This window comes from Daucus carota, chromosome 7, assembly GCF_001625215.2.
Source record: "Daucus carota subsp. sativus chromosome 7, DH1 v3.0, whole genome shotgun sequence".
Taxonomy (NCBI): domain Eukaryota; kingdom Viridiplantae; phylum Streptophyta; class Magnoliopsida; order Apiales; family Apiaceae; genus Daucus; species Daucus carota.
The window spans coordinates 34,028,862-34,100,950 of record NC_030387.2 but is presented as its reverse complement, the minus strand read 5'-3'; the positions used below and the strand labels follow the sequence as shown (position 1 = coordinate 34,100,950).

The following is a 72,089-nucleotide window of genomic DNA, read 5'->3' as shown; positions in this document are numbered from 1 at the left end:
AATCCAGGAAATTGGAGGAAGGAGTCACTAAGATACGCATGCCTGGATTGGAATTCAACGTCCCGACATGATTAATGTTAGTATAAGTAACATAATGTTCATCCGTATTAAAACTGGGGATGGTTTCGGAGTTGCATCTCAATATCTTTTTGACTTTTACGCACTTATGTTCTTGCAAGCTTATTGTCTGTTTTATTGGTCAATCAATGTATATGGCTAGATGTCATCGATCAATTTTGTTAAAGAGCCGTATGCTTTTTACATGTAGGGCATGTTGAATATGTCTAAGAAATAGTGTTTTGAAATTAATGACAACTAGCGTAAAAGCCCGTGCAAGACACGGGCCTCTATTTAAACTCATAATTTTCATGATATCAAAAGCTTTAAAAGTATGCTATGAAAATATAGTTGAAAGATTGTTAAAATGTATATAGTTGGTCTAATTTTTTTAGTAAGAATAGATCAACATCAAGCTATGATATATGAGGTTTAATAAAAGTGAACGGATCTGTAAAAAGATCTTTTGACTCTACAAAAACATGTTATTAGTGCAAGTTTGTTGCCAAAAACATTTCAAACTTGTCCCCCAAAACGTGCTTCTCTCAAACAAGCTTTCCTGTGTCCGTGATGATGTATACGCGAAGGACAGTGTGGCAAAGCACTAAGATGCATCTGCTGGACTGTTTATAGGATCCGAGCCAATGTAACTAAAATTGCTTATATTGGAAAAGAAATAAAAACTGCTGCCAAAGAGGCTTTTGTGTTAAAATGAAATGCTACAGTACTCTTAGATATAAACTAAGGCAATTCTCATAGTATGAATTGAAATCATACGGGGATTAAATAACAATTGCCCTAACTTGAGCGTCACTTAAGAGATCCACTGTCACTTCACTTGGGTGTAACAACTAAGCAAAGATCATCTTTTAAAGGCTGCTTCCATCCAAGATAATGGTGCAGAAGTGTAATCCTGGCTGTCTCAATTGCAAAGAAACTCAAAGCCGAAAAGCAAGCACCGCTGTAACAAAATCTATGATTCAACATGGCATTATAAGAATCTTGTATTCCAATTCTTCAAATACCAAAAAGTTACAAATTTTCCAAGTTTTTCAGCGCATGTGATTTCCACTAATGCCAAAAGCTACATCTGCCACATCTAATATAATAAAAACAAAATTTGCAGGCATATGAAAGGATGAATTATGTAACATGTACTACCTTTTAATAAGATCTGAAATTTCTAAGACTCAGGACTCGGCCTCAGAAGCAGGCCATGATCTGACATTGTAAAAAACCTTTGTAAGCCCCTTTTTAGTCCGGAGTTGTGAAACCTGAACACAAGGGAGAGAACAGTAAGCAAAGCAATAAACTTATACGTATCACATTTGGCCTGAAACACACAAGCTTATAGGAATCCAAAAATCACATCTGACACAAGTTACTATTATATAATATGACTATAATGATCTCATATTACTGTTGAAGCACTAAATCTTGCAATTGATAAATTTACAGGCTTTTCAAAGAAGAGCAATTCAAGTTCGAATATAAGACTAATATATTAATATAGCTATGCGTAGATATCCAAAATGAATTCCAAATGCATATGTAGCATGTGGCACACTGGAGTAACCGAGTGAAACATGCTATATGTACTTGCCTACTTGGAACCCATATTTAGTAATCCAGCTTTGCTCCACTCAATTAACTGAAGACAATAGAAAAAAGCCTAAACCTCCAGAACAAAGATCTGCAAGCAAGATACTATATACTGTTTTGATAAACATTTAAGAAACACTCTATAGTTTAAAGTTAGAAATTTTATTGGACAGGCAGACAATTGACATTAACACAAACTAAAAACATTCCTCCCAGAAGGAGAAAATAGTATTTGATCCATTTATCACAACAACAGCACTATATATGCGATCAGATTTGGCATGTGAATAAATAAAACTTAAATCATTATGAAAACAGGGATAACGAAGAGGCAAAGACTAAATCATAATTACTGGTTACTTGACTTTTCATTGGCCATATACATTTTGAGCTAGAAAACGAAAGATTTAATTAAAAAATATAAGAAATTTAGAAATTGAGAGAAATGAGCTGAAAAGAGTTCGAGACATGCCACGTGAGCATCCCAAGAACTTCCTTTATATATACACAAGTACCCACATGAAAAAACTTAAGAATGTACATACACAAGTACCCACATGCAACAACTCAAGAAATGTAGATACCAGTTTAAAATTGCAAAAGAAAAAGTTATTTTCAGAGATTTACATAATAATACACACTTTCAAGTACTTCGGGATTTTAGAAGAACCGCGAACTTAGCGAAAATGAGTTAAGAGTTGGAATACTCACCCTGCAGCGAGGAACAACAATCATGGCCTGAGTGACAACATCATTTTTGCTCAAGTCACCTGTGACATAGAGATCACGATCTCCATAGTTGTTGTACTGCAGGAGTCTAGCTTGTCTTGCTAACTCAAAGCACTGTGTAAACGGAAGATCATCATTGCAATCCTATCTCCCAAATGCTCGAACATGGCTTTTCCTACATTAATGCTATGCTAATATCAATAGAATAATTGAGTATTATTATCTTAAATAATGACAAAGAACTTGAACATGTAACCACTGGTAGAAACATAACTACTAAAAACATGAAATTATTTATTTTTAACACTTACTACTGCAGTACCTGAAAGACACTTTCCATTTAATAACCACCCTCTTGACAATTCTGTATCGCTGACCAGTTTTGTAGTCATCGTCTCATAGATCTGCACTTCAGCAGTAGTTTTAATAAATGACAAATAAAATTTGAAACTAATAACGTGCATCTAAAATATGTTAGAAAAGAAACCATATACTTGCAAGCATTGGCAAATTGTCCGAGACCGAGACCCCAAGGATATAGAGCCTACTTATTTAGCAAAGGCAACATTGTCCGGATTACTTTCGTCCTAATATAGCCTACAAGAATCAAGATCATCATCAAGATTGCTAGCTCGAAAGTATAGAACCAAAATAGAAACTCAATTAAAGAAAAAAAAAATAGTAAACTCCATTAATACAGACAACAGGAAAATATATTAAAAAAATATGGGGCAAATATCTTAAAAATCTGGATATGCGCACATATTCAGTCATTTCTTCAGGCACCTTGGATTCAATGTCTAAACTCCTTCCTACTTGTACAACACTCTCGTTAATGAATTATATCAAACAGCTGGTGGAATATAGCATGCGATTAAAATTATAAAGAAATTATAGCTATAATTTTAATTCCAAGCAAGATGTAGAGTAATAACCTTTCAAAATTAAGTATCTTCATGTCTTGGAATTGCGAGACACATCAATCTGTGAATAATCAAAGAGAGCGACCTGTAAATAATCAAGGAGAGAGTATATGCTCGAACAATAGACATAAAAGTGAAAGGCGATGCTAAAAAAGTAGAGGAATTCAATCTCAAAACTTGATCCAATTTCATATATGAGAGTGTGTGGTAATTAAAATTCAAAATTACATATGATATGGTTATAATAATAACCTCTAATCTTCTTCATGCATCAACAACTCCTCCGATGTTATATACATATACATTTATTTTGAATTTAATGGGATAAAAATATGAAGCGAAAATGAGAACAGAACCTCTGATGTAAGAAATTGCAGTTATTTTGGGTCGTTTCACCATTGGAATGCAACAGTACTCAACCAATATGCACCTAAGTTATATTTCAGTTGTACAAATCTGTTATCATTGGAGCACCATCTGTAACAATCTCCTGGTCATAAAAGTCATAAAACAGAGGTTAAATGATCGAAATTCCAGGACAGCCACACTAAGAGGCCAGACAAAACTAACTTGAATAAATTGCTTAATTGCAGCAACAACATTATTTGGAATCAAATCAAGCTTATTTATAAGAATTATTATATATTGAAGCCACATGTTTTCAGTAGGACTCAAATGCTTAAAAGCTTGAGGGTGGAAACGACTTTCATTTGCTGTTATGGGAATAATTGAGCATCCATAATTTCCGCACTGTTAAGCAATGTAGGCATGCAAATATCATGCCCTATGAGCACAACCAAATATTTTAAGAAGCAAGAGTCACATTCTTAAATTAACTATGAGAAAATTTATGGTCATTGCTATAATATGTTAGGACTTGGACTAAGGGAAGACCATTATAAGCACGTAATAAGCTTAGTAGGCGTGTCTTGTGTAAACTGTTAGTGCCTCAGGTTCTTGCTTTTGAGCTCTAATTTTTAAGTTCTGATTCTCAAGTGCAAGCCTTTCCTATTTTTTGACATCTAATAGATTGCATCAGTTAATTTATAAGAAATGCATGAGCACTGTATATAAAGAGACATGTCACAAAGATACAAACTCAAAGATAACACGCTAGAAAGTAGACATTAAAAACTATTTCACAAAGTCACTGGTTTTATTTAGAATTTAATACACACACAATCACTTCGCTCGCTCGCAAGATAATAAAAATCTACCACAACTATGGGATTTAATTATAAACCTATTATAATCCAAAAATTCAACCATGTAATAAGTAATGAGGAGAGTTTAGCAATTTGGTTCATTACACTTACCGGGCAATCAACAAATGAGACGCAATAGTCTCATTATGGAATTCCGAAAGTCAGGTATATCATGCACAGAAGCATCTTCGTTTTCACATCCACATGGCCTGTTCAAAAAAAGCATGAGAAACATGGTGGGAAGTCTTGAAGGAATAAAATAAGTGCAGTTTCACTAAAGCAAAAAAGAAGGAATGAAATGCCCACAATTCAATTTTAACACCAGTACTTAAAGAGCAAGCTTAAAAAAGTATCATAGTTCCAAATGAGAAATAATCTTAATTTTATAAACACAATCTTCACTAAAATGTTGTTGCAATGAATAATATACTAAAAGTCTCATAGTATGTTTTGGATTGGCAGGATCTTCCTAACATAAGATATTTTCAGACTGATCTGTGCCAGGAAATGATAGTACAACTGATGATCAAGATTAACATTGGCTTGATACATTTTAACAGCGACATTGAGGGTCTTTTCTGAAGCGTATTCAATGTCAAAAGGAGAAAAACTATACTCATTACGTCTGGACACAGCAAGGGAGGATTCTTCCTAAACATAACAATACTAACATGCACTTACAGATCAATGTTTCAGTGTGTGGCTATTACTTGAAAGAAACATTTATATCAAGTAATGACAACAACATGGGAATACAATAAACCTAGAGAACCAAATTGCAGATGATAAAGATATAAATAACATAGAATTAGCGAAACAAATTGTGCTATATCAGTGCAAGTTGCCTTTTTTTTGGGACTTTCTATTCTTTTCACTCTTTCTGGATTTTAGTTACAATAAACCTAGAGAACCAAATTGCAAATGATAAAGATATAAACAAAATAAAGAGGGAAAGAGATATATACCAATAGGGAGGGAATGGATTCTTCACAAGCTTTTTATTTTGGAACAAATACAAAGTTCACTATCAGATGATGCCATATTTCTCGACTAACTGGAGCTCCGAATGGCGATGATGGATGTAAAACCCTAGTTCACAAGATCCAATTTCGTCACCAACTGTGTTAATGCGCATATGTGTCTGTATGCTTCGGTCTCCACGTCCGCCTTGTCGACCGCAATCACCAGATTAAAGCACTACAGCATTCCCTGAAGAAAAAAGTATAAATCATTAAACTGACTTTTTTACATACAAGGGACGAGATCAGACCTAAATGGTGCATGTTATTATGCTACAGGACATGTACAAATTATTAATGTTAATCAGGGTCTGTGCTTGCTGATGAAATCCTAAAGAATGCTGAGTATTATGCACTGAGGATTGTATTTAACATTCCAGTCGGTTGTCTCAATTTTGCCCACTACTAAAACTATTTTTTTTTCCAGAGGAAAATGTTTATTGCTCTGCAATATTCCCTTAACAAACTCTACCAAAATGATCACTTGACCCCATAATTACCTCGACAATATCAAGTGCAAACAACCACAATCTATCTTCTCATCCACATCATAGCTACCTCTATCTTTTTCACTGATTTTTTCTTAATATCTTTTTACCGAATATAGATATCAAGAAATTTGTACGAGAAGATGAAATGAGTAAGAAATTCTGGATCACGCATTGACGCAAATGTGTATCACAGGCTCCTAAAAACGAAAACTCATCCTTACAATATATCGACAAAAGACGTAGATAAGATAAAGATCATCTTCTTCTTATCTCATTGGCCAATCACACCCCAACTAAATGGAAAATAATCACAGTTGTTTCCTTCTTTAGCATTACGTTTTCATTCTGGTAACCAGTTATGCACCAGACAATATCTAATCATCATGTTTTTATCAACTAATTTAATTATAATTTTCCAGCAACTAAACAGAATTCAACAGGAATTCAACAGAATTGAGATGATAATACCTGTATACCGTTAGGTGAGGTGTCCGCGGTTAAAACTCGGACCTTTGACTCAGTCTCAGGAACATGCTCCTTTTTAAAAATCCTCACCTCAGGGCGCGTCTTTCAAAATCGACAGTTTATACAAATTCTGATCCAACGGACTGTGCAAAAAGAGATGGATACAATCAGCTTCAAATTAGTGCATAACTTAAAATATCACCACCAATACAAATATATTCCGAACAAAATCTGAAATACTATAGCACCTCATAAAACAAGCTTGAGAATTGGATCATTGCCTAGCAAAACTCACTTTGTTATCTCGCCTTTCTTTGAAAGAGATTAGACTGCTGGTGCAATACTCACACCCCGTACAATATAGTAGCAACCTCTAGTAGCTTAAAATTATAAAACACAGTTATTTAGTTCTGCCGAAACATAATCAACATAAAAACTAAGAAATCATGATAAAATCTCTATGCAAAAATAGTGCTCGGGGTGTATAATTTTGGCCTAGATAACCACAAAGACCAGATAAACTGCCTTCCTATGCAAAATACAATATCAATACCAGGTGAATGTTGACAGCATCACAGTGCAGAGATGCATAAATTGAAGTCGGAGTGCAAGAATTCCAAAAGCACAGCATAAGAGAGAGGCACACAACAAATATTATCAAAAAAAAATTACCCATATTATCCTTTTTTATGCACAAAAATTTATAAAAATCAAACTGGTTCAGCAATTTCATCAAACATATAGCGATGCAAAATCTTTGGCATACCTGACGTTGATGTTTGATAAGATTAGTGGCAATAGATGGAAGGGAGAAGCTAGAACAGCAGAAAAGGTTGATCGCTTGAGGAAGGAGTTGGAGTGATCGTTAGGTGAAGGCATCGCAGAGGATAGCTCAACGGTTGCGGCCTGCACTAACATATGCACAACACTATTTGGGCTAGGGTACTATTGAAATTATGTGTAAACCAAGGGCATATACGTAACTTCACAGGCAATTTTCTTGCTCTTTTTGCCCCTAGTCCCCTTTTAATATATAGAAGTAGAGTAGATGTTAGCGAAATACATGACTACTTTAATAAAATACACAACTAAAATTAATATTCGTCGTACTTTAAATCGTTAATTATACTAACCTTTAATCCGTGCATGCGAAGCACGGACGGGTATATAATTCGTAATTTATTATTTATAATTTATATTTAACATCATTTTATTAGTATTTTAGCATTAATGGATTGAATTTTAATTAAATTATATTATTCAACTAACTATATTTTCTCTCGTTTACTTGAAAATGGACAAACCCGAATAAATATATATACATTGGGATTTTAGTACATTTAATCCGAATTTAGTATACGTAGATTTAAAAATAAGAAAAATCGAAAAATTCAAATCTTTTCCAAACATAGCCGATCGTGTAATACCTTTGAAAGATTTAGTAATCTAATCAATCGAATTTTAACGTAATTTTGTAATCTTCGTTTTTTTTGACAATAGTAACTTTTAAGATTAGAGTTGAAAAGAGTTATGTAATGGTTCGTGTTTATATTGAAATAGAACACGTTAAAATTAAAAAAGTTATATGAAGGTTCTTGTTAAAAAAAATATTCAAAATTGTATATTTATAACATCATTATAATTTTTTTAATGAAATATTATATGATAATGTATTGTTATGAGTATTTTTAGTATTTGAAACTGTTTAATAATGTAAGACTAATAGACTCCACATTTATAGACTTGTAGTACCAAAAGTAGAGTACCAAACCAAAAAATATAACTAAAATCTTGGACTACAAATTATACCCATGTTGACTTATTATAGTACAGTATAGATGTAAAAATTTATTTTCATTTTTTCACTCATGAATTATAATCCAATTTTGTAATTTTATATATTAATATTGGTATTGCATCGATATGTTTATAATATAAAATTTATTTTATTCTACAAATATTAATTTTGAATCATTAATATAATTTTTATAAATTTTCACACATTTATTTTATTTTACAAATACTAATTTTGAATCGTTAATATAATTTTTATAGGCGGCCGCAACGCGCGGTTTCTCAACTAGTTATTATAATATCAAAATACATCCAATTATTATTTCAATAATTATTATCATTATTGGTAAGTTATTTGCAGATATCACAATTAATTATGTAGGGCTCTCCTGCGTAATGGTAAGAATTTCAATCCCAACAATGTCAGTAAACTTACTAACTTAGGCCATAATTAAACTAATTATCTTACAATTTTTAAAATAAAAATACAGACTCGAAAATAAATTCTAACTACAAGAAAATTATTATCAGGTCTATGGTGCAAGGGGCGGCGCAGGAAGTAGCAGTATATTCGCCGGCGGCTGATTTACGTCGCCACACGAAGGATTTTTTTTTTGTGTGCAATGTGCAGGAAGTGGTACTGTAGCTTGGTTTATGATAGAATAAGTCGTACAAAGACGTACTTGTTTTAGGACTAGATTATCATCTTCATTAGTCTCACATTTGATTAGCGCATGGAAACCTGTTGCCTTTTTGATTGCATCTTCAATGCGATCTCTGGTATACGGATTATTAGCATCCGGAACTATACCAGCTTCGTTGAATATATTGTTCAAAACTTGTGGATTGGCTACTCCTATGATCATGTTAATGTACTCTCTTGCAAGTAAGCCAGACCTGCTGCCATGTTTATACCACTCGTTCCTCCAAAAAATTTCATTTGTGTTTCCGGCCACAATGGAAGGCCATAGCCCTTCTAGGACGCGTATATTGTCATTAACCTGTGTAGGTGTATTAAGTTAAGACTTTACTCCAAAATTAGATAATTTAATAAGTTGCATAACAGAAATGAGTTGAAGGGATGAGATATAATTACTGGGGTTGTACATTCGATTAACCGAAATCGAAATTCATCAAAATTTTCTACCGAATATCGAACCGAATTAATTTCATTTTTATAACTGAATCAAAATTTAAATTTCGATTATTATTAAAATCTGAATTTGTAAATCGAAATTCTTAAGAATTATCCGAAAATGTAAAATTTACTGCTGATTAAATTTCGTATATAATACATGTACGGGTGTACCTCTTGTTCGAACGATGTGTAATCGATATTGGGAGGACGTTTTAAGTCACGACGTCTCCAGAGCCCATGGAACGAGAACTGGTTGTTCACGTATTCTGGCCGACAGATATTCTCGCTACAATAAATTGGATTCCACTCATATACTGATTGAAATTCAGGATTTTGGCATGAAACCATTGTCACCAAAACCAATATAAAAAATAATTTGTTCATGATTTAAATACGTAGGATATTTATGATCAAGGAACAGAGGGGATGGATGTCTGAGCGAAATATGCAGGACACACGGCTAGCGAAAGATGCAGGACACACGGTAGGGCAGAACGTATATATAAGCCCACTTTAATATAAATTAAGTGCTTTAGCTTTGCATGAGTCAACGGTGTGCATACATGCATCATTTGTGATTTTACAAATACTGGGTCATTCATTCTACATTTCATAGTTACTGAACAACTACTCCCTCGCTGTCTGTCCCTCTCATTTCTTTACGGTTACTATTTTAGGATATCTCTCTCATTCCTTTATGTTACTATAAATAGTAAGTTTTTCTCATCATTACACCCACGATCTTCCCCTACTATCTCATATTTAACAATAAAAACTACTATTACACCCACTACTTTCCTCCACAATCTCAAATCTATTATTAAATATTGGTAGGACCCACCACTGTACCTACTTTTCATCTAACTTTACTCATTTTTCATACATTGTCTTGGCCTCCGTGTTCCCTTCCAATGTAAACAATTGAGGGGGACGGAGGGAGTAGGTCTGTCAACGGATCGGATTCGGATCGGATCGGTCCATATCCATATCCATTTATTTTATCGGATTCGGATTCGGATCGGATCGGGACCGGATTTTTTACAGGTGATCCATATCCGGATCCATTAGGATCACGGATCGGATATCCGGATCCATTTAACTTTTTTTTTATTTTTCTTTACCTAGATTTAAAAGTCTTTAAAGAAAATCATGTCGATGATTATTCGAGTTCAGGAAAGACAAGATTAAATGAGATACCTTGATACAAGTATCTTGATACATTTTGATTCTTTAAAAAAATCACAAATTAAATTAGAAAGAAAAATACACAAAATGATAGAATTTCTGGGATACCAGTACTGTTGTAACTTTACAACTCATATATATTAGTTATTTCAATGATTAATCAAACACAATCATAACTCAGGACTCACATTAATGATATTCAATGACTACTATGCTAAAAAATAACTACTACAATTAAAAAAATTATAATATATATATATGGGTTGGGTTCCAGGGAGACCATGCTATACGAGAGAACCGAGAGACCACATCTTAGACCGTCCATCACAGTCCATCACACAGTACATTGATCTGTATTTTTATACGTAAATAGAAGGGCAGTGAAGTCAATTAATGCTATAATACACATATAACTCTAAACAAATATACGCTGAAATCTGGCAGCATGCATGATTTTAGGGAACTGTTATATGGAAATAACATATCACTTCCATACTTTAGTTATATGTATATCAATCATCCTCCCGTATGTCTTCACAGCTACTTTCTTCTATGTAATAAAACCACATCAATTCTTCTTCCTAAATAACGTCATTGTTCCTTCAAGATTTGTTTTGTAGTTTTATTTAGAGTGATTGACACTTTGCACCCCTTATGTTTAGGCACTTTTTCGATTTGGTCTCAAACAATTTTTTTTGGCAGTATACACCCCAAAGTTTGAAAAGCGCTTCGTTTTGCACCCCTTTGACCAATCTCCGTTAATTGACCGTTAAAGTTAACAGATTTCAGGTTTTCACTTTGCACCCCACAATTTTAATTTTTTTTCATGAGTGTTTTGAAATATTTTTTTTCAGTAAAAAATATTTTCCTCAAGACTGAAAAAAAAGATTTCAAAACCTAAGCGTCCTGAGATTACTTAAAGGTTGAAGAGAGAACATCTCCCAAGAAATTTTCACCTTTTGTAGCATCAGACAACTGAGATTCGCAAATATACAGAAGAAGCCGCCTGAGAATTGTTGCGGATGGTACTTGCTTTGTAGCCACAAGGTATGCAGGTCTGGGAATCCCAGATGCTCGTTGAAGTGAACATCATCAGTCTCTGCATCTATTCGTAAGAATCTTTGGGAATGATAATTGTCATTAGAAGGCAAGTCCTGTGATTTGCATGTTACTTGTAAAAATGCATATTCGGGATCTGTGAAAGCTACGGATCTTGCTACGTCTCTGATGATGTCGTGAACTTTAGTTTCATTATCTTTTCCGGAGTCGAGCAACAAAGAAGATGCCTTGAGATAGTGAACCATAGCAAGCACTCTGAATTCTACATCTGGTTTACTAGTGCATCCCAGAGCTTCCCATATGTACTTTTCCTGGACTGGAACTCCTCGAAAGTGGTCCCAGGTTTTGGTACATTTTTAACCTCCGGAAGGTATGCAATCTCTCCAGTTAGATGTTCCTTTCCGGAATTGATGCGTTGAGTTACTGCCTCGGCCTTCTTCACCACATTCCTACAAATTCGAAAACGGGAGATGGGATTAGAAATAGGCAGATACTGGATGCAGCTGCATGAAGGTGAAAGCTCTTCAGCAGCACTCTTCTGGATCTCTTCCACATCGGTCTCCCATTTTGATACATAGTCTTCGATTGTGTTCCCATTAGCTTTTTCTTCCCTAACTTAATTTGACATCTTTTCCTTCTCGATGCTAAGTTTCTCAATTTCAATATTGAGATTGTCAACAAGAGTTTGATAACATAACATGTAGTGCAAACCCCGAAACACTGCATCAACTGTATATTCAGATACTTTCTCCACAAACTTTCCCACGATTGGAATGTCTGCTAAACCCACCATGATTATTGATTATTTTTCAGAAAGAATAACAATAATGATTATTGGCTAATACGAGGAAACAAGGAGGCATTTCAGTCTTGAGGAAAATATTTTTTTTTGAAAAAAAATATTTCAAAACACTCATGAAAAAAAATTAAAATTGTGGGGTGCAAAGTGAAAACCTGAAATCTGTTAACTTTAACGGTCAATTAACGGAGATTGGTCAAAGGGGTGCAAAGCGAAGCGCTTTTCAAACTTTAGGGTGCATACTGCCAAAAAAAATTGTTTGAGACCAAATCGAAAAAGCGCCTAAACATAAGGGGTGCAAAGTGTCAATCACTCTTTTATTTATTATATATGTGGTATGATACTGATATGGAGCTCGAGGAACACACAAGAGTATAGAGTCATGACTGGTACCAGTTGTATAAAGCTCGAGGAACACACAAGAGTATAGAAGCAGATAATTGTACCAGTTGTATTGCAAGGTGTATTTTGTATTGTTATTCATTATGTATATGGTATATAACTGGTATAGTTATCGAAGAACACACATAAGAACCCTCTTCCCACTTGTATAATGATTTTTAGATCGCAAGTATGGTGTTTTGTTAAAAACAGGTTATGTTTGTAACTCAGATGTTTATTATTTAAGAGACTCACATGGAACACTGAGATGATTTGATATGGTGGGTAGAAGTTTGATCGTGTTTAATCAATATATACTTGGTGTTTTATTATGTCGCTCTTCTTTTGTGTAGGCTACTAATTGTTTCCTCTCCACATTTTTTTATTTCTTGTGTTCCAGATTGTAAAGCTAAAAAATCAGCAAACTCTGATGGTTCGGAATTGAATGGGTTGAAGAATTCAGTATTAGTAGTCTTATACAGAGTCAGGTACAAGAGATAATGAACGTTAGAGGTGTTATCTGGTGTTCAAGAACTATGATGATATTTTTGACTTTACAACTTATCAATGTGAGTCGCTTGTTTAAGCGTGGGAAATCATCAGAGTTAAACAACTATTTTTTTTATATTGTTTGTTTTCACAAACTCAAGCGGTGGGTAGGTTTGATACAACTAGTTTGGTTATCAATAACTCAATGATGTAAGGGCTCAACTTTGTGTTCTTAACAACGCATGTGAAACTCAGGATTTTAAGGAATTTCAGAAAGATTTTCATATGGGTCAAGCTCTGAATAACTACATATTTTTTGTCCAGTATTCTTTAAATCTATACATGCTTAAATTTATGTTTTGGATTCTTCAAACATGTTCCACATATATTTAATATTAAGTCTTGAATTCTTAATTGAACACCTCTAAGAACGATTTCGATGTCACAGTTTACACTTCCTTGGCGAACACCTTAAGGAATCTCCCAATCATAATTTGCCACCTTCAACCACCTTACTAGAACAAGATTTTTGAACGTGAAATTTTTATCATGTGTCTAAGAACACCTTAGGGAATCTTGTCAATATATATTAATAAAAAAGTAGAAATTAGTTAGTAAAATATACTATATATAACGGTAACGAACGAATGAGATTTTCTAATTAAATCATAATAGCAATAGATACAGGAGATTTTGCGGATGCTACAAGTAGAACTTTATTGATATTAATTATAAGAATTTTTTTTCCTGTGAGTTTCTAGTGATCACTTTATAAAATCTTGTGAAAATAGATTAATAATTTAATATTCAAAAATTATAATTTTTTCAATAGAAACATTATTACGTTAACGAAATGATGAGATTCTCTTCTTTAAACCATAATATTAATAAATACAAGAGGTTTTGCAGATATTAGTAGTTGAACTTTGTTGATATTATTGCAATTTTAATCTTTTTCAAATATTAATATTTAATTGTTCTTATCACCTTCATGAACACGCTACTGAATCTCCTTATAAATATTATGAGGAAAAATAATATTTTTAGATCTCTCATTAGAACCTTAGTATCTGAGAACACCTTAATGAATCTCCATATTAATAAAAATAATACACTCTATTACTAATTTTTTTTAATACACAACTATGTATTTTTATTATATGGCTACCGTAACACCTTAAAGAATCTTTACAAAAGAAAATATTGAATTAATACTTGAAAATTTTAAATTATTATGTAAAATAATTTATAAAGATATCGCAACACGCAGGACATTTAATGAAATAATTTATTTTTTTAATTTTACCATCTAATATTAAATAAAACACAACGGTGCAATTTTTATCGTATGCGTAAGTAACATCTTAAAATTAGTAAGAAAGAAAAAAATTAAACATATAAATTATTCAATAAAATATGTTACACTGGTGAAAAACTCATGGATTATTTAAATATTATTGAAATCATTTAAAAAAAATTATATCTAATCATCTAAAATTTTAATAAAACAAGATATTTGAAGTGAACTTATTATCCTGTGTCTAAGCAACACTTTAATAAAACTTTTTTGATATTATTCTAATATTAATTTCCTTTAAATATTAATATGTAAATATCACCTTCATGAACACGTTATGGAATCTTTGGTATAAATTTTTACTTTTAAAAAAAATGTTATTGAATATCTATATATAGAATCAATAAGAAAAAAAATAAATTTGAAAATATAAATTATTCAATAAGTTGTGTTATATTGGTGAATAACTCATTGATTAATATAATTCTTATTGAAATAGTTTAAAATATTTATACTTTGTCATCGAACTTTTAATAAAACAAGATATTTGATATTGAAGTTTTTATCCTGCGTGTAAGGAACATCTTAAAAAATCTTGTGAATTTTAATATTAAAATAATAATAAATACAGGAGATTTTGCGGACACTACAAATAGAACCTTATTGATATCGTGATAATTTTTATTTTTTGATTTTAATATTAAAATGTAATTATTATTATCACTTTCACGAACACGTTATGGAATCTCCATATAAATTAAGTGTTTCACTAATATATTATGTTTCTAATTTTTTAAAATTAAAAATATTTATGCTATATTAATTATTATTATATTATCCTCTAACTACATTAATATTCTACTAAAAAATTTATTAGATGTTCCGGAAATCGGTCATATATAATATTTAATTTTGTAATGTGTTCATTTCAATTAAAGTTGAATTTAATTTTAAATAATTTAGTGATTCATTGTTAAAGATTCTACTAAGTGAGACATTAAAATTTCTATGTAATGACAAATTTTTAATAATATTATTAAAATTGTAATACGGGTTCTACTATGAATAAATGTTACATTAATTTTTGTGATATAAAATTTAATGTGTTTTTCAATAAATATTTTGATTTTTAAGTTTTATGCATTTTCACTTATCTTATAAAGACTTATTTTGGTGTTCAACTATAAAAATTCATTTAGATATTATAGTATAAGATTAAATATTTATTATCTTATAAATATAAAGCGTATTATTTATTTAAAATAAAAATTCTATTAGGAGTATAAAATATTTAAAATAGTACAATTCTGGGTGTACTTATGAACTCAACGAAGAACATTAATAAGAACACTAAATCCTATCACTCGTGTGATTTACAGAGTCATATTTTGGATTCAATAATCACTTTAAGAAAACGATCACTTAATTGAGCATTTTATCTTATTCATGTAGCATCATATATCAATTTATTAGAAAAAGTAACTCAAACAAATTATAAGGTAAGTAATTAATGACATTAATGAATATAGCTGATATATGGGAAGCCTGATATATGCAAGCGCGGGTGAATCTTTGAAATCATTACAAATCTTATCAAAAAAGGAAATATACTGATTGGATACATAAATTGTATACAAAACAATACGTATACTTTTGGTTTCACTATACTACCCTTGCTGTATTAAATGAGAATAAATAGAAGTTAATATTTGATTTATCTGGACCACAGGATCAAATTTTCATCAATGGTTAGATTCAGGTCTCTCAGGTCTCTCGCTAGTATCCGGTCTCTTTTGAACCTCCCCCTATATATATATATATATATATATATATATATATATATATATATATATATATATATATATATATATTTATTTATTTATTTATATTTTATCGGATCGGGTCATTAACGGATCGGATCACCTTGAATCCATATCCGCCCCGTTTATTATCGGATTTTTCTTATCGGATTTAGTTTCATTTGCCTATGCAATGGATTTAGTGGTCACTTGGCAAATCTAAATATTAAATATCTGAATGATTAAAATATCTGAATGATCTAAGACTCTGAGTGAATTATATATCTGAAAGCTGAATGAATAATCTTATTTTTAAAAAAGAGATTTAAAAATATCTGAGTGATATTAATTTTTACTTTTGACTTTTAATAAAATTGTTATTTAATGTAATATTATTAAACATAAAAACTACTTTAAACTAGCTATAATATAAATTAATCAATAAAAATAAAATAAATATAACATTACATGAAAATTTATGTGGGTGTAACAATAAAATCAAAACTATATTTAATATACTTAAAAGTTAAAAGTAAACGATATATAATTACAAGGATATGTCGTTCAGAATTGTGTATATTTATAGAGATTATTCATTATTCATTATAGAAACTAGTATAATTAATTAATTATAGAAGCGTGTTGTCTGAGCGCTCGAGGGATGGCAATCGGATCGGGTCGGGTTTCATAAAATTCATATCCAATCCATTATATTTCGGGTCGGGTTGGGTTCGGATTTGGATATTAAAATGTAAAATCCAAATCCAATCCGTCAGGTTTTTTCGGGTTTTGGATCGGATTCGGGTTTCGACCGAATATCTTAAAAGATAATTTAAAAATAAAAAAATTATAAACCGGTCTAAACTACGATAATTAAGTGTTTTTTTTTCAAAATTAGGATTATTAGATGGGATTCTATTTATTTAAATTATAATAATATAAACTTAAACCATATTAATTTTCATTATTACCAATATACAATATATTTTATACAATATATTATTGATGAAATATTTGTCTTGAATATAATCCCTTATTTCTTTAACCTAATCTATTGATATTGAGATTATAATATTACATTTATCAAAAAAATTAAATAACATATGTTACACACACAAACACAATCATATTAAATTATTTATAATATATATATATATATATATATATATATATATATATATAAAATATTTGGGGGGGTTTTCGGGTTTCGGGTACAGATCGGGTTCGGTTAGGATTTCGGGTTTCGGATCGGCTTTCAGATCGGTAGAGGCCATATCCATATCCAAATCCAAAAACATTCGGGTATAAAAATCAAATCCAAATCCAAAAAACCGGGTTCGGTATATCCGAAAATTCGGGTTTCGGATTAGGTATCCGTCGGATCGGATTTTTTTAAGATGTAAACAAATGGGCCCTTAGTTTCGTGGAGAGTGGAGACCCGACTTTTTTTTGGTGTTTTTGATCCAATCCGTAGGAATCAATAGAAAAGGCAGGTCATCGAAAACCAAATTTTCTTCAATCTTCAGAAGAACTAGTTCTTCTAAAAAAAATGATTTATGTTTTAATATCAGTATATAATTTCAATATACTTATATAAAAGAAAAGCGAGGGGCATGTAGGTGGCGCCTCTCAGATAGCTCCGTTCTATTTTTCTAATATTCTGGAATTTTTGAATGAAAAATATCAAAAATAAAAATTATTTTTTTTGTTTTAGATTAATTGATATGATATATATCTTGGCATAAATTAATCTAATTCTGTTTCAAACTAGCGTAGAAGCTCGTGCGAGACACGGGCACGGCTATATAAATTCATGTATCTTTGAGTTTATGAATTTGTGTAACTTTGATAATACAACATCTAGTCGGTATATCCCTTTCTACTTTATGAACTTGGTAATGGTCTATCCAATTAATTTTCGGTTTTATTTTTTTCGAGTTGAGTTAGAGTCGGATGGGATAGGGTAGGGTCAGTTAGGTCGGGTTTTGAAACCCATGAACACCCTTGATAATGGATATAGTTTTGATTATTTGCCCTTCAAATGGCGTGTCCCGAGTAAGACTTCTTACCGCTTTCTTAGCTGAGTAGATTTGCAGTATAACTAATAGGGTCATGTTCCCTGACAATTGATTGTCAGGGAACGTTTAGACAACACACTGTGTCCCAGCCGTTGGATCGACGATCCAACGACGGGGACAAAAGGAAAATTTTTTAAGTATCCGCAGTAAAAAACCGCGGACACTAGGTCACAGAGAGGTATCCGCTGAAAATAACAGCGGACAGAGGAGAAGGATAAACACAGACTAGTAGCAGCCATGAAGACTTTTATATACACTATGCAATATTAACTTTATTTTATATTCTAAACTTTAATCTATATACAATATAGAATATTAATTTTATTTTATATTCTAAACTTTATTTTATATACAATATACAATATTAACTTTATTTTACATTCCAAACTTTATATGAAATAAAGTTTAGATATATAAAGTTTAGAATATAAAATAAAGTTTAGAATATTATTTTAAACTTTCATATACAATATTGTATATGAAAATTTTAAAATAAATTTAATATTGTATTTTGTATATAAAATAAAGTTTAGAATATACAATATATTAACTTTATTTTCTAAATAAAGTTTAGAATATTATTTTAAACTTTTATATACAATATTGTATATAAAAGTTTAAAATAATATTCTAAACTTTATTTTAGAATATATTGTATATTCTAAACTTTATTAAAATAAAGTTAATATATTGTATATTCTAAACTTTATTTTATATACAATATACAATATTAATTTTATTTTAAACTTTTATATACAATATTCTAAACTTTATTTTATATTCTAAACTTTATATACTTTATATATCTAAACTTTATTTTATATAAAGTTTAGAATATAAAATAAAGTTAATATTGTATATTATATATAAAATAAAGTTTAGGATCTAAAATAAAGTTAATATTATATATTGTATATAAAATAAAGTTAATATTGAATATACAATAAAGTTTATCCTACTTTGGTGTCCCTCTGTGTCCGCGTTAAAACCCGCGGAAAGACCTAATGTCCGCGGTTTTTTACTGCGGATACTTAAAAAAAATTCCATTTGTCCCAGGCGTTGGATCGGACACAGTGTGTTGTCTAAACGTTCCCTGACAATCGATTGTCAAGGAACATGACCCTAACTAATAAAAATTTGTTCTATGTTTATTTTCCACCCTTTAAACAGGCAAGATCATTTATAAGTTGTGACATATAAGGATGTATTAATATCGAGTGTGAGTATTATATTGCTAATGATGGTAAATATATTAAAAGTAATGAAAATAAAGGCCAAAGCCAGTTATTTCTAAGTGAACATGACCGTGTAGAATTTGTAATAATATCAATGAACTAACATTTTCAAGCGAAATAGGTGTATGGCTAAAACAAGATATGACAGGTGAATAACAGATGATCTAATGCATATTCTATTGTGATTTAATATTGTTCGATAGAGCTAAGTTGATGCTTCTCGACTTTGAAGTATAGTATTTAGTAGGTTGTCGGAGAAACTCAATTTAGCTTTTGTTTTTTTGACATCTTTGTGTCGTCCGTGTTGCTTGATGATGCCTGTTTTGCCTGGCTGCAAGGCTTAATATGATACACGGTATAATCTTCGTAACCACCAACAACGTTGTATTCATTAATTTTGTCATCAAATGCACATCTCTTCCCAACAATGTTTGTTCTTACGCACAAAAGTAGTGAGTAGTAAGTAAATGGTACAACTGATATGTATTTTATTGATGTCAATGCATGTCTATTACTTCGGGAATTTCATTGAGAATTTTGTCCACTGGTATGCCGATGATCTCTTACGCCTGTTTATTGAAGAGGGTGAAAGTTGTTTTCGCGTGTTATCCTCCACCCGCACGGTCAACTTGCACCTGTATATAGTGCATAAAATGGAAGAACAATGTTAAGAGTGTTCTTAAATGCTTGAATGCTTGATATTCATGTTAATGAATGATAAGGATGATAATACCGTGGCTTGAAGTCTGGCGCTTCCTTTAAGTAACGTGTGCAGTAATAATTTCTATCAACAGTTTTTACTTTACGCAAGCGTCGGGGGCAACAATCGTATCCATTATTGCCACTACTGTGGCCTCACATAGTCACGTGTATGGTGGAGTACCTGAAAGTTGCGTTGAGAATGGTCACATTTAGGTTGGAGGTATGCACATTTATAGGTAAGACAGATAATTATTTAGATATGTGTAATACAACAGGGACAATGCAGATGAGAATAAGATGAGATTGTACATTTGCACATAACACCTCGTGGCTGCAAGGTTTTGATAATTGGCAAAATCATTATCGGCTCTTTAAAAAATAAAAAAATTTGCAATTACATGGCCTATGATAATTCTATATAAAATTGAAAAAAGTGGGCATGCACATAATTCTATAACTTAAAGATGGACAAGCACAAAAACTTCACGAGGACATAATCTGCACAATACCAAAAGATTGAGACAGAGATGAAGAATGCTTACTGATAAGGTACCACGCTACAGTGACCGCCAACAGTACCCGCCCCAGCTACAGGGTTTGGAGACCCCCAAAGTCAGACCTCATCATTACCAAGTACAAGGCAAACAGGATAACAAGCATGCACCAATCCCAAAAGGACAGAAAAAAGGACAGTAGTTGCACCAAAACAGCCACCCATGCTGGGGAGTGGCTATAGACCCATTCCCGCCACTGTAGCAACAGTGGCGGCCAAGGGCCTATATAAGGAACTCCCCAGCCAAAGTGGAAGGTAAGTGCAAATTTCTCACCAAAACTCTCTCTCAAAAGCATCTCTCGCCATACATTTAGAGTGAAAACTCTCTGATTTCCCTTACTTGTCAAGCACATCCAAATCACTGATTATCACGCCGGAGGCGCCTCACGGGATGTCACCCCCCGTGTAGCGTTGTTTTGCAGGTTAGGTCTTGCCTGAAGCTTCCCGGAACAGTGCATTGGAACCCTAGACGAGATTTGGAGTTATCATTTGGCGCGCCAGGAAGGGGACTTCTCCCTAAGAGAAACCTAATCGCATCCCTAGAAGTCGGGCAAATTTATGCAAACACGATCCGGGCTCATAGTAAGTCAGACCAGCAACATGGCAAACCCTCGCCCAAACATGCAAAACACCAACCTGCTGAACCCCGACCCTACCAACCCTAACGTTCAAGTAGTCGGCGACGACGTACTCCTGCAAGACTTATCCCCATCCGGGAACTCCGTCCCCAACGCGGGGCAAAACACCAACGCAGTACCTCCCCCGCTTACTCATGGAGGGCCCATTGACCTGACAAAGTTCACACAGCAACAGATCGACATAATGCTAAAAGTGGCATCTGCCTTCCCACAACCTAGGGGAGAAGCACGCGGAAACCATGAACCCCAAGACGAGGAAGAGCGAAGTGAAGCTCATAGCCAGCCTCACCCGCAAAAGTCCACAGCATCGCACCTTGGACTGTCACAAAACACGAACCACAAAAACCACGGTGGCCAACAACACCGCCCCTCAACCTGGAAAGAAAATAGGAGAATCCGGGATCTGAAAAAAGAGCTCGAAGCCAAGCAAGCAGAGTACGAAAAGGCCCGCGCCCGTCTCGAAGGCCGTCGTACCGAAACCCCAGAGGTCCGCAACGACACAGGAAGCGTCAATCCCTCCAACGCGGACATGCTCAATACGCTCATGGCCCTAAAGAAGCGCCTCGAAGATGGCACCAGTGGTGAAGCCGGAGAATCCCCTTTTACAAAGAGACTCGAGGACGAACCAAAGCAAAGGCACATCAAGCACCTCAACCTGAACCCCTTGACGGGATGGGAGACCCCGAGGAACACCTCAGCTACTTTAACCAACTGGCCCTGCACTACGAGTACCGCGACCTCACTAAATGCCGTTTTTTCGCCGCCACCTTGAGGGGAAGCGCGCAACGGTGGTTCAGCCGCGTCCCCGCCAGGAGCATAGACACTTGGGCCGACTTTAAAAGGGCATTCCTGAACAAATTCAGGGCGAACCAACCTCAGGAGGTGCACACTTCCTACTTACAAACCATCGGGCAAAGAGAGGGGGAATCCCTACAGAGCTACATCAACCGCTTCAAGGAAGCGGTCAATAAGATCATCTGTGTAAACGAGATAGAGGCCCTCGTCCATTTGAAGAGAGGACTTGACCCGTATGAATGCGAAAAATACGTTGTCAAACTAATGGAAGTACAGCCTACAACATTAGCCAAGGCATATGACCTGGCATCCCAAGCCGTCACGGAAGCGGAATCTCTGGCCGTGTTGAAACGGGCACGAGCACCTCCCGCCAGCAATCAGAAACACTACCCACGTGAGCGACACGCCCCGTACCAAAAACCCGTGGAGCAAATGCAAGTTCAAACTACGCATGGACCTCCCGCCAACAAAAACAACAACATATCCGTGAAGGATCGTCTGGGCCCCGCGGTGGGTTCCCGCCCCGAGAAGCGCCCTGAGCCTAATTGGACTAAGTTCAGCCTGACCCGGTCGGCCCTATTAAGAGACATTAAAAACAAGCCCTTTTACCAAGCACCGCCAGCCATGTGGACAAACCCGGAGGACCGGAACAAAGAACGCCACTGCGAATATCACGAAACACATGGGCACTCTACGGATAGCTGCCTCGCACTCAAACACTTCCTGGAACGACAAGCTAAAGCGGGAAACCTAAACCAGTACCTCCCTCGCGATTTGCCACCACCACCGCCACAAGACCACCGAGACGGTAGAAATGTGGTCAATCCCGTCTTCGGCGGCACCGTCACGCCCCCTGTCCCCAGCGGGCCTTCAGTGTATGCAATCGCCCAGGGAGAGGTGCACAGCCCCATATACTTCACACATGCAGACTACGAGGGCATCAAACCGGATCACAACGAGGCCCTAGTCGTATCCCTGGTAATAGCAGAAAATGAGGTAAAAAGAATATTGGTGGATAATGGTTCCTCTGCGGACATCTGCTTCCAGCACACCTGGGACCGACTGCGCCTGAACAACGCGGTCCCCGAACCCTGCCTTGAAGAGACACCTTTATACGGTTTCGGACACAACGCTGTGCCCATAGCGGGAGTAGCCCATCTGCCGGTCACCTTCGGGTCACCCCCCCACCAAATCGCCAAGACAATCAAATTTTACATCATCAACGCAGTCTCCTCATACAACATGATCCTAGGGAGACCAACCCTAAACGCTCTCAGAGCGATCCCATCAACCTCACACCTCAAAATGAAGTTTCCGACTCCCACAGGAATAGGCGAGATCAAAGGGGATTCTGAAACCTCGAAACGATGCTATGGAATAGCTTTAGTCCTAGCGGCCACCGAGCCCGGGAACATCAAGCGGGAAAACGCCGACAAGCGAAAGCAGGAGAAGCGAAAGAAACGCGCAGAAAACCTCCAAAGGAAGAACAAACGGCACCGAGAGGTGCAAGTCATAGAAACCCACGATCCCACGCACGAAGAGCCCCCACGCATGGACGCCGAGCTCAAAAAATGCTTGTTGCGGGACGAGCAGCCCGTGGCAAAACCCGCTGTGGCAACAGAGCAAATTCAACTCTCTCCCACCGACCCTACGCGGAAAATCAGTATCGGGGCCGGTTTGGAATCGGTGTTCAAAAAGGAGCTCACAGACTTGCTGCGCGAATACGCAGACGTTTTTGCATGGAGCCCAAAAGACATGCCCGGCCTCGATGAATCCGTGGCCATGCACAAGCTAAGTGTGGACCCTAAGAAGGCGCCGAAAAAACAGAAGCGGCGCAACTTCGCGCCTGACCGACAGAAAGCAATCGACGCGGAAATAGATAAGCTGTTAGACGCAGATTTAATCTGCGAGGTCTCATACCCAGATTGGGTGGCAAACGTTGTGCTCGTAAAGAAAGCTAACGGGAAGTGGCGCATGTGCGTCGATTACACAGACCTTAACGCAGCATGCCCTAAGGACCCGTACCCATTACCAAGTATAGACCAACTCATTGACGCAACGGCCGGGCACCTCATGCTCAGCTTCATGGACGCATTCTCAGGGTACAACCGATTAAGATGGCACCGGAAGACTGCGAGAAAACTGCTTTCATCACTCATAGAGGAGTATACTGCTACAAGGTCATGCCTTTCGGCCTCATCAACGCGGGCGCCACCTACCAACGCATGATGAATAAGATCTTCGCACCACAATTAGGACGCAACATGGAAGTCTACGTCGACGACATGATTGTCAAATCTATGCTCCAAGAGACGCACTTGACCGACCTGCGAGAATGCTTCGCAAACCTCAGAAAGCACAACATGAAACTTAACCCCGACAAATGCACTTTCGCCTTGGGGGCGGGAAAATTCTTGGGTTTCCTGGTGAGCCAACGCGGGATCGAGGCCAACCCGGAAAAAATCCAAGCCGTCATTGACATGCAGCCCCCAAAAACCATCAAGGACGTTCAACGCCTCACGGGGCGCCTCGCGGCATTGCGACGGTTCATATCCAAGCTTGCGGAACGATGCCTCCCTTTCTTCGACACCCTCAAAGGAGCACTCAAAACCAAAAAGCTTACATGGACAGAGGAGTGCCAAAAGGCCTTTGAGGACCTCAAGACATACCTGGTGTCCGCGCCACTCTTGACGACCGCGTCTCCTAGCGAACCATTGTCACTATATCTGGCAGTTTCTGACAAAACGGTGGGCGCAGTGCTTATTAAGGAAGCAGAAACGGTGCAAAGACCAGTTTACTATGTCAGCCAAACACTCAAGGACGCAGAAACCCGCTACCCCAATACAGAGAAAACAGCCCTGGCCCTTGTCATGGCAAGCAGGAAGCTTCGTCACTATTTCCAAGGGCGAGAGATACGGGTCGTCACGAATCAACCCTTGCGCAAAATTCTCCACAAGCCTGAGCTGTCAGGACGACTTATTAACTGGGCGATCGAGCTCAGCCAATTCCACCTCACTTATGTCCCGAGAACCGCGATCAAAGCACAGGCCCTGGCAGACTTCGTCGTGGAGTGTAACTTTGCTAAACCGGACGAAGAAGCACCGGACAACCAAAAACCCCTCCCGGTCGCGGAAGGGTGGAAGCTTTACGTGGACGGCTCCGCCACCAACACCAGATGCGGGGCCGGAGCCATACTCATTAGCCCGGATGGTTTTTGTATAAAACAAGCCCTTCAGCTCAACTTCAAGGCCACCAACAACCAGGCGGAGTATGAGGCCCTGCTTTCAGGTTTAGACCTCGCCATAACTCTGCAACTGCAAAATCTTACCATATACAGCGACTCCCAGCTGGTAGTCCGCCAGACAACGGGTGACTACGCGGTCAAAGATTCGACTCTAGCTCAATACCAACAACAAGTGCAGACCCGCTTGTCCACACTCAAAAGCTACCAGCTCCACCAAATAGACCGAGAAGACAACTCAATGGCTGACAGCCTATCCAAACTCCTAGAGGGAGAATACACGACCTCGGATGGTCCCGTATACTTCCTATCTCTCCCGCATCCCTCAACAGAGTCCAAGGAACAGCTCAACATTACGCTCAACGAGGACAACTGGATGACCCCGCTCATCGCTTACCTCCGGAACGGAACTCTGCCAAACGAGCATAGTAAAGCCCGACAGGTCAAGGCACATGCAGCCAAATTCTTCCTACAAGACGACGTTCTCTACCGTCGCAACTTCGACTCCCTCATTCTCAAATGCGTCGATGACGACAAAGCGACATACTGCATGCGAGAGGTTCACGAAGGGATATGCGGGGACCACATGGCGGGCAAGGCCCTTACACACAAGATCTTGCGCCAAGGATACTACTGGCCAACCATGGCAAAGGATTGTAAAGCCTTTGTCAGAGCATGCCACCAATGCCAGCTCTTTAGCAACGTCCCGCGCGCAGCCCCCGCGGTCCCAGTGTCCATACTCTCCCCTATCCCATTCGCTGTGTGGGGAATCGACATTATGGGCCCATTCCCCAAAGCCCGCGGGGAACTCCAATTTGTCATGGTGGCTATCGATTATATGACCAAATGGGCAGAAGCCAAAGCACTCAGGACCATCACCCAAGAAGACGCAATCCGGTTTGTCCGCAACCAGATAATCACCCGGTTCGGTATTCCCACAACTCTCATCTCCGACAACGGGACGCAATTCGTAGGTAAGAAGTTCACCACCTTCCTCTCTGATCACGGGATCAAGCACAAAAAAGCATCGGTCTGCCACCCGCAAAGCAACGGACAAGTCGAAGTCACAAATCGCATCATCCTTCGCGGGCTAGAAAAAAGCCTCACAGAATCCAAGAAAAAATGGCCAGAACACCTACCCCAAGTCCTATGGTCCTACCGCACCACACAGAAAACAAGCACAGGGGAAACACCATTTAAACTAGCATTCGGGGCAGAGGCACTGGCACCAGTGGAAATAGGATCACCATCCTTCCGCATGCAAAACTTCAACATTAACGACAGCATCGAGGGGATGCGGACTAACTTAGAGTTACTGGATGAAGTCCGAGCAGAAGCAGTCCAAAAAATGGAGCTTTACAAAGAAAAGACACGGGACTTCTTCGGAAAGCGGGTCCGAATACGGGCATTCCAGGTAGGCGACCTAGTCAACAGAGCAACCGAAGCATCAGACCCGCGCCACACGGGAAAGCTAATGCCCAAGTGGGAAGGTCCGTATAAAATAGCACAAGTCATCCGTCCCGGCTCTTACAAGCTATGCCACTTGGATGGCACGGAGGTCAACAATACTTGGCACGCAGAAAAACTCAAGAAATATTATCAGTAGCAGACATGGCTTAATGATTCATAGCATGTAAACGGGCATCCTTTTGGACTTATATGTATTATTGACGGTGTCTTTCGTTAATTTGCATCCTGATGATTCATCCAACAAGAGCACATAAAAAAGCACAATATATAAAGCACATCTCAACAAAAAGCACATAAAAGCACATTTACGCACAAGACAAACGGACAACTTATAATATATAATCCACAGCTTACAAAGATCAGCTAACGGCCGCCGCGGGAACAGCGCTACCCGGGTCAAGCCACATCAACGCGTACCCAGCATATTACAAACGCACACATACGGAAAACACAACCAACAATGGACCCCCGAAATATACAACGGGGGTACTTAGGAAATACAACAACTAGCACGGCGGCAACGACATCTAAAATGCCTCATCCTCCTCGCTCGAGTCACTCGCGGAAAGCTCATTATGAATGAGCTGCAACTGCGCCCAGATCGCACCACGATGCTTCACCTGGCGGGCACGAACACGCTCCATCTTCTTGTGATAAGATTCATGCAGGTCTTTGTTCTTCTGCATCAGCTCCTCAAGGGCACCTCGAGCACGAGTGCTAAGCGGCTCGTCAATCCACACTTCATAGTAACAATCACCCGCAACACAAGCCTCCATACGCCGCCCAGCATTCCGGCCACCCCAGATAGTCTTCATCACAACAGGACGATCACAGTAACAGCGAGAGCCTACAAGATTGGACATGATTAACACAATTTTTGCAACACACAAGGATAAAACAACAAAAGAGTGAAGGAGCATAATACCTTTGTTTCGGGGGCAGGCTATTTATACTACTCCCACGCACGTGCCTGGCAGCCACCTGTCACAAAACAAGCATATAACCTAGGAGGAAGGACGACCACCGCCATCCCTCCCCTAGACCAAATCCACACGCAACAACAAAAATATAGCAAGGCATGGCCGCGCATCCGCAACCATGCCCTGACAACGGCAAAGCTCCAACCTGTAAACTCGAGCAAGCAACACAAAGCACAGACACATACACGCAACTAAAAAAGCAAACAAAAGCATATTAAACGCACAGTCCAAATCCACACACAAGTCACCCGCCATTGTGCGGCAAATTACAATCCCAAAAGAATAAGTTCAAATAGTCTAACCAGCCAAGTTCAAAAGTAACTTAAAAAGCAACAATTCATGGACAAAGGAGTTAGATGGTGGGGGTCTCGGTCGAATCATCAACAAACTCTTCATCCCCCTCTGGGGTGGCAGCCTCGGTCTCGGATTGTTTCTCTGCATCAGCCATGACCGTGTCCGGGTTCTCCCTTTCTTCAGCTGCGGAGCGGGAAACCTCTGTCTCCTCCGCCGCGGGATTCTCATCCACGGTTTCCAAAGTTTTTGGACTCTTTGTCCCAGCACTGCCTCCAGAGCTACCACCCGCACTCTCAAGCTCCTTCACCCGGTCAGCAAGCTTCTTGTTCTTCTTCTTCCTCTTGTGTGCCTTAGACTTTGCTTTCTTCAAGGAAGATGCCAGATCCGCTACCCGCTTCTCCAAAGCGTCGACACCAGAGGAAGAACCACCCGCGCCCGTAACTAAGCTCAAATACTCTGCACTTTCCTTCACAGAAGAGACTCCATCCTCAAAAGCTTTGGCCAAGGCAGCCCGGTATTCAACACTAGCCTGATATTTCCGGATGGCCATCTCCTCAGTGGGTCGCGACGCAACCATAGCTTCAGCTTCTTCGGCTCGCTTACGCAGCTCGGTAAAAGTCCGCTCCGAGGCCGCCTCCTTCCCCTCCCAAAACAGCCTTTGAGTCTCCAACTCCTTGTCCACAAGGCCCCTTCGATCCGAAAGCACCTGCCAGTCAGCTTTGAGAGTCTCCATCACTTGGGCGAGTTCTTTCTTTTGATCCTCGACTGCATGGAAGTTCTCCACCAAGGTCTTCTTTTGACCTTCAAGATCAGCAACCTGCTTCCGCAGTGCGATGTTGTCCTGGCGGAACATTTCTCCTCGGGTGCTTAACGCCAAGTCATACCCTCGAGCCTGCAACAACCATCAGAAAATATATCACAACCCACATACACAAAATTAAACGCTAAGTACAAAAGCAACTGCACAACACATACCTTCCTGTGATGGAGCTCGGAACGACGCACCAGCTTTTTCCATCCCAACCCATCCAACTTTTCAAAATCATCTTCAGTAAGGCCAACCTGTCCTGGTGGCCCGGCTCCGAACAAATTCCCTCGCCCCACACGGCGGGCATCCACAGGTCCCAATTCATCTTCGGTCCCGGACGCATCCCCAGCACTAACACCCGCCATCAAGTCCACATTGCCGCGGCGCTTCACGCGGCGCCCAATCTGGGCACTCAAGGTCAACTTCCGACCACTGCCAGCACTGCGAACCCGTTTCCTCCGTCTGGGAACCTCGGGAGTCTGTCCCTCTGTTGTCGGGTTTTCCAGCATCAACACAGTCGAAGACCCGCCGACCTCAACACCCTCTTTCTCTCCAGCTGCACGGGATGATCCCGCCTCCACAACTTTCCCGCCAGCCTGTGCACTGACCTCGGTTTCGCCCTCCCCGCCAAGACCATCGTCAAACTCGCCCGCGGTGGTATGACCGCCACCTTCTCTTTCTTCGCTGTCCGCAATCTCATGGATCTCAGGACTCCTTCCAACATCCTCCTCATCATCCTCCGCATCCCCAAACACATCTTGGTTTTCCACCTCCTCACTTGCCACATTTTCATCCTGCTCAGTCGCGGGCTCCGCTTCATCCCTCAGAAGCAGCGCGCGACCACGACCCGCCATCCCCGAGGTAGAGGCCCCAATGGCCGTCGCCACAGGTTGCACAACCGCGGCCCGGGTCGCCCTGGCAGACGCTCGACCCGCCCGGCTTTGAGCTGGCGCGCGGCGCCTTGCCTGCGACCGGCCTTCACCTTCCACCCTAGCAGCACCCCTATACCTAGGGGGATTTCGGTTCAACAGGCCCGTTAGCAATTTTATCTCTTCTTCATCAGTCATGCCCTCCAAGGGCGGCAACTCCGTCAATCGCGGGTCCAGGACTGCAAAATCAAGCAACATATCACAACACTACAAAGCCAAAAAACCACCAAACACAAAGCAAACTCTCCCCACATTTAGTAAAGTCAAAAACTTACGCAGGTATAGTTGCAGCCTCCCGTTCTCAAAGAATGCATTCTTGGTCCAGGTACTCCCCAACGCCTTCGTGATACCGACCAATATCTCCACATCAACCGCGGACAAGTGATCCCGCGGCGCACGATAGCTCTTCTCTACTTTCCGAGCCATATTAGGCATCCACGCCAATTCACCACCCATCACCACCATAAACTCATACTACCAGTCCGTCATGCTATTCGGAAAATCAAAGGGCGTATAGTCCACAAGCTCTCTACCAATCACGCTACTCTTGTTGGCAAAAGGCAACTCCACAAACGGCTTAGCCGTGCTAGTCTTGATGTTAAACAGGTGAAAAAAGGCCTTCAAAGTTGGCTGCTTCGCCAGAGCGGTGCAACTCGCTATAAACCAGTTAATAGCCCGGATCGCGTTGGGCGTGATCTGCGAGATGGAGCACTTCAAGTGCACGCAGACAAGGTCCCACATAAAACGATGCATCGGGAACCTCAAACCCGCCTTCAGCTGTTCGAGGGTCACACATATGGACCCGCCAGCACCACGATGGTGCAACCTCTCCTCCTCACGGGCAGGCCTCCAGCTATAGTCGCTCCCAAACCTAAACAGCTTCGCCATATACGGCCCATACTCCGCCGCATTGAACGTGCTCCTCCTCTGAACATGCTCACAGCCTGCCAGTTCTTGCTCCACCTTGGCATTGTTTATCTCCACCGGGCGTATCTTGGCGGCCCGGTAGAAGCTGCTCTGATCCTCAAAGAACCTGTAATGCAGGTCCTTGGGAGGAAGAGGAATGGTAAACCGCGGAAAATCCCGCCACCGACCAGACAAACTAATCAGCGGCCTTGCCTCCCGCGTCACGGGGTCAAAATAGTCTTCCCCGGGCATGACAGCCATCTCTTCCTCAGTACCAAAGTGAATAGCTTCCAGGCGCACTTCCTCAGCCGCAGCAGTCATCAATTACCTGCAAGGTGGCCACACAGAGAAGAACCCGTTACATACATCATCTTCATCCCGTCAACATTAGCGGCATACAAATCAAAGAGAAAAACACGTTCCACAACACAACCCCTGTTTTGTTACCCGCGACCCCCATACAAACATATTATCAAACACCTACAGTACAAACACGTGCAACCGCCGCATATTACAAACCTTAAAACTTCAACCTAACCCTAATGGTGCACAACCCGAGACGACAATCCCGAGGTCGCTACACCGCCCTCAGACCGCAAACGCCACCGTAAAGACGGCAACCACGGCGACAAAAGCTTCACTACTACCACCACAAATCAAAGACGAAAGCACAAACATTCAGACGTTTCAAATAACTGAAGGACAAGCCCTAAAACACCGATCTACCCACACTACGGCGCAACAACACGATTACGACACTTATATACGCCGGCGAGCAACAAAATACGCAAAGCACAGTAAGAGCGGCAACAAACACGATGAAAAAAGCAAAGTCTAAAAACATCAGCAAAATACAACTCAGCAGCAACATAAAGAGAAAAGACAAGCATAAACACAAAGGATCGCCGGCGATGAGTGTTAACGGAAATGACAAAGAGAACGGTTGCACTTTACTCCCCCGAACGACCTCTCGCAACTTACAGGTGAAAAAGCAGAGCACTTCGGAAAAACTAAAGCTTCAGACAAATATACTCAGAACTGGTTTTTAAGACATACATATATACCCCCACAATTACCAAGAGATGCATTAACTGCATGGCCACGTGCACGCACACGATTGGCTCAGAAACTGCACCATCACACCCACCTGTTGCGTAAAATACTAATGTGCAAGTGTACACAATCGCAAACAAGTAATATAGTAATAAATACCAGATATCGTTCCTCAAGGACTATGTAAACGTGTCAATCACGAATAATATCTAACAGTCTAGTTATCGAACACAATAAATTATTGATGGTTTTTATATTAAAACTAAATTTAACCAACTAAAATTATACTAAAGAGCTTAACGAGTTTCAAATATGAGAAGATAAGTCAGGATAATTACTTCCCCCTAACACAAGAATATCGGTAAAAGAGTCGCGAAATATTGTAGCAAATCACAATTTACTAGCCAGAATTCAATGGTCATAGGCTTCTCTCGAAATCACTATGGTATAATTCCTACAAATAAACTAACATATGTCTGTGCCAATTTAATATTCGGAATCCAATTAAGCATCAATTCACAAAGCTATGCATGGTCACAATATATGTCTATACCGTAACTAAATTATAATCAAAGATATAATCATGCACCATTCAAGTTTTGTGTCAATTAATCATAACCCTCTCAGTATTATGATTAACTCGATAACCCACTACAGTTGATCAGACAATAGCAAGTATTAACATGAAAAACACTCGAATGAGTAAACCATGAAATTGCATACAATATTCTTAACAAAACACCAAAATCCTCATGCTAGGGTTCCATAAAAATCCCAACTTTATACAATTAGTTCATACTGAAAGTACCAAAATCAACTAAGAATAAGAAAAACATGTTCATGATAACAAGAGTTAAGGAGAGAATTCTAAACAAAGAGATGAAGAAACAAATCCACTGAATGTCTTCAATGGCTGAAATCTCTTCCGTCTCGCTTCTTCTTTCTCTCTAAGCTTGTGCCTCCCTCTCTATCTCGTCCGATGTCTCTCTCTGATTAGGTCTCAATCTTAATCCCTAATATCTCTATTAAAAGTATTTTTTTAATGAATTAATGAAAATACAAGGAGATTTCCGAATCAGAATAGAATTCCCAAAAGTGGAAATTCGCAGTTGACTTTTTGACTCTGATTCTGGGCTGATTAGACTGGGATAAAAATGCAAGTCCACCTCTGAATTAAAGGCCTTGTTCTAAGCTTCGCGTGGGCTCTTGAATCGCCTGATTTGGACTTCTAGAACTCTAGATATGGCCCAAACAGTGAATGCTGCGCAGCTAGCTTCAAAATCCGAATTTTATTCAAATTAAACTCCAATTCTTGCTATTAAAACTCCAATCCATATTTGATTAGAATTCCTTGCATCCTACAATAAAACATTAATATTTATTAAATAAAAATCCAATTAGATACAAAATAACTAAAATAGAGGGACAATATTAAGATAAAATGCACGCTTATCACATCCCCACACTTAGCATTTTGCACGTCCTCGGGCAAAGAAAAAACAAAAAACTATAACTAAACTAACTAGTACCACTTCCGTAGGTGATCACGATTGCATTTGGCATATGCAACAAGCCCTTTAAACCCCTAGACAGCTCTAGTGGACGAGTAAGGTCTCGTGAGGGTTTATAGTGAATATACCCACAAAATCCATTTTTTTGTGTGCCAAGTCTCAAATATGCAACATATATGAATGCAAACTAAATGAATATATCACAACTCCAATCATGCAAGTATCAACCTTGTTAACGTATAATCCTCAGAAAATGCAACAGTCAAGGTATTCATCTATCTCACATATTAGTCATGCTACTCTTTCATTGCAAGTGCGGAGTGCATCGTGTGTGTTTAAACATGCTCTCTAGTGAAACAAAATAGAGACCAACAAACTTCAACAGAGTCTTAACCATGAGTCGTTAATCAGAATAATGCTTAAACACTCCGTTACATTAGAATCAACTCTCGCTTAGGGTCACCAAGGAACTTCCATGCCTCTCTTATATTTTTTTTCTACCTATTATTTGGTGTGTATATGCTAGGTCTAAGGTCGGGACGCTTCTCAGGGTAAGTGAGTTACGACCACCATAAGACTTCACCAACCAAATTGTTCACATATGCAATTTAGTGGCTTATTTGACCGTGCAATGGTTGAGATCCCTAAAGATTTATGCACTAATACCCTTTTAGCGAGTGTTGGGTCAGCAATCCCAAACCATTAAAGGCTTTAGGTTACTAGGCACAAAGTCCCCACAGACTTAATTACTCGAGTATTAATGAGCTCAACCTAAGTCAATTATGCCACCATTTTTTTTTTTTTGTGAACTTTATTGCTACTACAATCTTTTTTTCAATTTTTTTTCTTTTTTTTTTTTAGAAAGGCATTTATATCCCAAAGTTCCCCCTTACTTAAGAATTATAGACTCTAAGCTCAAAAGAGAATAGTCAAAATTCTACGCCCGGCTCATAGCTAAAACTCAAGAAATAAGTGGTCTAAAATCTTGTATCTAGAGCATTATATAGTGTAATTAAAATTTCCGCACAAACAACTTCTAAGCATGCACAACATCACATATAATCAAGATTACTAACCAAGACATTATGCAAAATAAATCATCAAAGGATGTCAACATGGTATAACACACATTCATGGAATTATGAAAATGCACCTAAAAATTTTAAAAATAAAATAAAATAAAATAAAATAATAAATTGCTCTACTAAAGAAAAATATGCATCTATATTTAATGCAACTAATATGAATTTCCTAATAATGAGACAAGGCAAAACAATTTTTATAAAATTATTCTACAAATATATATATATTTTTTTTAATGAAAACCCCTCCCCACACTCAAGTGGTTCATTGTCCTCAATGAATAAAAAAATAATATAAATTAACTATATAATATAATATAATATAATATAATATAATATAATATAATATAATATTACAAAAGAATTAAAAAGAAACTCCCCTCAAAAGCCGCTTGATTTATGTTCGTGGAAGCAGCCAGCCAGCATTGTTTGTTGATCCTAAAGTGGAATGAACATTAATCATACATTATAGTTCTGGTGCACTGGTTCTGTGGTGGGTCATAAAATTTGGGTCCTTGAGTTTTAAGGTTCAATTCCCTCCTGATGCATTTCTTTTCACTTTTCAGTGACTCAAGTCTCCAAGCTAGCGAGAGATGTAACAGATGGGATGAGCATACCGCTGGACCGGGCCTCTTTGAAGATTTATTTGGGCCCATTATAGACTAATGGGCCGGACTAAGTGAACAGGCTGGAATGGCAGTGGGTTCGTATCTTCTACGGGGCTGGACTGATCACTCGAGTTGGGCCCATCGATGAGCTAGAGGTTTTAATTCACAGTGGGCCGAATGAGCTTCATGGGCTCTGCATCAAGAGCTCAAGCATGTGTATACGCATGTGTATACAGTAGGTTCCGCACGGGCGGTGTTAATCAGCACGCCCAGCAGCAGGATGCAGTAGCGCGCGCACGACCAGCATCATTTGCTGCCTCCCGTTCAGATCAGTCTGCCTGCGTCTTGTTTTTTTTTTTATTAACAATCAAATTTGTTTTTCGAACCTAATAAATCAACTGGCCTGTAAAATTTCTTTCCTGAAACACTTTAGAAAATTCATCAAGGCATCTCACGGGAGTAAAAAAAAATAGGAAAAACATAATCTAAATTACTAAAAAAAATAGTACAAAAAATAAAAAAGAAATTATATAATATATTAACTTACAAACATATTGGGTTGCCTCCCAAGAAGCGCTTTTCTTTAACGTCTTTGGCTAGACGTACCTTCCTTTCAAGACTCCACCAAATCAACAGAGGTCTTGTCACGAGCAAATCGACCTCCCCAATAATGTTTCAACCTTTGCCCGTTCACTTTAAATTCACCCCCTTGATTATCGCGCAATTCCACAGCTCCATATGGGTACACTTTGATGATAGAGAAGGGTCCAGACCACCTAGATTTCAATTTACCAGGAAATAATTTTAGCGGCGCCAAAAACTTGTTGCCCTACTTCAAACACTCGAGATTGAATGTTTTTATCATGCCATTTCTTTGTCTTCTCCTTGTAGAGCTTAGCATTCTCATAAGAGAAGAATCTGAGTTCCTCTAACTCATCAAGCTGTAACATTCTCTTTTCACCGGCCAGTTGCATGTCAAAATTTAGATTTTTCAGAGCCCAATAAGCTTTATGTTCAAGCTCAACCGGTAAATGACACGCTTTCCCAAAAACTAAGAGGTACGGAGACATACCCAACGGAGTTTTGTATGCAGTACGATATGCCCAAAGAGCTTCATCCAATCTTGTAGACCAGTCCTTTCGGTTCGGATTCACAACCTTCTGAAGAATGCCCTTGATTTCTCTATTGGACAACTCAGCTTGCCCATTAGTTTGGGGATGATAGGCTGTAGCCACTTTGTGTCTCACATTATACTTAGCCAACGTATTGGACAATAAATTATTCACAAAGTGCGTACCTTCATCACTGATGATTGCTCGTGGAGTTCCAAAGCGAGTGAAGATGTGTTTGTCCAAGAACTTGACGACAACCTTGGCATCATTAGTGGGATATGCAGCAGCTTCCACCCATTTAGAGACATAATCAACAGCCACTAAGATGTATTCATTTTTATAAGAAGGAGGAAACGGACCCATGAAATCAATTCCCCACACATCAAACAACTCTACCTCAAGAATATTTGTCAAAGGCATCTCATTCCTTCTTGATATATTTCCAACCCTTTGACAACGATCACATCTAACAACATAGGCATGCGCATCCTTGAATAAAGAAGGCCAAAAGAAATCAGATTGCAATACCTTTGCAGCTGTGCGTTGTCCACCAAAATGTCCACCAGAAGGAGATGAATGGCAGTGGAAAAGAATATCTTCTACCTCATAGTCAGGAACACATCTTCTTATCATCTGATCAGCACCTTGTTTGAACAAATAAGGCTCATCCCAAAAATAAGATTTCATGTCATGTAAGAATTTCTTCCTTTGTTGGCTAGATAGATTTGGTGGCATCAATCCAGTAGCTAGATAATTAGCAAAATCAGCATACCATGGAGTAAAATCAGAGAGTTGTACCTTAAACATTTGCTCATCCGGAAATGTCTCTTTGATAGGGATCATCGAGGAAGATTCATCAATGTACTCCATTCTCGATAAATGGTCAGCCACTTGATTTTCCACACCTTTTCTATCTTGTATCTCGATATCAAACTCTTGAAGTAGAAGCACCCAACGAATTAACCGAGGCTTTGCATCCTTCTTTGTAATTAAATACTTAATTGCCGAATGGTCAGTGAAGACAATAACTTTCGTGCCCACCAGATAAGAACGAAATTTGTCAAAGGCAAATACTACGGCAAGAAGCTCCTTTTCAGTCACCGTATAATTCAATTGAGCTCCAGTCAAAGTACGACTTGCATAGTATATAGGATGAAATACCTTGTTCTTTCTTTGACCCATCACTGCTCCCACGGCATAATCACTAGCATCACACATTAATTCAAATGGCAAGCTCCAATCTGGTGCAATGATAATAGGTGCAGAAATCAACCTTCGCTTTAACTCCTCGAAAGCCTTTAAACATGCTTCGTCAAAAAGAAAAGGAGTATCATTCTCCAATAACTTGCAAAGAGGCTTAGAAATTTTGGAGAAGTCTTTAATGAACCGTCTGTAGAAACCTGCATGCCCAAGAAAACTTCGAATGCTCTTAACAGAGGAAGGAGGAGGTAACTTCTCGATGACTTCAATCTTCGCCTTATCAACTTCAATTCCCTTCCTTGAAACTTTATGCCCCAACACGATTCCTTCCTTCACCATAAAGTGACATTTTTCCCAATTGAGTACAAGATTGGTGTATTCACATCGCTCCAAAACCTTCCCCAAGTTATAAAGACAATCATCAAAAGAATCCCCAAATACTGAGAAATCATCCATGAATACTTCTAGAAAGTCACCAACCATGTCTGAAAAGATAGCCATCATACATCTTTGAAAAGTTGGAGGGGCATTACATAGCCCGAATGACACCCTTCTGAAGGCAAAAGTACCATAGGGACAAGTGAAAGTAGTCTTGTGTTGATCTTCAGGAGCAACTGTTATCTGATTATAGCCAGAATACCCATCAAGAAAACAATAATACTCTCGTCCAGCCAGTCTATCCAACATCTGATCAACAAAGGGCAATGGAAAGTGATCCTTTCTGGTGGCTTTGTTCAGCTTCCGATAATCAATACAAATTCTCCAACCGGTGACTGTTCTCGTAGGTATCAACTGGTTATTTTCATTTTTTATCACCGTGATTCCACCCTTCTTAGGCACACACTGAACTGGACTCACCCATGCACTATCCGAGATCGGATAAATAATTCCAGCATCTAACCACTTAATTACCTCTTTCTTCACCACTTCTTTCATAATAGGATTCAATCTGCGCTGGCCTTCAATTGAACCTTTGGCACCATCTTCCAATAAGATTTTATGCATGCAAATAGAAGGGCTAATACCTTTGATATCTGCGATACTCCACCCAATAGCTTTCTTGTGATTCTTTAGAAGCTCTACTAATTTCTCTTCTTGAGTAACAGATAATTCAGCAGAGATAATAACAGGCAAAGTGGAAGAAGGTCCCAAATAAGCATATTTCAAATGAGAAGGAAGAGCTTTTAGTTCTAACTCTGGTGGTTCATCAATTGATGGCTTAGGAGTCTTGAACTCCCTTGATGACAGATCCAATGACTCAAAGCGTCCCCTAGTTCTTGTAACTTGTGAATTAGCTTCCAACCAAGCTAAGAGTTCAACATTGTCATCTTCTTCTTGAGAAACATTCAATATTAATTGCTCCAGAGGATCATGAGAAGAATTAGATACTAATTTATCAGAAATTAGCTCATCAAATATGGTGATAGCTGAGCAATCTTCAACATCATCAGAATATTTCATTGCTTTAAAGACATTGAAAGTCACCTTTTCATCTTGAACCCTCATAGTTAGCTCTCCGTTTTGCACATCGATGAGAGTTCTTCCTGTAGCAAGAAATGGTCTTCCCAAGATTATGGGAACTTCTCGATCAGCTTCATAGTCCAACACGATGAAATCAGCAGGAAATATGAACTTGTCTACCTTGACCAGAACATCTTCAATCTTTCCCTCTGGATGAGCAAGAGATCTGTCAGCTAGTTGAAGAGTGACAGTAGTAGGCCGAACTTCTCCAATCCCCAATTTTCTGAACACCGACATAGGCATCAAGTTTATGCTAGCCCCCAAATCACATAATGCCATCCCACAATAAGAGTCACCAATAGTGCAAGGAATAGTGAAACTCCCTGGATCTTTCATCTTTGTAGGTAATTTATGTTGCAAGAATGAGCTACACTCCTTAGTTAGATCTACAGTTTCAAACTCCCCCAACCTTCTCTTCTTTGTAAGAATGTCCTTCATGAATTTCACATAATTAGGCATCTGCTCAAGAGCCTCTACAAGTGGAATATTGATGTGAAGCTGCTTCAAAACATCAAGAAATTTCTTGAACTGAACATCCTGTTTTTGCTTTTGAAACCGTTGAGGAAATGGAGGTTGTGGCTGAATGTGTGATTTTTCAGGAGAAGCCCTTGGTGGAGATACCTTGTCATTATCGCTTTCTTTATCATCAGAAATTTCCTCATTGCCACTAGGTTCAACATAATCATCATGTTTGGCATCAGTAGCATTGTTCCCCAAAATTTTTCCGCTTTTCAGTGTCATGGCTTTACAATGCTCATTTCCAACACCCTTAGGCTTTTCGGTGTCGCTAGGGAGAGTGCCATGTGGTCTATTCCTTAGCTCATTCGCTAGTTGCCCAACCTGATTCTCCAAGTTTCGTAAGGATGCCGCTTGACTTTGGACCAAAGCTTCAGTCTGAGATCTACTAGCTTCATTCTTAATGATGTACTCCTTCAACATATTTTCAAGTGAATTAGACTGAGGTGCTTGTTGAGAGAATCCGGGTGGATAATTGGACTTTACATTGCCATTTGAAGTTCCAGAATTTGCCCCTTGATTGCTCCAAGAAAAATTAGGATGTTGCCTCCATGACTGATTGTAAGTATTCGAGTAAGGGCCACCCTTATTTTGATTTCCCATGTAAAAGACAGATTCTGGATTTGAAGGACAACTATCATAAGTATGAGCCTCACCGCAAAATACACAAGAAACATTCTTGGTTTGATTAATCTGTGAACTGAGGGATTGCTCCTTAGATTGATTACTGCCCATGCTCAGATTCTTGAGCATATGCTCCATAGATGCTAGTTGAGCCTTCATCGAAGTTATAGAGTCCACATCATAGATTCCAACTACCTTTTTACCTGTTTGAGCTCTAGAAGATGGCCACTGATAGTTGTTGGTAGCAATTGTCTCAAGAATTTCATAAGCCTGATTATAGGACTTAGAGAGAAGAGCCCCATTTGCTGATGCATCCACCACCATCTTTGTTTGAGCATTGAGACCATTATAAAAAGTCTCCATCTGAATGCAATGAAGAATACCATGATGAGGACATTTTCTGAGTAATTCTTTAAATCTCTCCCATGCATCATACAAAGATTCATCATCCTGCTGTTGAAAAGAATTGATCTCATTCCGGAGCTTTGCATTCATATTGGGAGGAAAATACTTGCTCAAGAACTTTTCCGTCAAATCATTCCATGTTGTGACTGATCCTGCCGGTAAAGAATTTAGCCAGGTTCTAGCTCTGTCTCGCACAGAATAAGGGAATAATTTCAAGCGCAAAGCATCTTCAGGTACTCCTTGAAATTTGAAAGAATCACTAATCTCCATGAATAGACGAAGATGAAGGTGAGGATCCTCGGTAGGCATCCCACTGAATTGACCAATAGTCTGAAGCATTTGGAACATGACCGGCTTCAACTCAAACTGTGTTGCTTGAATATTGGGTCTTATGATCCCCGAATTTAAATCTTCGAAACGGGGTGCCGCATATTGCCGAATAGCACGATCTTTATCATCCACAATAAATGCACCCGCTGGAATGTCTCCATTATTAACGTTGTCATCCATAGCTACTAGTGTTTGCTTGATCTTGCGTTGTGCTTTTCTTCTTCTATTGAATGTTCGCTCAATTTCAGGATCAAAAGCAAATACCACTGGGTGTCTTTTGCTCATGCACAAAGAGACCTGATGAACACAAAAAAATTTACTCCCGTTAGAACAGAAGTAACAAAAACCAAACTGTGAGAATATCAAATTCGCAATTAATAACTAAAATAGTCCCCGGCAGCGGCGCCAAAAACTTGTTGCGTAAAATACTAATGTGCAAGTGTACACAATCGCAAACAAGTAATATAGTAATAAATACCAGATATCGTTCCTCAAGGACTATGTAAACGTGTCAATCACGAATAATATCTAACAGTCTAGTTATCGAACACAATAAATTATTGATGGTTTTTATATTAAAACTAAATTTAACCAACTAAAATTATACTAAAGAGCTTAACGAGTTTCAAATATGAGAAGATAAGTCAGGATAATTACTTCCCCCTAACACAAGAATATCGGTAAAAGAGTCGCGAAATATTGTAGCAAATCACAATTTACTAGCCAGAATTCAATGGTCATAGGCTTCTCTCGAAATCACTATGGTATAATTCCTACAAATAAACTAACATATGTCTGTGCCAATTTAATATTCGGAATCCAATTAAGCATCAATTCACAAAGCTATGCATGGTCACAATATATGTCTATACCGTAACTAAATTATAATCAAAGATATAATCATGCACCATTCAAGTTTTGTGTCAATTAATCATAACCCTCTCAGTATTATGATTAACTCGATAACCCACTACAGTTGATCAGACAATAGCAAGTATTAACATGAAAAACACTCGAATGAGTAAACCATGAAATTGCATACAATATTCTTAACAAAACACCAAAATCCTCATGCTAGGGTTCCATAAAAATCCCAACTTTATACAATTAGTTCATACTGAAAGTACCAAAATCAACTAAGAATAAGAAAAACATGTTCATGATAACAAGAGTTAAGGAGAGAATTCTAAACAAAGAGATGAAGAAACAAATCCACTGAATGTCTTCAATGGCTGAAATCTCTTCCGTCTCGCTTCTTCTTTCTCTCTAAGCTTGTGCCTCCCTCTCTATCTCGTCCGATGTCTCTCTCTGATTAGGTCTCAATCTTAATCCCTAATATCTCTATTAAAAGTATTTTTTTAATGAATTAATGAAAATACAAGGAGATTTCCGAATCAGAATAGAATTCCCAAAAGTGGAAATTCGCAGTTGACTTTTTGACTCTGATTCTGGGCTGATTAGACTGGGATAAAAATGCAAGTCCACCTCTGAATTAAAGGCCTTGTTCTAAGCTTCGCGTGGGCTCTTGAATCGCCTGATTTGGACTTCTAGAACTCTAGATATGGCCCAAACAGTGAATGCTGCGCAGCTAGCTTCAAAATCCGAATTTTATTCAAATTAAACTCCAATTCTTGCTATTAAAACTCCAATCCATATTTGATTAGAATTCCTTGCATCCTACAATAAAACATTAATATTTATTAAATAAAAATCCAATTAGATACAAAATAACTAAAATAGAGGGACAATATTAAGATAAAATGCACGCTTATCACCACCCCTCCTCAAAAGCCGCATAAACCGTACTTCATCCCCAAAAAACCCCCAACTTCGAAAACCGGTGCCTCTTCGATTGCCCATGTACACAAATACATATACGCCACTCTACTTATCAAATCTCACCCACAACATTCTCGCATTCAATTTTATTCCCCATTTATTACCCACTTTATTACCAGTCATGAATTGGTCGAAGACAAAAAGCATAAATGCAAACAAGCCAAAAGACAATGGGAAGCCAAACAGTTAAATATATATATATATTTTTCGGATTTTCATTACAAATGGATGCGGACTCAGTCCGCGACAAACAAATCCTATCTAGAGCTGCGCCTCCAGATCTGCGATGCGGGCTTGGACATCCTCTAATCGCTCCTGCAGCTCGTCCCTCTCTTCCCGGGCCGCGGCCAGCCTCTCCGCCACCGTAGCCTCCGGCGCGGGTTCCGGCCGATCAATGGGCACATACCACCGCCCATTGATCTGCACCGCCGCTCGCCCGCGTCCCGGGACCAGCATCCTCTCATACACCTCCTCAAGGAGGTCGTCGTAGGGAAGGCCATCCTCCAACATATCAGCCAACCTCCTGGCAAAAGGATCGGTAGGCAAATCGTTGAACAGGGTGAGAAGTTCAACCCTTCTCATCCAACGCATCTGCGTCCCGTAACTACCACTGGACACATCACTACCATTGCTCACAGACGCCGAGGAGTTATCAGACATTTTTTACGGTACTTCCACAAGAAAAAGAACGATTTGACGATTAGAAGAGAGGAAAGAAAATGAACGCACAGATGAAGTGCACAAATGAACTTCTCCAGCCCTTATATAGCCACAGCCACAGCCCCGCAATAAAAGCAGATGGAGTTCCCAAAGCGTTCAAACTTCCCACAGGCGTTTCCTAGGTCAACTATAACTCAAACGCACCTGGAAAACCTCAACAGTCTCCTCAGTGAATGTCTGTGCAGTGCATTTAATGCACACAGACACCCACAAGCTACAAGTCCACACAACTTCAACACCCACGACCGTACCGCCACCGCTCCCACAACCTTCCCGCCAGGCTTTCCCTCATTATTGGCCGCGTCCAATACTTGGGGGGCACATTTTCATTTTTATTCAAATTTTTACAACTTCCCTCATTATTGGCCGCGTCCAATACTTGGGGGGCACATTTTCATTTTTATTCAAATTTCTACAACTTCCCTCATTATTGGCCGCGTCCAATACTTGGGGGGCACATTTTCATTTTTATTCAAATTTTTACAACTTCCCTCATTATTGGCCGCGTCCAATACTTGGGGGGCACATTTTCATTTTTATTCAAATTTCTACAACTTCCCTCATTATTGGCCGCGTCCAATACTTGGGGGGCACATTTTCATTTTTATTCAAATTTCTACAACTTCCCTCATTATTGGCCGCGTCCAATACTTGGGGGGCACATTTTCATTTTTATTCAAATTTCTACAACTTCCCTCATTATTGGCCGCGTCCAATACTTGGGGGGCACATTTTCATTTTTACTCAAATTTTTATCTTCCCTCATTATTGGCCGCGTCCAATACTTGGGGGGCACATTTTCATTTTTATTCAAATTTTTATCTTCCCTCATTATTGGCCGCGTCCAATACTTGGGGGGCACATTTTCATTTTTACTCAAATTTTTATCTTCCCTCATTATTGGCCGCGTCCAATACTTGGGGGGCACATTTTCATTTTTATTCAAATTTTTATCTTCCCTCATTACACATTTTCATTTTTATTCAAATCTTTACAACTTCCCTCATTATTGGCCGCGTCCAATACTTGGGGGGCACATTATCATTTTTATTCAAATTTTTAATTCCTTCATTATTGGCCACGCCCAATATTTGGGGGCTACCAACCTCATTTTTACTACGTGTTTTGTTCGCTTTAAAACCTTATCGCAGGAACAAACTCAAACACAGAGGCAACACAAGGCGATATGCGAATAAACAGTTTCACATTAAGGCAGAAATAAAGATACAATCGGACACGGGCTAATCCCGCATCGAAACTATCTAGGGAAGTTGAGCTTCCAGGGCCGCGATGCGGTCATCCACAGCTTCCAGCCTGGCAAGCAGGCCTTCCCTCTCAACCTCCGCATCCCGCAACCGCTCCCGCACCGTGGGACCAGGCGGAACCGGGGGGTTGTCGATCGGCACCATCAACCGACCGTTCACCTCTTCAGCATCCCGGGCCCGACCCGGCAAGAGAAGCTCATGATAGACAATCTCCAAGGCAGACTCATAGGACTGCTCCTCGTCCTCTAGAGCCTCCGCGATTTTCACGGTGATGAGCTCGGCCGGCAACCGGCGAATCCGGTTGATCAAATCCTGCCGCCGGTGCCACTCTATCGACCGGCCATAATGCAAGCTAGAACTCGCCGCAGAGCTACCGGAAGACATATCACCTGCACAAAACAAACCAAGACAAGACGACCGGTTAAAAGTTCCGATCAAACAACAACACAAGAGATAAATGATCACTACGCCGGAAAAGCCTAGAATCGAACACTAACCAAGATTACAGAGACAAGCTTTTACAAAGATAAACGATGAGCTGAGCACTTTTCACCGGACGAAAACTCCCTTTATATAGACAGCACTACCCAGCCCTTTGAACTTCAGCCGTTACTTCCCTAGGCAGTTGAAGCGCCAAAAAATACACATCCATCACCCCAGTCAAAAGCCTCATACATGTATCTGTGCCAGTAGTTAATTGGCACAAATATCCGCACAAAATACCATCAGTCAAATTAACCTTGCATGCAATTACGGCATCAACCACTCACAGTAAGCCACGTGGAAAAACCGTACACTCCCCATACGGAACGACAAGACCAGGCGGCAAAAGGCTTCACACCTTTTGAAAATTTTGAAATCTATGGCCCAGCAGACACAACCCGGGTAAATCAAGCCAATAACCCGCCACATCAACCCAACCACTCAAAAATACACACTTGCACAAATACAACCCGGGATGGCACCTTTGCGGGAGGGATTTTACTTACCCCTCCCACCCGCTAAAGCAGATGGAAGGCGTAGGGGGGCAATGATAAGGTACCACGCTACAGTGACCGCCAACAGTACCCGCCCCAGCTACAGGGTTTGGAGACCCCCAAAGTCAGACCTCATCATTACCAAGTACAAGGCAAACAGGATAACAAGCATGCACCAATCCCAAAAGGACAGAAAAAAGGACAGTAGTTGCACCAAAACAGCCACCCATGCTGGGGAGTGGCTATAGACCCATTCCCGCCACTGTAGCAACAGTGGCGGCCAAGGGCCTATATAAGGAACTCCCCAGCCAAAGTGGAAGGTAAGTGCAAATTTCTCACCAAAACTCTCTCTCAAAAGCATCTCTCGCCATACATTTAGAGTGAAAACTCTCTGATTTCCCTTACTTGTCAAGCACATCCAAATCACTGATTATCACGCCGGAGGCGCCTCACGGGATGTCACCCCCCGTGTAGCGTTGTTTTGCAGGTTAGGTCTTGCCTGAAGCTTCCCGGAACAGTGCATTGGAACCCTAGACGAGATTTGGAGTTATCACTCTGCCAGCCTAAACCATTTCCAGGTCTCACCAAAACCTTGTATTTTGAGCTTACATCCGAGTTTATAGTTGTCCCCAAGCACGGAATAAGAAAGACCTTACAGACTTGCATGAAAAAACTGTTCCCGAAAATGGTATACACCTAAAACTGCAGATAGAAAATTGCATATCAAAAATCATTATTTATATTTACCAAGTGATACAATATGCCAAGCTATCTTCATCTGTACTGGGCATATGCTACATGATATCCTTAAACAAATTGGTTGTCATCAACAAACAGACCTACTAACCCATCTTCCTTTTCTTGCCAGTAGGGTTACGGTATTATAATGAATTAATCCCTCCAGGGTTTTGTCTAAATCTTAAAAATTAAAATGTCGGTTTTCATTCTATTCCTTCCTCTGGACAAAAACCCCAAGAACAACAACCCTCTGTAGGATACACACTAATCATTAGCACCACAAAGCAAACTTTCATGATTTAAAAACAAATTAAAGTACGCATTTTCATCAAAAGCATGGCCTATATTCTTCCAACTGCACTTTTTTACAGGTAAATATAACATTATAGATAGCCGTGTCAATAAAAAAACCAAGAAAAATGCTTATACTTGGTTGCTCCTTTTTCTTTGAATATTTGATCATTGACCTTGAACTTTGATTCTCCCAATAATACTGCAGGAACAAAAGCCCTGTAAAAAGTAGGCAATGCATCATTTACCAAAAAAAAAATAAAGAAAGATAAAGTTGTATTAAAGCTTGTGAGAAAAGATAAACTTCATATCAAAGATTTACAGAAATGCAGAAAATATATTTGATAGAAGATAGTCCTCGTATTATTATAAAACTAATATTGTGACCTCTTTCTTTGTGAGATTAAGGAGGCAGCATGCAGGCGTTTCAAGTTTTATCCACCTAATATACAACTTTGGACAATTGTCTTGTAGCAAACAACTTCTAGTCAATAAAACACTTGTATGTATATACCCTAGAGTCCCAATCTTTTCACCTGCAATAATTAGTAGTCATTCTAAAAAATCTCTACATTGCGAATGGTTAACATAAATGGAAGAAAAATTGCGACAGAAAAGAGTCAGAGGGAAAAGAATGCTACTTGAAACAACACAGAATGTGAACAGAAGCATAATGTAAATTGTTCTACGATGAGTAATTGTGAAAAAATGACATGAATGTTAATAAAATAATATAAACATACCAAATTACTGTTTCCATGTATCAAGAAAAGGAAGAAGAAGAGCTCCACAGTTGTGCAACACTGATGGTTTAATAGCGCCCGAGTCCTTAACAACTTCAATTTTTCATTTTCTTGATCTCCAATAGATTTCCTAGTAGAAATTTCGGTTTAGGTCCGTCTATTCCTTTTTCCTTCAGTGATCATCAAATCTTACTCAGATTTGGCACCAACATACATGCCAGAGCAGTCCGAAATCCCCGACAACAAGCAGTGACACAAGAATTTCTGATGCATCAGCTGAATTTCCATGTCTGTGAGAGTACAAACATAAAGAGGCTTTTTGTTAGTTTTAGTAACCACCACTTCGTCCTTTAAGCATTTTTCTTATTGATACCCTTATATATTTGCAAAAACAAAAGTGAGTTATTATCCTGAAGTACTTTCATGTGCCATTAGTCTGCTGAAATACACAAAAACCAATTATTAATCATACAACTAAATAAATAGTGAAACAATAATCAGGTATAACTATACATATACTAACAGTTAAGATGAAAAATGACGTATGTATGTGTGTGTATACAGACACTGCGAAAAGAAGACATAATTACCCAAAATGAAAAATAAAATCGACGTTTGATACCGGAATTAAAGAAATGGGAGGTTTTGGAGCAGTGCTAGGGTTGCAACAACAATATATCTATATAAAGTTTACAGAGAAGGCAAGCAGCCATTTAGTAAAAAAGAATTTAAATGGTTCAAGACGTGGATGCTTAGCTCGAATAAATTGTCTTCAGAATTTTCAACTTATCCATCTATATGAGGTACTAAGGTGGTCACTGACTTTTCTAAAATAATTTTGGTCAACCATGAGACTATTGACACTGAGAAGCAAAACCTGAAATTACACACCTAGAGGGGGTGAATAGGTGTTATGGCTAATATGACCGATTTTTAATTGTTACCGAATAGTTAAACTGTCACTGACAGCTTGCTGTTAATTTCAGAGTAAACAGTCAGCTAGCTAACAATGCAGATGCAATGCAAAACAGATATAATCAGTAAGCTAGCAACACAGAGAATTTTAGCCAGGTTCGACCCCTAACCCTAATGGTCTACGTCCTGGTCTCCTACCAACTGGTAAGAGATTATATTATTAATCAATAATGTTAACAATTACAATGATTCAATAATATAACTCCTTTTAACCCTTGTTCCTGTTATCAGCTTGCTGAAACCCCTGAACCACGAACCAAAAGCTCTCCAAGACCTATACTTCCCAAGTATACTCTTCTAGCTAACTAGTCCCCTTGTTCCCTTGTTTCACAAGCTGGATACACAGCAACAAACCTTTACACTTTGAACAATACAATGTATGAGTGTAATACAACTGAAACTATGAACTCAATATAGATATATAATCGAATATAAGTACTAGAGCTCAAGTAAAGATTTTGCAATGAAAGTATGTTGTATTTCAGAAGCTTGAAGTGTGTTCTTGTTCTTATTGAAAACGGAAACCACACTCAAGTATTTATACAACCATTCCAACGGTCATAATTCAACAAATTATCCAACGTTCTTGGCTTAACAACCTCACGTTTAATTTGCTTGAATAATAAACGTTTGAACATTGTATATTTTACTGAGTAAAAGCATAAAGACGTTTGAAACAACTCAGTAAACGTTTATATAAAAACTATAATTTGAAATAGGATAGGAGTTGTTTTAGATAAGATCGAAATAGAGATAAAAACTCCTATAAGTTAGGAAATCGTTTTTGTTTGAAATACTGATTTGAAACTGAGCTCTAATATTTATCTAAGTCATATATAAATATTAAAGTCCTTACAAATCGATTCCTAATAAATCTCCTTGCTTTTCGACTTTGATCCTTAGCCATTTGTTATTCTGTTCACGCTGTGAGCTTGCTGATAAGCCTGAATAATAACTTGTAAGCTTGCTGACAGTTGAACATAATACTGAACCATATCAACTTGTTAGCACATGCATATATATCATTGATAGCTCGCTAACAAGCACCAGTTTTATGCTATTAGCTTGCTGGCAGTGTGATCATCAAAACCTTGAGAGTATCAATCTCTCCCTTTTTGATGATTACACCATATTTAGGAAAAGTATTTAAACTCCCCCTGAATACAACAATCTAATATCATTAAACTTAAACAAATATAGCATATAAAGCAAGTATAACAGATATGACAATTATGCAACCAGATATCAAATAATGCACTTGCATAGATAATTTAAATAAAATCCTAACCAGGATCAACCACCTGGTATCCAACATTATCCAAACAAAACAAATTCAATCAGGATAAACCAGCTGATATCCAACCAAATTTAAAACAACTTAGTCTGAAACAAACATAGGGCCAATAAGTACTTAAGCAGCAGATAAACACTTAAGTAAAGTATTATTCTAGATAGATTAAAGTTCCTAAATCTTCTCCCCCTTAATCATCTAAAAGGTAAGAAATTTAGGTTTCCTCATCGTCCTTAGCAGCCACATCCTTCGCAGCCAACTCCTTTGCAGCCACAGCAGCAAGAGCTTCTGCCACCATTATATTCCCAGCAGCATCCTTGGAAACATTTTCAGCAGCCTCCTGAAGAGCATCCAGTGCTGTACGTGGCCTTGGACTATCAGTACCATCATCCTCAGATGTGAAGGTGAACTTCACGTCAGAAGAACCCCCAGAACTAAACATCCGCTTGCGGAGCTCATGAACAAAACTCCCAGAGCTACACTTCTCTGGAGTGTTTCCTGTCTTGCCTCCAAAAACTATATCTTTCCAAAACTGAAACTGGTTGGCCAAATCATCCATTTGCTCAGACAACAGCTTCTGACCCTCAACCAACTGCTTGTGATTATCACGGAGTTCATCCATGAATTCCATAATCTCCTTAGCAGACAAACCCAAATCAACACACGTAGGAGCAACAGCAGGAGGTGGAGTAGCAACTGGAACCTCCAACACAGACAAACTACCATCTTTCTCAGCTTTTAAATTTGACTGACTCAAACACTTAACATCCAAAAATTCTTTGGCAGCAACAGACTCAACCCCATCAAAACTTACACCAAACCACTCGAAGATTCGAGTCAACAGCAAACCATATGGCAAACCAGCAGAAGATTTGCCCTCAAGAACCCCAAGCATATTATTCAAAATTAAATCCCCAACATCAAATGGCTTCCCAGCCATAATCATAGACACAACAATAACATCTTGAGCAGAAAGATTTGATCTAGTACCCAAGCGAGGACAGAGATTTTCAATTGACACTTTGAAAACAGCATGAGCTAAAGGCAGTATTTGGGTAGTAGAGGGAAATGTTTCAGTAGAACTCTCAACCCCAAACAAGATTTTAAATTGGTCTTTTACTTGAAAATCATCAAAATTTTAAAACCCTCGTTTAGTGTGAATAGAAACAGGGGAAGGAGGAGCTTGGATTATAGCATTCAAGAACATAGGCGACAGGGTAATTTTCGTATCCGAAACAAAAGACACAGTCTGACCGGATGGATTCACATGCAAGTTTAAATAAAACTCACGCACAAGAGATGGATAGCAGTTTTTCGGTAAATCAACAATCAAAGATTCGAACCCTAAAGCAGAAAACAACTTAACAACCCCGCAATTGAAGAAAGACTTACCAGAAAGAGGCTTCCCAAGAATAATCTTGCGAGTAGCGATGCTGTTATCGGACTTCTCTTTGTCACTGGACTCAACCTTTGCCCTCTTCAGATCTTTTTTGGAGCGCTGAACACCCGACTCCTCACCACCACTGTCGGAATCCACAGTAGCGATGACCACATCCTCTTCATCTCTTAATTTGCGGCCTGAAGTAGGAGTTCCAACCTTGATTCCAGCTCTAGTCTTTCTCCTCATTGCAACTCGGTAGGCGATGGACGCGATTGTGATTAAGGTGTAGCGATTGAAGATGAGAGATGAAACCCTAACTGGTTGTTGTGGGCTTTTAAAGAAGTAGCTGTAAAGACTCGGAGATAGGATATATCTCAAACACTTTTGAATCATATTCGGGGGAGGATTTTTAGGAATAAATCTAGTTAGATTTATTTTATTCAAACAATTCATTATGTATATCCGAATGTGATCCAAACAAAATTAGTTACTGTGACTAATCTCACTTCCACTTAAATAGTGATTAGATAAAAATTCAAATTTTAACCTAAACTTTAATACTCATAGATAAACACATAATCACGTAACACAAATTTGCACATAAATTCATATAAATCAGCACATAACGGATAGTTAATTTATGGAGTAAAACTAACAAGAAACTTTTGAAATGACCCTCATGCAAAAATAATTAACAATATGTAAAGTACTAAGAGTAAGCTGATAGTACCCGGACCAAGCTTATTAGCTTGCTGACTGCACATCACACATACCCAATTCCCTTCTCAGCACGACATATCGTTCTTCAGGAAGAGGCTTTGTGAAGATGTCAGCTAGCTGATCTGCTGTAGCCACAAAAATCAACTTGACAGCACCCTTTGCAACATTGTCTCTCAGAAAGTGATGTCGAACATCAATGTGCTTTGTCCTTGAATGGTTGACAGGATTTTCTGAAATGTTGATTGTACTTGTGTTGTCACAGAAGATAGGAGTTTGCTTGCATTTGATTCCAAAGTCCTTCAATTGTTGTCTCATCCATAGCATTTGAGAGCAACAGCTACCAGCTGCTAAATACTCCCCCTCAGCCGTAGATAGAGCAACTGAAGTTTGCTTCTTGCTTAACCAAGAAACTAAGCTTTGACCCAAAAATGCACAAACACCACTCGTACTTTTTCTATCAGTTTGACTACCTGCATAATCTGCATCACTATACCCAACAAGATCAAAAGCATTTGTGATAGGATAGAATAAGCCCAAAGTAATGGTTCCACTTAAATATTTAAATATTCTTTTAACAGCTTGTAAGTGAGAATCCTTTGGTTTTGCTTGAAATCTAGCACAAACACAAACACTATACATAATATCAGGTCTAGAGGCTGTAAGATAAAGTAAACTACCAATCATACCTCTATACATTCGAACATTAACATCTTTACCTTGCTCATCTGCTGTCAGCTTGCTGACAACGCTCATTGGTGTTGATTTCGCCTTGATATTCTCATATCTAAATCTTTTAAGTAGATTCTTGATGTACTTGGATTGATGCACATAGATTCCTTCTGGAGTTTGCTTAATTTGAAGCCCCAAGAAATAATTGAGTTCTCCCATCATGCTCATGTCAAACTCACTATGCATGCACTTTAAAAACCACTTACATAGAGAATCATTAGTAGATCCAAATATAATATCATCTACATATATTTGAACAACTAATATATCTTGACCTTTAAAAATAGTGAACAAAGTAGGATCAATTTTACCTCTAATAAAACCATTTTTGATCAAAAATTCACTTAACCTTTCATACCATGACCGAGGTGCTTGCCTTAATCCATATAGTGCCTTCTTGAGCTTGTAGACACGGTTTGGATATTTTTCATCCTCAAATCCTGGTGGTTGCTTGACATAGACTTCTTCCTTTATATAGCCATTTAAGAATGCACTTTTGACGTCCATTTGATGTAGCTTAAACTTCTTGTAGCATGCAAATGACAATAGCATCCTAATAGATTCCAATCTTGCAACCGGAGCATAAGTTTGATCAAAATCAATTCCTTCTTGCTGATTGTATCCTTGTGCAACAAGTCTGGCTTTGTTCCGAGTGATAGTACCAAATTCATCAACTTTATTCTTGAACACCCATTTGGTTCCAACAATTGAAGCATCCTTTGGTGGATCTACAAGTTCCCAAACATCACATCTTTCAAATTGGTTGAGTTCTTCTTGCATTTCCATGATCCAATTTTCATCTTGTAAAGCTTCTTGAACATTCTTTGGTTCCTCTTGAGCTATGAAGGCAGCATAAGCACAAATGTTGGCTTGAGCTTTCCTTGTCTTGATTCCAGCTGATTTATCTCCAATGATCAACTGAGGAGGATGATTCTTCACTGTTCTAGTTGACTTTGGTAGATTATGTTGAGCTATGACTTCTTCATTCCTTGCAGTCTGCCTAGGAGGAGTCTGATCAATAGCATTTTGGCTTGCTGATGAAGTTTGACCTCTGGATTCATCCAATGTGAGCTTAGACATCTTATCTAAAGTTTCTTCAAGAGATGGAGTGGATTCAGTAGCTTTATTGCCTTCTGAAGTTGTGGCAGTTGACTTGTCAGCTTGCTGAATTCCAGTTTCCTACACTGTCAGCTTGCTGCTAGTACCTGTACCTGCACATTCTTCCTCATCCCTTCCAAGATCATCAGTAGACTCTTGAAATGAAACATCAATAGACTCTTCAACAGTATGTTTAGCAAGATTAGATACTCTATAAGCACGACTTGTTAAAGAATAGCCCAAAAATATAGCTTCATAAGATTTAGAGTCGAATTTACCATCCCTATCAATGGTTTTGAGTACGAAGCACTTAGATCCAAAAACCTTGAAATAGCTGATATTAGGCTTCTTTTTCCTTAGCAATTCATAAGGAGTCTTGTTGAGAATTGGCCTGATAAGCACTCTGTTAAGAACATAGCTTGCTGTGTTGACAGCTTCTGCCCAAAAGCTTCTTGGCAGCTTGCTCTCCTGCAGCAATGTCCTAGCTGTTTCTTGTAAGGACCTGTTCTTACGCTCTACAACTCCATTTTGCTGAGGTGTACGAGGTGTGATAAGTGGTATTTATACACACTTATAGGCCTTCATTTCCACTTAAATTGGTTGGTTGTACTTAAGTGTTTAGTGTCTTTTGATGTGTTTTTAGTGTTTTTCTGTGCAGGTCACGAGTTGAGGTGATGAAGGGATTTTCTCTCATTTTAGGTTGTTTTTGGTGCATTAATTGCAAGAATAGAGAATTGTGGATTCATCACGACTTGGGATTTTGTGGGTACATCTTCTACAAACCCTCACGAGAACACACTCGTCCACTAGAGCTGTCTAGGGGTTTAAAGGGCTTGTTGCATGTGCTAAATGCAACCGTGATCACCTACGGAAGTGGTACTAGAGCGAGGAAGGGCATGCACGCGAGAACGAGCTAAAAAACGAAGAAACGGGCTGCCAGTGGCAGACAGTAGCGCGCCCGCGCTAGATCTTAGCGCGCCCGCGCTAGCTACTGTCCCACTAGCGCGCCTGCGCTAGTTTAGCGCGGCTGCGCCCAGCAGAGTTGTTCCGGGCCGATTTTTGTAGCTTTTCTGATGGATTTTAGCAGAGGTCAAGGCCCGGTTGACTTGGTCAATGTATCTAATTTCTCATGTGTGAAAACCCTAGCCTCACTTGTATCGTAGAATATCGGAATATAGTTTTATCAGTTTTTCTCTTGTAACAAAAACACATTAGTGAATTGTATTGGATCGTTCTTCGCGAGGAAGTGACAGTTTCGAGCGAGATCGTGAACATCAATTCTGTAACGTTGTGTTCTTATTTATTAATTCAAGCAATTGTCTTATGTTTAATTCTCGTCTTTTATTTATCATGTTTTCATTAGAACCCATGATGTCGATTAGTTCGATTAAGAACTAACCGCCTTCATGGGATTCTAATGGACTTATCGATGTAGTCTAGTAAAGAATATTAATTGCTTGATTTTGTGACGTACGTTGATTTCTTTGCATGCGCCGTGCTTATTCTTCTTAGGAGCGTAGCTAACTTCTAAGTTGTTTGTTAATTCTTTCTGAAGCGAGAGTGGATGATTGAATTTAGAACTATGCCATGTAAACATAGGATTATGTGAATGAAGCATAATTTGTGGTAGACTTGAACTATTTTTATCACCCTGTGTAATCATGATAGATGACCTGTTATTAAACCTCTCTGCTTACACTACCGCTATAGAGATATAGGGTCTGAGCTTTGTTGGTGTCCATGAGATCTCTGTCTTAATTGTGGATTTTGATTGGTATGATATGTGTGCAACGAGAGTTGGCATGTATTACTTTCGTGTTGTCTGATTAGGATCAACAGTCGCATGTTAATCAGTAATTTCAATTCTAGATGAATTCGATAATGAAGTTAGAATCCCATGTGTTTTCCTATTCTGATTTTGATTAGTAAATTTAGTTATTAGTATAAAAGAACACATCCTTGTTAATTGTCTTAGCAGTGAAAATTACTCATACATTGTTGCATAGGTGCGTATTCTTAATTCACCAGTCTCTGTGGGAACGAACAAATATATTACTTGTGATCACGTGCGCTTGCGTGTAGATTTTTGCGAACAAGTTTTTGGCGCCGCTGCCGGGGACTCGGTGTTAATTAATTAGTTTATGTACTTGTCATCAGTGTGCATTAAAATTCACTGACTAGGATTCTATTCTTTTCTCACTTTTCTTATTTTCTTTATTTCAGGTACTTGGGTCGCGTTTATGCTAACACGTTCTAAAGCTCGTAAGGAAGCAATTGATTCATCTTCTTCTTCTGATTCTGAAACAATGACAGAACCTGAAGCACAACCAGACCGTAAGGCATTGAAGGATTTCTCTATGCCAAAGATCGATGATATCCAGTCAAGCATTGTCAGGCCTGCAATCGCAGCCAATGCCTTTGAAATCAAACCAGGAACTATTCAAATGGTCCAGAACTCGGTACAGTTTGGGGGTTCTCCTACTGAAGACCCTAATATGCATATACGTAATTTTATAGAGATCTGTGACACTTTCAAATTTAATGGAGTTTCTGATGATGCTGTGAAGCTAAGGCTTTTTCCATTTTCACTGAGAGATAAGGCTAAGGGATGGTTGCATTCTTTACCATCTGGTTCTATTACTACATGGGAAGATCTAGCTCAGAAATTTCTCACTAAATTCTTCCCCATGGCAAAGACTGCTGCACTACGAAATGCTCTATCTCAATTCTCTCAACAATCAGGAGAAACATTCTGTGAAGCCTGGGAGCGATATAAGGAGATGCTAAGGAAGTGTCCCCATCATGGCATGCCGGATTGGATGCAAATAAACTGTTTCTATAATGGTCTTGGACCTCAATCCAGACCTATGCTTGATGCTGCTTCTGGAGGTGCGCTATGGGCTAAAAGTTATGAAGAAGCTTATGATCTTATTGAAATGATGGCTGCTAATGAATATCAGAACCCTACTCAAAGACTTACTCAAGGGAAGGTAGCCGGAGTTCTTGATCTTGACACGTCTACAGCTATTGATGCTCAACTTAAGGCTCTCACGATGAAAGTCGATTCTCTGGCTAACCAAGGAATTCAACAACCAATCTCAATTTGCGAATTATGTGCTGGTACTCACTCTACTGATCAGTGTGCCATTTTTAGTGAATCAGCACAATTTGTGAGCAACTTTCAGAGAGGTCAACAGCCTGCTCCAGCTACTTACCATCCTAACAACCGAAATCATCCGAATTTCAGCTGGAGTAATAATCAGGGTTATAATCAGCCTCAACAAGGATTTCAACAGGGACCTAAACAGTATAGTCAGGCTGGAACTTCACAACAGTATGCACCTAAACAGCCATATCACCCTCCGGGATTTCAGAATCATGGGCAATCAGCTAACGAAAGGTCTGACATGGAAGAACTAAGACTCATGTACAAGAGTCAGGCAGTAACTTTAAAAGCCTTGGAGACACAAGTCGGTCAGTTAGCTAATGCTTTATTAAGCAGACCACAGGGGAATCTCCCTAGTGATACAGAGGTACCAGGTAAGAGGGACCCTAAAGAGCAAGTCCAATCCATTACGCTGAGATCTGGAAAAACTACAACAGGGCCAACCTCAACATTAGTACAAGATCAGGATGATGAACCGCAAGAAATTCCAGCAGAACTTCCTTCGAATACAATTGGCATAAAACCTAATGTTGAAATGGATAGGGCTATCCCTGCAGCTGCTCCGGTGTCAAAGCCATTATATCCACCACCTCCGTTTCCTAGGAGGTTGAAAAAACAGCAGCTGGATAAGCAATTTGGTAAATTCCTTGAAGTTTTCAAAAATCTTCACATCAACATTCCGTTTGCAGAAGCACTCGAGCAAATGCCTAGCTATGCCAAGTTCATGAAGGGTATTCTTTCAAAAAAGCTAAAGCTCGAGGAGTTAGAGACAGTAGCTTTAACGGAGGAATGTAGTGCTGTGCTTCAACATAAATTACCACCTAAGCTGAAAGACCCGGGAAGCTTTACTATCCCTTGCACTATTGGGAAGTTCTCTTTTGATAAGTGTCTGTGCGACTTGGGAGCTAGCATCAATCTGATGCCTCTATCTATCTTCACACAACTTGGCCTGTCAGAGCTCAAGCTGACAAACATGTCTTTACAGCTGGCTGATCGTTCGATCACATATCCGAGGGGTATAATTGAAGATGTGCTGGTCAAGGTTGATAAATTAATATTTCCAGCCGACTTCGTGATTCTTGATTTTGAAGAAGACAAAAGAATTCCTATCATCTTGGGTAGACCCTTTTTAGCCACCGGGCAAACTTTGATCGATGTCCAAAAAGGGGAACTTACAATGAGAATACAAGATCAGACGGTCACGTTCAACGTATTCAATGCAATGAAATTACCAACTGATGAGGAATCTTGTTTCAGTATGGATGTACTTGATACTACGGCTGAAGCTAATAGCCAGCGGGTTTTACAGAATGATGTATTGGAAGCAATCCTTACCAATGATGAGGAATTGGACAGTGAAGAAGAATTGGAAGAACTCCATCATCTTAACTCATCACCTTGGCGAAGGAATTTTGAACCACCTGTCGAATCTCTTGGCTTGGAGGAACAAAAGGAAGATCATAAACCACTACAACCATCAGTGATCGAAGCACCTAAACTTGAACTTAAACCGCTACCGGATCACTTGAGGTATGCTTTTCTTGGTGAAGGTTCTACTCTTCCTGTTATTATTGCAGCTAACTTGTCAGGTGAGGAAGAGGAAAAACTTTTGAGGGTGCTAAGGGAATTCAAAACAACAATTGGTTGGACTATAGCTGATATCAAGGGAATCAGTCCATCCTTTTGTCAACACAAAATTCTCATTGAAGAAGGAAGCAAACCTTCAGTGGAACAACAGAGAAGGTTAAATCCTATCATGAAGGAGGTTGTAAAGAAAGAGATTCTTAAATGGCTCGATGCAGGTATCATATATCCAATTTCAGATAGCTCATGGGTGAGTCCAGTACAATGTGTGCCTACGAAAGGAGGCATGACAGTAGTAGCCAACGAAAAAGGGGAACTCATCTCAACTAGAACTGTCACTGGTTGGAGGATTTGCATGGACTACAGAATGCTGAATAAAGCTACAAGGAAGGATCACTTCCCTCTGCCTTTTATTGATCAGATGCTTGACAGGTTAGCTGGTCATGAATTCTATTGCCTGTTGGATGGGTATTCTGGCTATAATCAGATTGCTATTTCTCCGGAGGATCAAGAAAAGACAACCTTTACATGCCCTTATGGTACATTTGCATTCCGAAGAGTACCTTTTGGCTTATGCGGTGCACCAGCCACTTTTCAAAGGTGTATGATGGCAATATTCTCAGAGATGATCGGCATCAATGTGGAGGTATTCATGGACGATTTTTCTGTATTTGGAACATCTTATGACGAATGCCTCACGAATCTGAGAATGGTTCTTAAGTGCTGTGTGGAAACTAATCTGATTCTCAATTGGGAAAAATGCCATTTCATGGTGCAAGAAGGAATCATATTGGGACATAAAGTATCTGCCAAGGGACTGGAAGTTGATAAAGCGAAGGTGGAAACAATTAAAAATCTTCCTCCACCACTCTCGGTTAAGGGCATCCGAAGCTTCCTTGGTCATGCAGGTTTCTATCGGAGGTTCATCAAGGACTTCTCAAAAATTTCCAAACCTCTTTGCAATCTGTTAGAGAAAGACATTCCATTCAAATTTGATGAGGAGTGCTTGGAAGCATTTGAAATTTTGAAAAAGAAGTTGACATCAGCACCTATCATCACTGCACCTGATTGGAGTAAACCATTCGAATTGATGTGTGATGCCAGTGATTATGCTGTAGGAGCTGTACTGGGCCAGCGTACAAGTAATGTGTTTCATGTTATCTACTACGCCAGCAAAACTTTAAATGATGCACAGTTGAACTACACTACTACAGAAAAAGAACTTCTAGCTATTGTCTTTAGCTTTGAGAAGTTCAGGTCTTATCTTCTTGGAACAAAAGTAGTGGTATACACTGATCATGCAGCCATTCGGTATCTCATGTCAAAGAAGGATTCTAAACCAAGACTAATTCGTTGGGTTCTATTACTCCAAGAATTTGAGGTGGAAATTAAAGATCGGAAAGGCACGGAAAATCAAGTAGCGGATCATTTATCCCGACTAGAAGATCATAGCAAACAAACTACCGACAGTATTCTAATTAATGAATTCTTCCCAGATGAACAGTTGTTTGGGGCTGAGGCCGAAGAGCCATGGTTTGCTGACATTGTAAATTATCTGGTGAGTAAGGTCATTCCTCCAGAATTCTCTTATGCTCAACGCAAGAAATTCCTTCACAATGTGAAATGGTATATTTGGGATGAACCCTTTTTGTTTAAACAAGGAGTCGATCAAATTCTCAGACGGTGTATCCCTAATAATGAAGTTGAGGGAGTTTTGCGCGAGTGCCATTCCACTGGTTATGGAGGCCATTATAGCGGAGAGAAGACAGCAAAGAGGGTACTTCAAGCAGGTTTTTACTGGCCAACTCTGTTTAAAGATGCTCATCAGTTTGTGTTGGGTTGCGATCGATGTCAACGTACAGGTAATATTTCTAGGAGGAATGAAATGCCTCTTAAAATGCTTTTGGAAGTCGAAATATTTGACGTTTGGGGTATTGACTTTATGGGACCGTTCGTTTCGTCTTGCAACAACCAGTATATTATATTAGCAGTTGATTACGTGTCTAAATGGGTGGAGGTGAAAGCTTTACCTACAAATGATGCTAAGGTGGTCTTGCAATTTCTACAAAAACAAATCTTTACCCGTTTCGGAGTCCCTAGAGTCATTATCAGTGATGAAGGCTCTCATTTCTGCAATCGGAAATTCACAACCTTGATGACGAGGTATAATATCAATCACCGGGTTGCTACTGCTTATCATCCTCAAACGAATGGTCAAGCTGAAGTGTCTAACAGAGAGATCAAACGCATATTAGAGAAGGTGGTTAACCCTTCTAGGAAAGACTGGTCCTTGCGATTAGACGAGGCTGCTTGGGCTTATCGAACAGCTTACAAAACACCATTGGGTACTTCTCCATTTCAGTTAGTGTTTGGGAAAGCTTGTCACTTACCAGTAGAATTGGAACATAAAGCTTATTGGGCACTAAAGAAGTTGAATTTCGACTTACAATTAGCTGGAGAGAAACGCATGATTCAACTCAATGAGTTGGAGGAGTTCCGCCTCCGTGCTTATGAAAATAACAAACTCTACAAAGAGAAGGTGAAAAGATTGCATGATCAGCGGTTGATACAAAAATCTTTTGTGGTAGGACAATTGGTTCTATTGTATAACTCTCGGTTGAAGCTGTTTCCAGGGAAACTCAAGTCACGCTGGTCGGGACCGTTTACAGTCAAGACGGTATTCCCCCACGGTGCGGTAGAAATCTATGCCAAATCACCGGATGAATCATTTAAGGTTAATGGTCAAAGGTTGAAGCCTTACTTTGGCGGAAATGTGAATCGTGAGGTACAAACCACGATTTTTCAATCGGAATCGGATTAATTCTGGACTTCACGTCGAGCTAACGACGTTAAACAAGCGCTTCGTGGGAGGCAACCCGCGCATTGGAACCATGTTGTACCGTTGTAAACCTCAAAAACGCAAAAAACGAAAAAATTTGACCCTGGGTGGCAGACACTAGCGCGCCCGCGCTAGTGTTGCTGAGAACTCATGTGAGATTCCTCTTTCTTCACAATAAGTAATGAAGTCTTTTTGGAATTCCCCACCATGATCACTTCGAATACCTACAAGTCTTGTATCTAGTTTGTTCTCAAGCAACTTGATTAGTTTCTCAAATTCACTAAAAGCACCATCTTTAGTACGCAAGAATAATACCCAAGTGAATCTAGAATAATCATCAACAATAACAAAGGCATATTGTTTACCTCCAATACTCTTATAAGCTTCGGGACCAAAAAGATCCAAGTGAAGAAGCTCTAAAGGTTTAGAAGTAGATACCATTTTCTTTGCCTTATGTGGAGTCCTTGTTTGCTTTCCCAATTGACAAGCAGAACATGTCTCCATCTTGACATACTTAAGCTTTGGTAGTCCTCGAACAAGCTTCTTTGCTGACAGCTTGCTGAGATGATCCATATGAGCATGTCCAAGCCTTCTATGCCAAATTTCTGGATTATTATCCACAGCTGCTAAACAAACACCTGCCTCCTGTTCTTCAAAGTTCAAAACATATATATTTCCTTCTCGTTTTGCAACTAGAGGAGTTTTGTTAGCACCAACAAGTATAGTACATTTATCCTTACCAAAATTAACAATATGACCATCATCAAATAACTGACTTATACTAAGCAAGTTATAAGTAAGACCTTTGACATATTGTACCTTGTTAATAGAAATGATACTATTACCTATAGTTCCCTTTCCAAGAATAGGAAGAGTTTTGTTATCACCAATTGTGACACGTCCACCCTTCTTCATCTTCAAGCTTAGAAACTGAGATTTGTCTCCACTCATGTGCCTAGTGCATCCACTATCCAATATCCATTGATTTGGCTTTACTTTAGACACGAGACAAACCTACAAAACGAACACAAGACACTCAACGTTTTGGTACCCATATTTTGTTGGGTCCAGCAGTGTTAGATGATAAAACATATAGAACATTAAGATCAGATTTCTTGATCCACATTTGGACCACTTTAGAACTCTTCTTCCATGTTCTGCTGGTCTTATCAGCATACTGTCTTGGAGCTGTCTTCTGTCTGTTTCTGTTGTCAGCATACTGTCTGTGAGCTGACTTCCTTTTCCAGCTTGCTGATTGAGTATTCTTCATTGGACAATTATTAGCAAGATGGCCCTTCTTTCCACACTTGTGACAAGTCACCCAAGGCATGGCATAATTGTATGGAATGCCTTTTTTCCCTTCATATTTCATTGAAGATGTGGATGTAGAAGCTGCACCAATGCCTCCTTTATCATGAGAACCTTTAGCTTGTTTCATCATAGATTTGAGACTTTCTTCTCCTTGAACAAACTTTCCCATGGCTTTCTGAAGATCTTTGACTTCTTGCTCCAATGATTTGATCTTTTCAGCTTGAATAGAGATTCCGGCTAAGCTTTGGGTTTTGCTCAACTCGAATGCCTCCAAGCTTGCATCCTTAGCTTTAAGATCTGCTCTCAGCGAGCTGAGTTCCTTCATGAGTGTATCATTCCTTCTTTGGATTTGCATGTTGTTCCCTTCAAGTTGTGAGATCTGTTCCTTGAGGGTAGCAATGATTCCACTACTAGCTTTGGCACTCTTTTCATTCAAGAAATCACCTATGACTTTCTTCAAATGAACATTTTCTTTCTCGAGCTCATAATTCTCATTCTTCAGATCAATGAGTTCCATTATTGATAAACAGCTCTTATCCTGCATGGTTAGTTCACAAGTAGTTGTATCAATAGTATGTAATTCAGAATTAATAGAGTTTACCTCACTATTAGTATCTGTATCTGAATCCGTTGTATCAATTGAGCCATCGAGACCAACAAGAGCCAAGTTTACCAACTCATCACTAGAATCATCAGAAGCTAACTCATCTTCATCATCACTCCAAGTTAGAAGTGCCTTGGATTTCTTTTTATTCTTGTAATCAGCTTGCTGTCTAGGCGGCTTTGACTAGTTTTTCAGCTTGTAGCAATCCCTTTTGAAATGCCCTTTCTTGCCACATTCAAAACATGCATCATCCTTTGGATCTTTCTTTGCACCAAAAGCTTTGCCCTTTTCTCGTTTCATTTTGTTTTTCTTTTCAATCATTCTCTTGATTTTCCTGGACATAAGAGCTAGATCCTCATCTGATTCTGTGTCCTCATCTGTTTCCAGCTTGTTGACAGAGGAGTGCAGTGCAAGATTCTTCATTTTCTCTGTTGGCAGCTTGCTGCTTTCTGAGCTGTTAGCTTCAATCTTAGCTTCAAATTGTTCCAACTCAGCAAATATAGCCAGGTGATCCATAGTATCAATGTTGAGAGCTGACTCCAATGCTGTGACCTTGGCACCATATTCGAATGGAGCTGCATTAAGAATATTCATGTTGATTTCCGATTGAGGAATCTTTTTGCCAAGTCTTTCAAGGCTGTTAAGAGTAACTTGGAATCTAGCTTGGCTTTCACGAATGGATTCTCCCTTCTTGATAGCGAAGCTTCCAAATTCTTTCATGAGCTTTCCGAGCTTGACCTTCTTTAGACCTTGTGAGCCTTCATGATATGTCTCCAATGCATCCCAAATTTCCTTAGCTGTTTTGAGAGAAGAGACCCTGTCATATTCAGCTTGATTCAGCCCATTGATAAGTGTACTCCTTGCTTTTCCGTTGGCAGCAACCTTTGATAGCTCGTCCACTGTGAGAACATCAACATCCTTGACCTTGCCATCTTTATCAAGATATTCATAAGGACCTCTTTGCACCACTCTTTGCATTAGTGGATCTCTGGACAGATGAGCCTCCATTTGGCCTTTCCACCAATTGTAGTTGTCAGAACCCGTGAGGAGAGGAGCTCTAAAATCGGACTTTCCCTGAAAGTTATCAGCCATATCGATCGATACTATTCCTGTTACAGAAGTATTAGTACAAACACAGCTCTGATACCAATTGAAATTACACACCTAGAGGGGGGGTGAATAGGTGTTATGGCTAATATGACCGATTTTTAATTGTTACCGAATAGTTAAACTGTCACTGACAGCTTGCTGTTAATTTCAGAGTAAACAGTCAGCTAGCTAACAATGCAGATGCAATGCAAAACAGATATAATCAGTAAGCTAGCAACACAGAGACTTTTAGCCAGGTTCGACCCCTAACCCTAATGTCTACGTCCTGGTCCCCTACCAACTGGTAAGAGATTATATTATTAATCAATAATGTTAACAATTACAATGATTCAATAATATAACTCCCTTTAACCCTTGTTCCTGTTATCAGCTTACTGAAACCCCTGAACCACGAACCAAAAGCTCTCCAAGACCTATACTTCCCAAGCATACTCTTCTAGCTAACTAGTCCCCTTGTTCCCTTGTTTCACAAGCTGGATACACAGCAACAAACCTTTACACTTTGAACAATACAATGTATGAGTGTAATACAACCGAAACTATGAACTCAATATAGATATATAATCGAATATAAGTACTAGAGCTCAAGTAAAGATTTTGCAATGAAAGTATGTTGTATTTCAGAAGCTTGAAGTGTGTTCTTGTTCTTATTGAAAACGGAAACCACACTCAAGTATTTATACAACCATTCCAACGGTCATAATTCAACAAATTATCCAACGTTCTTGGCTTAACAACCTCACGTTTAATTTGCTTGAATAATAAACGTTTGAACATTGTATATTTTACTGAGTAAAAGCATAAAGACGTTTGAAACAACTCAGTAAACGTTTATATAAAAACTATAATTTGAAATAGGATAGGAGTTGTTTTAGATAAGATCGAAATAGAGATAAAAACTCCTATAAGTTAGGAAATCGTTTTTGTTTGAAATACTGATTTGAAACTGAGCTCTAATATTTATCTAAGTCATATATAAATATTAAAGTCCTTACAAATCGATTCCTAATAAATCTCCTTGCTTTTCGACTTTGATCTGAATAATAACCTGTAAGCTTGCTGATAAGCCTGAATAATAACCTGTAAGCTTGCTGACAGTTGAACATAATACTGAACCATATCAAGCTGTTAGCACATGCATATATATCATTGATAGCTCGCTAACAAGCACCAGTTTTATGCTATTAGCTTGCTGGCAGTGTGATCATCAAAACCTTGAGAGTATCAAAACCCCTGTGCTAGTTTGAATGCTATATTTCTATTTGTTCACCAATTCCACATGACATACTTTCTGGTCGGGAAGCATTAGCCCTCCTTTGTAATAATGTAATAATAGAATTCTTGGAATTTTGGTACATTTAAAACATACTTTCTGGCCGAGAAGCAATAGCCCTCTGCCTTGATAACCTTCTGTGCTCCAGCACCTCCTCGGTAACGGGAACCAAAGGACGCCCCTTCTTCCTTGCTGGAACATTCCCTTGATTAACTGTAATGCGCACATACAGTAATTAGAACATTTTGGCCTTGTAATATTCAAGCACTTAATGAAGAACACAACGACCTCAGTGCATATTATGTACATCTCTTGGCATCCTCAGAAATTCCATAATTTATCATGGTATGCAATATGTCTCAGCCGCGATGGTAACATATAATATCCTTACAATACAAAGCTAAAATTCACATAATTAATTAAGACGATACAGTATTTGTAATACATACTTATTAGTATAAGAGAATCAGAATTTAACATGTAACACAGCTAAATCACACTTTTTCTCTACATAACAAATCAGGCGACCTCTCCATAACATGTGTCTGTTCGAATTTCAAAAGCTTCTTCTATCAAAGCACTTTATAAAACACAAACCCCAGATTATTAGCTAGATAACGCCATGATTCATGAGTTGAGATCAGTACGCACTAAGCAGAAGTCAGGTTTGTCAATGTGTATGCGAGGTGTGGTATTTATAGTTGATTCCTTGTCAGGTTGCTGCGTCCAAGAAGAGACAGTATGTTGCCTAAATGATTCTATGATTTACATGAGGTCTGCCAGGCAACCAAGTATGGCTCACCCCGAGCAAATGCAGCTACAAGTTTACAAAGCTATTAACAGGGTTAATAGATAAACTCATTGCACCACATACCTGCCTGCTCACGAGTGTACCCATTTTCCACGGTGTAATTATCTATCATATGCAATTAAGCAAAGAGATTAAAATTTTAAAATACCAATGAAACGACGCCATTACTAAACAAATATTTTTTATATAAAATCTCAAAGACGAGCTATTCTTCTACCCAATTCCTACGTATCCTGCAACCTGCTACCAAACTAATTGATGCATGTATTTGGGCCACAAATAATTTCATTCATGGGGCATGGCTCGCGCCAAGTGTCAAGCTGCAGGTGTGCCAATTACCGTCCCAAATAAAATAATGATAAAAACAGAGGCCTTGCTACATCCCTGCACTAACATCCAAAGTCTTTATAAACATTTCACAAAAAGACAAAGTCTTCATTATCTCACAATCTTTGTAGATAGGACAATACCATCAATGCTCATTTTCTTGCCCTTTTTCAAAGGCAATACTCAGTTAATTAATGCAAAAAGAAAAATGCTTGATCGAAAACTTACAGAAGATCACTTGTTCTGGGCCATTACAGGAGGTGCAGGGGGTGTTCTGGGTTCATAGCTTTGTGGAAGATTAAGTTCGTTCCAGTTCTATCAACTGCCAGAGTGTTCAATGTTTGCCAAGAACATGGACAAACACATGACAAAACTATCCATAAATGTCAAACAATTGTACGCAAAGTTGCACAGACAATTTGCAAAGCATTGTCCCTTAACAGAACACAATTGCAAACACACACCTATACACACTAGTCCACACACATAATCACAGTCTACACATCTTTCTGGTTCGACTCTTACCGATCGCGTTGCCTCCGAACCGGCCATCCATATCCTCCCCTAGATTCCCGGGCGCCACGCTCCAATCTCTCAATTTCCAAATAGGTACGCAGAAAGCCGGCAAGCATACAAATGGCAAGGGTTCCGAGTTCCGACAACCAACACAAAATGGTATCGGTCACTCCCGTTGGGATATATCAATTCTGTCTTTACACAAATCGGAGAAACGGTCGAGGGTTACAAAGAAAACGAATAGCCGAAGGTAGTGCAGAAATTCTGTGAAAATTGAGGGCATATATGGAATTTCACAAACAATTTTCTTGCTTTTTTGCCCTGCCTTTAATATACATACATAAGTAGATTATTATCGAATATAGCCGCATGCAAGTTTTTTAATCTGATTCTGTTTCAGATTATTGGAATTTTGGATGAAAAAACTATCAAAAATAAAAATTACTTTTTTTATTTCAGATTAATTGATATGATATATATCTTGGAATAAATTAATCTGATTCTGTTTTAGATTATTTATGTAATATAGTAACTTGCAAGTTTTTTAATCTGATTCTGTTTCAGATTATTTAATTATGGAATAGAATAGCATACAGTCTCTCTGCACCTGTAAATACCCCGATAGGTCGAAGGATTTTGGATCATCTAAACACAGTCTACTCTACTCTCTCTCTGTGAATATCACGACCCTCCTCGCTGGTGGTGCCAATGGCGATAGAAATGATTGATTGACAAGAGTAAGAGTTTGTCGGATGTGAGAGTAGACTGATATCTCATGAATTTAAATTGATGTTTTTGCGGACAACCAATCGAGAGAAATTGGAGGAAGGCTTCACTAATATACACCTGCATGAATTAGAATTCATACGTCCCGAAATGATTAATATTGTTCGTATAATTAGAATATAATGTTTATTCCTATTAAAATTAGAGATGGTTTCGGAGTTGTATCTCAATATCTTTTTGACTTTCACGCACTTATGTTTTTGCAAATTTATTGTCTGTTTTATTGGTCAATCAATGTATATGGCTAGATGTCATCAATCAGTTCCTGTTAAAGAGCCGTATGCTTTTTACATGTAGGGCATGGTATATATGTCTATGAAGTAGTGTTTGGAAATTAATGACAATGTTAGTGAAAAACATGATTACTTTTTAAAAAAACACAACTAAAATTAAGATTCGTCATGTTTTAAATCGCTAATTAGATATAAAAATTTATTTTCATTTTTTTCACTCATAAATTATAGTCCAATTTTGTAATTTTGTATATTAATATTGGTATTGCATCGAGATGTTTATAATATAAAATTTATTTATTCTACAAATATTAATTTTGAATCATTAATATAATTTTTATAGACTGTCACACATTTATTTTATCTTACAAATATCAATTTTGAATTATTAATATAATTTTTATACACCGCTGCGACGCCCGGCTTCTCAACTACTTATTTTGAAAGTCGGTGCATTAATAACCACGACACTGACTGATAAAATTTTCTATTTTTCCATTAATCTCCGCTTGATCAGATTAATCACCATAATTTATCTAGCCTGCTGACTGATTAGATCTCCTGTTTTTCAATTAATCCAATAAATCCAATTTGCGCTTTCCCTTGCTGATTAAATCTAATTCACGATTTTACATATAATAGCAAAACTAATTTATACATGTTTGTATATTAATATATATAAGAAAAATATTTTTCTTAAAAAGATACTCCTTCAGTCTCACCAGGTTCTTTACGTTACTTTTTGGCACGCATTTTGAGACCCCTATAAATTATGGTTCCATAATGTATTTTTTTCGGAAAAAAATCCTGAAAAAAAGTTTGACGTTTAAACTTTTATTAAAAAAAAATTAAAAAAAAACATTATTGAACTATACTTTATAAGAGCCTCAAAATGCGTGCAAACAGTGAACGTAAGCTTCCTGGTGGGACGGAGGGAGTATTAGGTATTACAAAGTTCTATTCATAAATCATAAGTAACATTTTTTTATGACTGACAAAAACAGAGGAAGATATTCGATGTCTGTTACAGCTGAACTTATCTTGCACAACATTTTTTTGGCCAAAGAATATTTAGCACAATATACCAACAAAACAAATGAAAAATATCATTACATAATATAAACATTCAATATTAATTGCGTTAAATAATTTATCAAGTCGCTGTATATGGAAAAAACTTAAACTACTTTTTTCCAGATGATCTGAATTCAGGACTATAACAAAACGGGTTAATTATCAACTGGATCATTTATTCCATTCTAATGTATCATCCGCATCACTACGAAATTTTTGGTCTCACATAAACCACTCGGTAGACTAATGATTGCATGCCGTTAGATCAAATTAAAATGGACGTTAAAGTTAACCTTTTTCGTTAAGCTCTAGTGACATGGCGCTTATGTGGATCAAAGAAATAAAATAAATTTAAACTTAACAAATAAACTAAAAAGAAACTAAAAGAAAACAAAAGAAAAACACTGGATCAAAAGAAACGGGTGGAGACATCATAAACTCCAGACAAAGACGCGCGCCAAGAACTGAATCGGTTCTCACCGTAAAACTCTGGCCCATTTCAAGTACGAGCGAATCAAGCATAATCAACAATAATCATAATCATTTTGTTGATTATTAGCATCAAGGTACGATCTTTGAACTTTAAACAGACATTTACTGTTCATTTTAAGGTTGCATGCTCTCGTTACTTTTTGTGTGTTTGTATTGCCTTCTGTGTTATAATTTTTTGTAGTTTCCATGTTAATATAAACAGAATGGGTTGAATAGATGTTCGTGTGCATCATCGAGGATATTTTATGCACACACCGAATGGTATCGTACAGTATGTGGGGGGTAAGGTAGATGAATTAGTGGAAGATACGGAGAAAATGTATTTTGCTGATTTAGAACGCTACTCGGTTGCGTTTGGATACGATATTGGTAATTCATTGGTATATTTTCAGAACGATGGTCACTCCTTTGATAATAATGTCAGGATTTTATATAATGATGATGATGGCATAAAGGAGATGATAGAGATATGTAAGCCATTTGGTTGCATAATTTGTTTGTCGACCACTTTGATCTTGAAGATTTGCAAACAGAAGATGTTATTAGAGAAGAGAAATTGATGGGTGAAAAGGAGTTGGGTGATAGTTCCTCTGAGGATGATCCAGATTATGTTGTAGAGGGCCAAGATTTTAAGAGTGATGAGCCTGAGTTTTACACTGATGGCAGTGATGGGGAGTTAATGAAAATTGTTAATAAAAGGAGAATTAGAAAAGCAGCTGAGGCTAACAAAATAAATTTTGAATTAAGGAGAACAATGATCAAAGAAAGGGAGAAAAATATTGAGGAAGAAGACTACTTGAGTGATGAACTAATGTCTTTGTCATCATCAAGTGAGGATGAGGCTGTGAAGAAGGGTTACATAGGTCCACCACCTGTGAAAAATTCTAAGAAAAGGAAGCATTCTTTCTATAATCCAAAGAAGATAACAGATGGGATTAAGTTCTCTCCGGGCATGAGGTTTGGTTCTATGGAAGAATTCAGGAAGGCTGTTATAAACTATGGATTAAGTGAGAGAAGGGTCGTTCAATTTAACACTAATGATCCACACAGGGCACAAGTTGTGTGTGAGACCAAATGTCCCTTCTACATCTGGTGTAGTAGAATAAAGGACTCTGAAACGGTGGAGATAAAAACACTGGTGGTTGAGCATTTGTGTACAAAACCATACAACAACAAGCTTGCATCTGTCAAGCACTTAACAGAAATTTATGGTGAGAGGATAAGGAAAAACCCCACTTGGAAAATTAAAGAAATAGTTGAAACAATTAGACATGATCTGGAGATAGAATTGTCAAGGATAAAACTTATAAGAGTAAGAAAAGCTGCACTAGAAGGTGTTTTCGAGAGTTTGAAGCAACATTACTCAAGTGTAAGAGATTTTGGCTACCAAATTCTGCTCAACAATCCACAAAACAGGGTTGACATAAGAACTACAAGATTAAATGAAAGTGATCCTAACAAATTCAAAAGAATTTACATATGCTATCATGCTTTGAAGGAGGGTTGGAAGCAAGGTTGTAGGCCAATTTTGGGACTAGATGGGTGTTTCCTTAAGACAGTATGTGGAGGACAAATGTTATCTGCTGTGGGGAGGGACGGAAACAACCAGATGTATCCGGTAGCTTATGCTGTAGTTGAGAGTGAAAATGCAGACAGCTGGAAGTGGTTTATTGATTTGCTAAGGGATGATCTGAGCCTTGGGGATGGAAAGGGTTACACAATAATATCCGATCAGCAGAAGGTATGGTTTTGTTATGTATTTCATTTATTTTCTTTTTTGGTGTGTTGTCGACTGAAATTGGTGTGATTTTTCTGATTTATCTTGTAATACAGGGCCCAGAGTTGGCTGTGAAGGAATATTTACCGAAAATTGAACATAGAAATTGTTGCAGGCATCTATGCACTAACTTCAGGAATAGGTAAATTTAGTCTAATTTAATTTTAAGTTAATTACCTTCTTGCATTTTATTAGCTGGTTGTAACTTGAAAACTATAATTGAATTGAATTGAAGGTTTAAAGTTAATCATATTAGAAATTTGTTTTGGACAATATCTTGTGCAACACACAAGGTTGCACATCAGAGAGCAATGAAAGCCATGGAGAGAGCCTCTAAGCCTTGCACATCAGAGAGCAATGAAAGCCATGGAGAGAGCCTCTAAGCCTGCTTACGAA

At 38.5% G+C, this 72,089-nt stretch overlaps 2 protein-coding genes, 1 long non-coding RNA gene and 2 other non-coding genes across 11 annotated transcripts; 2 read left to right on the top strand and 3 right to left on the bottom strand.

Moving 5' to 3' along the window:
* Positions 1-702: 702 nt before the first annotated feature.
* On the bottom strand, positions 703-7,496 carry LOC108194288 (uncharacterized). Of its 7 annotated transcripts, none has more exons than XR_001801382.2 (12): positions 7,258-7,496; positions 6,740-7,020; positions 6,495-6,634; positions 5,482-5,725; positions 4,628-4,725; positions 3,668-3,801; positions 3,324-3,372; positions 2,883-2,985; positions 2,711-2,792; positions 2,371-2,563; positions 1,219-1,331; positions 703-1,030 (listed from the first exon to the last, which is right to left on the bottom strand). It is a non-coding gene; the product is annotated as an uncharacterized LOC108194288 (long non-coding RNA). The 7 variants fall into 7 exon arrangements; XR_001801385.2 differs by having other exon boundaries at positions 6,740-7,016; XR_010285315.1 differs by having other exon boundaries at positions 2,711-2,797; positions 6,740-6,871; positions 7,258-7,495.
* Positions 7,497-8,818: 1,322 nt separating this feature from the next.
* Positions 8,819-9,771, bottom strand: LOC108195727 (intracellular ribonuclease LX). Its single transcript, XM_017362696.2, has 2 exons — positions 9,595-9,771; positions 8,819-9,286 (listed from the first exon to the last, which is right to left on the bottom strand). The coding sequence occupies exons 1-2, from the start codon at positions 9,769-9,771 to the stop codon at positions 8,819-8,821; spliced, it is 645 nt and encodes a 214-aa protein (XP_017218185.2).
* Positions 9,772-40,667: 30,896 nt separating this feature from the next.
* Positions 40,668-40,774, top strand: LOC135148151 (small nucleolar RNA R71). Its single transcript, XR_010286043.1, has one exon. It is a non-coding gene; the product is annotated as a small nucleolar RNA R71 (small nucleolar RNA).
* Positions 40,775-56,492: 15,718 nt separating this feature from the next.
* LOC135148092 (small nucleolar RNA R71) lies at positions 56,493-56,599 on the bottom strand. Its single transcript, XR_010285987.1, has one exon. It is a non-coding gene; the product is annotated as a small nucleolar RNA R71 (small nucleolar RNA).
* A 13,634-nt stretch (positions 56,600-70,233) lies between these two features.
* On the top strand, positions 70,234-71,839 carry LOC135148002 (uncharacterized). The gene is made up of 3 exons (XM_064082098.1): positions 70,234-70,387; positions 70,438-71,657; positions 71,750-71,839. The coding sequence occupies exons 1-3, from the start codon at positions 70,234-70,236 to the stop codon at positions 71,837-71,839; spliced, it is 1,464 nt and encodes a 487-aa protein (XP_063938168.1).
* Positions 71,840-72,089: the final 250 nt, after the last annotated feature.

Excerpts from the sequence above, each read along its gene's own strand:
- LOC108195727 (XM_017362696.2), bottom strand. The coding sequence starts at position 9,771 with ATGGTTTCATGCCAAAATCCTGAATTTCAATCAGTATATGAGTGGAAT. Across the intron at positions 9,287-9,594 it reads ACACATCGTTCGAACAAGAG|GTTAATGACAATATACGCGT; the intron begins GTACACCCGTAC and ends ACACCTACACAG.
- LOC135148002 (XM_064082098.1), top strand. The coding sequence starts at position 70,234 with ATGTATTTTGCTGATTTAGAACGCTACTCGGTTGCGTTTGGATACGAT. Across the intron at positions 70,388-70,437 it reads AAAGGAGATGATAGAGATAT|ATTTGCAAACAGAAGATGTT; the intron begins GTAAGCCATTTG and ends TTGATCTTGAAG. Across the intron at positions 71,658-71,749 it reads TAATATCCGATCAGCAGAAG|GGCCCAGAGTTGGCTGTGAA; the intron begins GTATGGTTTTGT and ends CTTGTAATACAG.